Raw genomic sequence first — 72,089 nt, forward strand, 5'->3', positions numbered from 1 at the left:
GATGAGGGAAGATAAGATTTTTTATCTGTTTTGGGGAAGATAAATTCTAGTTCCTATAAATTGCTTTGGAGAGAAAAGAATCAGGTGAAAGGAGGGCAGGAGAAGGTCAGAGACTTTACTTTTATGAAGCTTGCTTCTGAAGACAAAAACACCCCAACTGCACTCTAGTTACTTAGGAAATAACAAGGACTATGTAAGAGGAATTAACCAGGAATTATGGACAAAGACCAAAACATATGTATCCATAGCATCATCCTCCAAACATAGATGGGGTTTTAAATGCTAGTCATTAAATAATATGGAAAGCAAAGCAAAGTAAAATAATATAACAATTGACTCGGATTCCATAATAAGGGGCTATGAGTAAATTGTGCTCATAAATATATCCTTTATGCATCACACTTAATTTAATTATCACACAGAATTTGAATCTAATTCAATTGATAAAGCAACTAGCAAGCTGAATATTTGTCATTTTACCCTTTTACAATTTTTTACTGAGACAGGGTCTCACTAAGTTGCTTTGAATTTGTAATCCTCCTGCCTTAGTCTCCCCAGCTTCTGAGATTTCAGGCATGCTCCACTGTGTCTGGTTTAAGTTAATATTTTACATAACCATATAGCATTTATCAAAATAAGAAATTAATCTTGGCAGAATCCTAATAATCAGAGAGTGTATTTGAATTTCACCAGTTTCCCCATCAATGTCTATTTTAATAATCCAGGATCCCAATTGCATTTAGGAAAGCCATAATTTGTATTATTCTAGCTATTCTATCTGGGCCAGTCATTCTAGGTACTTAGTTGGAATTAACTTTTAAGACCAATACATATAAATTATGAAATTAACTTTATTGGATGGAAGTAAAAGGGCATATAAAACTTGGAATACCACAGGAAGCCTAAATAACTATAGGAGACAGGGGATGCATTTTTCTTTCTTTAATAGTGTACAGAATCACAGAATGTTAGAGTTAGGAGGAAGCTGAGAGATTATTTGCTCCAAAGCTCAGTTTGCACATAGGGGAACTATGTGAATTAAGTGATTTGCTTCTAAGGCATGGGGTAGAACTCTGGTCTTAGATCACCTGACTATTGCATTACTGTAGCAGTTCTCAATGTGTGGTTTGGGGTTCCCTGAGGATTCTAAGATCCTTTGAGGAGACTGAGAGGTCACAATTATTTTTATAATACTACTAATACTATTATAATACTATAATAATATCTACATGTTTCACTTTTATATTTTCGTATGTCTTTAAGGGGTTCCATGACATGGGTTATTATTACAGTAGAATGAATGCAAAAATGGATATGACATTCCAGTGATTTAAAAAAATTTTTTTTAGTTGTAGATGGACACAATACCTTTATTTTTATTTGTTTATTTTTATGTGGTGCTGAGGATCAAACTCAGTGCCTCACGTGCTCTACCACTGAGCTACAACCCCAGCCCTCCAGTGTTTTTTTAAAATTTTTTATTCTAATTTGTTATATATGACAGAGAATGCATTACAATTCATATTGCACATATAGAGCACAATTTTTCATATCTCTGGTTGTACACAAATTAGAGTCATATCATTCATGTCTTCATACATGTACTTAGGGTAATGAAAACTGTCTTTCCTACTTCCATGCCTTCTCCCTTTCCCTCCCTCCCCCTTTGCTCTATCAAGACTTCATCTAATCCTCCCATGCTCTACCCACAACCCCATTATGAACCAGCATCCTTATATCAGAGAAAATATTCAGCATTTGGTTTTCTGGGATTGGCTAACTTCACTTAGCATTACATTCTCTTATTGCATCCATTTACCTGCAAATGCCATGATTTTATTCTCTTTTAATGCTGAATAGTATTCCATTGTGTGTATATATCACATTTTTTTTATCCATTCTTCAACTGATGGCATCTAGATTGGTTCCACAGTGTAGCTAATGTGAATTGTGCTGCTATAAACATTGATGTGGCTGTGTCTCTGTAGTATGCTATTTTTAAGTCCTTTTGGTATAGACTGAGGAGTGGGATAGCTGGGTCAAATGGTGGTTCCATTCCCAGTTTTCCATGGAATCTCCATACTGCTTTCCATATTGTTGCACCAATTTGCAGTCCTACCAGCAATGCACGACTGTGCCTTTTCCCCCATATCCTCACCAACACTTATTATTGTTTGCATTCTTAACAGCTGCCATTCTGACTGGAGTGAGATGAAATCTTATAGTTGTTTTGATTTGCATTTCTATACTTGCTAGAAATGTTGAACATTTTTTCATATATTTATTGATTGATTGCATATCATCTTCTGAGAAATATCTGTTCAGTTCCTTGGCCCAAATATTGATAGGGTTTTTTTTTGGTGTTAAGATTTTTGAGTTCTTTATATATCCTAGAGATTAGTGCTCTATCTGATGTGCGTGAGGTAAAAATTTGCTCCCAAAATGTAGGCTCTCTATTCACCTCATTGATTGTTTCTTTTGCTGGGAATAAGCTTTTTAGTTTGAATCCATCCCATTTATTGATTCTTGATTTTAATTCTTGCACTATAGAAGTCTTATTAAGGAAATTGGGGTGTAATTTGACATGATGGATATTTGAGCCTACTTTTTCTTCTAATAGATGCAGTGTCTCTGGTTTAATTCCCAGGTCCTTGATCCACTTTGAGTTGAGTTTTGTGAATGGTGAGAGACAAGGGTTTAATTTCATTTTTTGCATATGGATTTCCAGTTTCCCCATACCATTTGTTGAATACCTATCTTTTCTCCAATGTATGCTTTTGGCACCTTTGTCTATTATAAGATAATTGTAGTTATGTGGGTTTGTCTCTGTGTCCTCTATTCTGTACCATTGGTCTAGCAGTCTATTTTGGCACCAATACCATGTTGTTTTTGTTAATATTGCTCTGTAGTATAATTTAAGGTCTGGTATAGTGATGCCACCTACTTCACTATTCTTGCTAAGGATTGCTTTAGCTATTCTGGGTCTCTTATTTTTCTAGATGAATTTTTTGATTGCTTTTTCTACTTCTATGAGGAATTTCATTGGGATTTTTGATTGGAATTGCATTAAATCTGTATAGTACTTTTGGTAGTATGGTCATTTTGACAATATTAATTCTGCCTTTCCAAGAACAAGGTAGATCTTTCCATCTTCTAAGGTCTTCCTTAATTTCTTTCTTTAGCATTCTGTTCTTTTTATTGTAGAAGTCTTTAACATCTTTCATTAAGTTGATTCCCAAGTATTTTATTTTATTTTTTTGAGTCTATTGTAAATGGGGTAGTTTTCCTACTTCTCTTCAGTGGATCTGCACTTATGAACAGAAATGCCTTTGATTTATGGGTGTTGATTTTATATCCTAATTTTATGTGCATTTGTTTGTTGAAGGATGAAATAATATTCTATGTATGTCAGTTAACTCTAAGTTATTGATTGCATTATTGAGTTCTATAGTTTCTTTGTTCAGTTTTTGTTTGGAATATCTATCCAGTGGTGAAAGAGTGTGATAAAGTCACCCAGAATTATTGTTTTGTGGTCAATTTGACTCTTGAACTTCATAAGAGTTTGTTTGATGAATGTAGATGCTTCATTGTATGGGGCATATATATTTATAATTGTTATGTCTTGTTGATGTATGGTTCCTTTGAGCAGTATGTTGTGTCCTTCTTTATTCCTTTTGATTAACTTTAGCTTGAAGTCTACTTTATTTGATTGAGGATGGAAACCCTTACTTGCTTTCCAAGTTCATGTGAATGGTATGATTTTTCCCAATCTTTCACCTTAAGTCTGTGGATGTCTTTTCCTATGAGTTGGGTCTTTTGGAGGCAACATATTGCTGGGTCTTTTTATTTTTATTTTTTTATTCAATCTGCTAGTCTATGTCTTTTGATTGGTGAGTTTAGGCCATTAATATTCAGGGTTATTATTGAGATATGATTTGTATTCCCATTTTTATTTATTTTTGGTATTTAACTTGACTTAGTCTCTCCTTTGATTAGTTTTTCCTTTAGTGCAATACCTCCCTTTGCTAATTTTCATCATTGTTTTTTATTTGCTCTTTATGGACTATTTTGCCGAGGATGTTCTGTAATGCAGGCTTTCTAGTTTAAAATTATTTTAACTTTTGTTTATCATGAAAGGTTTTTATTTCATTATCAAATCTAAAGCTTAATTTTGCTGGATAGAAGATTCTTGGTTGACATCCATTTTCTTTCAGAGCTTGGAATATATTGTTCCAGGATCTCCTTGCTTTGAGGGTCTGGGTTGAAAAATCTGCTGAGGTACAAATTGGTCTCCCACTATATGTGATCTAATTCCTCTGTCTTCTGGCCTTTAAGACTCTATCCTTATTCTATATGCTAGGCATTTTCATTATAATGTGCCTTAGTGTAGATCTGTTGTAATTTTGTACATTTGGTGTCCTGTAAGCCTCTTGCATTTGGTTTTCCAATTCATTCTTTATGTTTGGTAAATTTTCTGGTATTATCTGATTGAAGAGATTGTGCATAAATCAGTCAAACCAAAACCCTTTGGTTTGAAATTCTGTGCCTTCCTCTATCCCAATGACTCTTAGATTTGTTCTTTTGATGCTGTCACATAATTCTTGGCTGTTCTGTTCATGGTTTCTTACTCTTACTATCTTCACTGTGTGGTCAACTTTATTTTCCAGATTGTATACTTTGTCTTCATTATCTGATGTTCTGTCTTCCAAGTGATCTAGTCTGTTGATGATGCTTCCTTTGAGTTTTTTATTTGGTTTATTATTTCCTTCATTTCAAGGATTTTTGATTGTTTTTTGTTTTTCAGAGTCTCTATCTCTTTCTTGAAGTAATGTTTTGATACCTGTATTTGCTTCCTTATTTCTCTATTGGTGTGATCAATGGACGTTTGTATTTGCTCTCTTACCTCTTTGTTGGAGTGATCGATTTTTGCCTGTATTTGCTCATTTAGGTAATTCTTTAATTCACAGATGATTTTAATTATGAGCATTCTAAACTACTTCTCTGACATTTCATCAGCTTCACTGCCCATGGATTCTGTTATTGTAATATCCTGGTTTGTTTGGGGCACTTTCCTCCCTTGTTTTCTCAGGTTGTCTACATGTCTTCCTTTCTTGCAGTGTGGATCTGAGATATTACAATTTCTACCCTATAATCTTGTAGTATCCATGCAGGTCATCTGTACCTCACCTTGATGTTGCCTTCTAGACCTTGCCAGTGTCCCACAATGGATGCTACTTCACCTAAAGTGGTGGCAGCAATAGTGCAGATAGCTCAAGATAGCAGTGAAGGTGTCCCAAGATGGATGCAACATTTTTCAGAGATGGGGCAGAAAGGGTGGGCCTTACACTGTCTTTGGGATGCCTGATCTGAGATGCAGCTGCTTCTAGGCCCTGTCTGTTGTGGCAAGTTAGAGGCTACTGCATGGGGAAGGCTATGACAATGTCTGCAGTGTCCCAAGATGGAAATGGGTTAGACCTGGGCTGCCAGTTGGTGGTGGTGGGGTGAATCTGGGCCTACCCTGGGCCTGGGTCCCCATGCAGGCCAGCAGAAGTGGTCTTGGGCTGGATCTGAGCTCTGGAAGGTGTCTGTCCAGTGATTTTTATTAACCTAAATTTTAAAATGATTTGTAAATATATAAAATAATATCAATCTTCTATTAGGTTTTTTATGTTGTGGAAAATACAGTTATTCCAAAAAATGTATTATTTATGCTAACATGTACTATATTTGTTATTAAACTTCTATATATGGTAAATATTGATAGATACCACCCATGCAAATGAAAGGTTTTTGGAGTTCTCAAATTTTAAGCACTAAGAAACAGAATGATGATGCCATTAGTAAAAGAAGTAAACATTAACAACACCATCTGTCAAATCTGTTAAATTAATAGTGTTATAAAAATGTATTCTGTGTCACTCCCTAAAATAGCTGGGGGTGTTTTGGAATAATTTTTAACTCATTATATATAATTATAAATACCTTTATGACTTAGAGTTCCAAATTTCATGCTTCTACATTCACAACTGAATATACAAATGCTTAAGGATATGTAGAGATCATTGACAATGATAAATTAAAATGATTATAACTAGTTTTTTATTGTATCAACTTCACATAATAATCATTTTTTTCCCAGGAAGTTTACATTGCTTTTTATACACTGCCTAATTAGATTTATAGAAGGGGCAGGTGGCAGAAATTCTCTTTCTAGAGCAAGTGAAAAGTACGAAAAATAAAATAATTATTGATGCCAATTGTGTATTCCCACACACCTTAAAATGCCTGACCCTCTACTCATCCTACCTCAAATTTTATTAATATTATTTTTACTATTACTATTGTTTTTGTAGTACTGGGGATTAAATCAGGTTTGTTCTGCCACTGAGCCCTTTATATTTGTTATTTTGGAACGAGGTCTTGCTAAGTTGCTAAACTTGCCTTGAATTTGCAATCCTCTTGCCTCAGCCCCCTGAGCAGCTGGGATTATAGTGCTACTGCACCCAGCTCCATTTTTTTTTTTAAATGATAGATTTTAAATCCCAATCCTGTAAACAGAATACTTTTTTTTTCTTAGAAAATAGCTGTTTCTGGGTAGAATTAGAAGTGGATGGGTGTGTGGAGGGACTTCTGGGGGCTTCTCTGTTCAGGAGTTCCAGAACTATAAGGAGAGCTCCAACATTACTCCTCGTAGATTTCCCACTACGCTGTCTTCAGTAAGTGGTGTTGATGTCAGTCTTGCAGTTGTCCAGGGAGCAACTGGATACATAGGAAGGAGGGGTAAATCAACACAGCTTCTAGAAGAAACACAGATCTGGGGAAAGAAACCTAGAGGTACCCTTCAGTCACTTTGGCCTCACAATGATGCTAAAACACATCACTGTGATTGATGAGAAAAACTATTTCTTTCTCTGGATTCACCAATTAATCTCACAAATCAGTTATTCCCTTAGTGCCATTAGGCATATTTTTGTCTTGGATCTTTAGCAGTTTAGCACTGGGAAGGCAAGATCTTTGTATTTCATATGTTATACTGTAACGAATACATAAATATGAAACAAAGCCTGAATCATTATGATTCATTTTCTCCTACTGTTGCTCCTACAATGAAAGGATAGATTTAAACCTCAACCTGATTTGCATCCTTTGCTCCTTCAGTCCTATTCAATAATTCATCAGAAGGCAGCAACTAATGGTGAACAACACACAATTTCCCCTTGTTGGTACTTAGTAAACTTTAGCTTCTGGAATCTGTTTTCATAAAATGAATTCCACAATTTCTTTCATCATTTTAGTCACTCTTCTCTAGATTCGTTCAATTAGACTACAGCTTCTTGGCATGAGAAGTACTTAAATTGAACAGTTTTCCTGTATGTTGTCCCATAAGAGAGGAAGGGGATAGGCCTGAATCTTTTATGTTCATGGCTTGATGGCAGCAATCACTGTGACAGATACTACTCTCTGAATAGAGTAGGTACCGAACAAATGCTTGTGAATGAAAACTGTTGAATGTGGATTCATTGGTAATATATTATTTTTTAATATATCTCATAAGTTGTTTACTAACATTTTGTTTCTTCTTTGGTAAATTGATTCTAAACAATGGTAATACTTTAAAACTTTTAATTCATGTTATGGAAATATCAGGGATTTATTACATACCACACGTTCAACCAAGCACAACAAATGATTATAGTAGCTGCCTACAAATGTAGCCTAAGATATGGCTCTTAGCCATGCATATACTGGACTGACAATACAAATGAAGGAATGAATTAATGCTAGCAATGAACTATTGAAGCATCAAGAACTTTCTAACAGGATGTGAAGTATGTATGAATAAATATTTATAAATAAAATAATTGACTATTATTCATAAAAATTGTTTTTATTTCAATATTTTTAGTTTGAGTGAAGGTTAATGTTTTATAATTTTTTTTTCTGTTTTCTTTTTTTTTTGTGTGTGTGTGTGTGACCAACAGATAAAAATTTGGTTTTATTTATTTTTTTTTTCATTTAGAATTTATTTTTATTGATCACATATTTAACAGATAACATTCTTAGGTGTATTGAACTAAACAAAGTGTATTACTCAAATTAATTCCCATTTTTATTCTTCCAACTTTAATGTGGCCATTAGAAAACTTTATAATATATATTGTACTCATATAGTATTCCTATTGGATGATATGTTAATCTAAGGAAACAAACTTTCTATTTTTGTTGACTTTATTATTATTTAACATTTTGTAATGCTGTTTATCCTGGTCCATTGCCTCACTTTAAAAATATAAAACTAATTTGATTCTTTTGGAAAGTATAATTTTATTTCCTTTCTAGTTTCCTTAGTTCATTCACCATGTGTTCCCCCTAAAATCTGGAACAAGACAGGGATGCCCTCTATCACCACTTCTATTCAATATAGTTCTCGAAACACTGGCCAGAGCAATTAGACAGACGAAAGAAATTAAAGGCATAAAAATAGGAAAGGAAGAACTTAAATTATCACTATTTGCAGATGACATGATTCTATACCTAGAAGACCCAAAAGGGTCTACAAAAAAACTACTAGAACTAATAAATGAATTCAGCAAAGTGGCAGGATATAAAATCAACACGCATAAATCAAAGGCATTTCTGTATATCAGCGACAAAACTTCTGAAACGGAAATGAGGAAAAACACTCCATTCACAATATCCTCAAAAAAAATAAAATACTTGGGAATCAACCTAACAAAAGAGGTGAAAGATTTATATAATGAAAACTACAAAACCCTAAAAAGAGAAGTAGAAGAAGATCTTAGAAGATGGAAAAATATACCCTGTTCATGGATAGGCAGAACTAACATCAACAAAATGGCGATATTACCAAAAGTTCTCTATAGGTTTAATGCAATGCCAATCAAAATCCCAACGGCATTTCTTGTAGAAATGGATAAAGCAATCATGAAATTCATATGGAAAAATAAAAGACCCAGAATAGCAAAAGCAATTCTAAGTAGGAAGTGCGAATCAGGCGGTATAGCGATACCAGACTTCAAACTATATTACAGAGCAATAGTAACAAAAACAGCATGGTACTGGTACCAAAACAGGAGGGTGGACCAATGGTACAGAATAGAGGACACAGAGACTAATCCACAAAGCTACAACTATCTTATATTTGATAAAGGAGCTAAAAGCATGCAATGGAGGGAGGATAGCATCTTCAACAAATGGTGCTGGGAAAACTGGAAATCCATATGCAACAAAATGAAACTGAATCCCCTCCTCTCGCCATGCACAAAAGTTAACTCAAAGTGGATCAAGGAGCTAGATATCAAATCAGAGACTCTGCATCTGATAGAAGAAAAAGTTGGCTCCGATCTACATATTGTAGGGTAGGGCTCCAAATTCCTTAATAGGACACCCATAGCACAAAAGTTGATAACAAAAATCAACAAATGGGACTTACTTAAACTGAAAAGTTTTTTTTCTGTTTTCTTTATTTTAAATTTTGTAAGAGGCTCTCACTTAGTTGCCCAGGTTTGCCTTGAATTTGTGATCCTCCTGCTTTACCCTCTCAGGTAGCTGGGATCACAGGTGTGTACTAACATGCTAGGCTTTAATTCTTCATATATTAAAACTTCACAGTTAAAGTTACAATGTTCTAGATGATTAATTGGATTCCTTGTATCTTAAGTATCATATTTTCAATCAATATTTTAAAAAACAGATCATAGCTAGGTGCAGTGGCATGTGCCTGTCATCCTAGCAGAGGCTGAGGCAAGAGGATCTCAATTTGGAGGTCAGCCTGGGCAATTAAGCAAGACTCTGTCTCAAATGAAACAATAAAAAGGGTTAGGAATGTAGTTCAGTGTGGGAGTGCTTGACTAGCATGCACATGGCCCTGGGTTCAATCCCAGCACAGCAGAAAACATGTGCAAGTGCACAGCATGTGCCCCATCCCCCCACAAACAAACCAAAAGAAGAAAAGACAAAAAACCAAAACTAATCTCTTGAGGAAGATCACAGAATGTAAATGTATATACTGTGGACCAAATTTTCTTTGTCAGGACTAGCAAACTGGTCACTGGCTAGACTTCAATGCTTCCATAAATAAAATTTCAATAAAACATTGTCATTTGCTTTATATGGTCTACAGTTGCTCTCATTCTACCATGGCAGAGGTAAGCACATGAAATAGAGATTGTGTGCTCTGCAAAGCTTAAACTATGTACTATTGGGTTTTACAGATAAAGTTCATTCTTACTTAAAAATTCAAGTTTATTCTTTTAATAGTTTCTTTTAAGAATATTTTTACCTTCAAGAATTGTCCTCCCTCATTGAAAAATTAAGAAAAACATCAAATTACCATTGTTTGAAAAAGGTGTGGCAAAGATATGTGAAATACATCTTGGTCTAATTTTATATAAGTGCCATTCTGAAGTTTTTCCTCTTCTTCAAACCTTCAACTATTGCTCATTTTCTATGGACTAAAGAACCATATAATCTCCCTTGCAGACTGACACAAACTGATGTTTTGGTATTTAGGATGCTCAATATATGATATCAAACATAAACCCTAAAAACTCAAAATCACCTGTGCCCTCTTAATAGGGACTGACATATTTGAATTTGTTACAAGTACTTAAATAGGTTCCCCACTCAGATCAGACAAGTGTAGTCCAAAAAGTATACCAACAGCTTTCTTTAATCTGTGTGCCACCTGATAGATTTTTGTTAATGTAAAAGCATAAGAATTAATGGAGTTCTCTCACTTTATATTTATGCATATGTGTTTGCTTTCTAGGTACTGCATTTTCAAAAAACTGAGTTGATAGTGGTTTAGAGTATGGATGCTGGGGTCATGCTATTAGTTAATGTATAGATACCCACTGATTTGAAGCCCATGTTGTCTTCCTTGTATAAGTAATTATTTAGTACATGATAAAAGCATAATAAAAGATTTCCCTTTTCTGTGAAGCAATATCTTAAAAATATTGTAATAAAACTTGAAAGAAAATTATAAACTTCAATAAATTTTCTTCAATTTTTTATAGTTCTATATCCCAAACTATATTAAAAACAGGTTTTAGATATGTACTATTTTCAAGTCTAAGATGTTCAGCTCAGTTTCAAAGAAATATTATAGATCTTTCTTCATATTGGCTTACATAATATTTAATTAAATGGCACATTTTCAATAACCAGTGAATCTAGGATAAACAATTTTGATAATAAATTTGCTGTTGAAAATTATACAACCACACTAGTGAAAGAAGTGGAAGTTGGGTGTTGATTAAGATAGCTAATCTTGAGGTTTAAAGTGAGAACAGAGTCTGACTATGATGAGGAAGGAACTGAATAAAAACTCACCAGGTTAAATGTTAGGGTGGAGATCCAGTGAGTATAAAGGAATTGGAAAGATGATCAGTGAGGAAGTTATCATTGGAAATGAGAATCTCTGTATTAAAATTTCTAACTTGTAACATGTTTCTTATGGCATTATTGTGAGGCTAAGACTGCTTTGTATGTGATGTGAAAACTCTTATAAACAAAGAATAACTAAGTTCTAACAATTTACTAAGATCTAATTGTTTATCTGATTTCCTTGACATAAATATAAAATATTTAAACATGAAATCTCCATGTTTATTATCTTGAATATTAGAATTAGGTCTAATTATTTTATGGAAGGCTAAATAAAGAGAGTGTGACTATGAATGCAAATAGCATCATTTAAATTATCATGTGTTTTATAAATAACAATGATTATCTGGAAACATCAGGTATGACTTTTTTCATCTTGATTCTATAACATTAATAGACAAGTCACTGTCATTAAAAATTATGAAGAGAATCAGTACTTGAATTTGAATGAAATTTGAAAAATACAACTATGTCAAAGGTAAATCAGTATAATTTAGTACTTTAAGTTTTAAGAAAAAAATGGAAAACTTTTCAAATATCTAGTTTTGAAACTAAGAATAGAGAATAAAATTCATTAGTAATATAGCAACTGTTCTAACAATATATTTGAATTCTCTATTGTGGTTTGATTAGAAAGAGACACAGCATCACAAAAAGGAAAAAAAGAAAGAAAGAAAAGAAAGAGACATACAGGGCAAACTGAGAAGACATTGAAATTCATTAAGTCAAAAGAGAAACAAAGATAAATGACTAGAAAGACAAAGACTGGAAGGAAAAAAATAAAATAATGACGGTGCAAATGTAGAAGAAAATATTTTCAAGGAACAAACCCCTATGTTGAGTTCCCTTAAAAGGCTACATGTAAATTTGTTTGAAGTGGTATTATGGTTTGGATATGAAATGTCCCCTTAAACTTCACAGATTAATGCAAGACTGTTTGGAGATGAAATTATTAGATTGTGATAGATGTAACTTAATCAGTCCATCCTAGTGTGAATGGGCTGGGTGATAACTATAGGTAGGTGGGACATGGATGGAGGAGGAGAGTCACTGGGGGCAGGCTGTTGAAGGGTTCATCTTCCCTTCAACCCCTTCCCCCCCTCTCTTTTCTTCCTGGCTGCCATGAACCAACTAGTGCTCTTCTACCATGCCCTTTTGCCATAATGTGCTGCCTCACTTTGGGGCAGGGCAATGGAGTTGGCTGACAATGAACTTAATCTCTAAAATTGTAAACCAAGATAAACCTTCCTCCTGTAAGTTGTTCTTGTCAGGTATTTTGGTCAGAGTGATGCAAATCTAACACAAGCAGGATACATTTCGTTTTAAACAAAAATACAACCATAAGTTGTATCAATACATTGATACAAGACCATGGCCCCAAGAAATAGGAGAAGCTCATGGATACACATTGATAAGATGAGATTATCAAAATAAGGCAAGGAAGAACAATGAAACAAGCTAAAAATAAAATTCCCAGAGGAAAAAAATCTGAGGTGATGCTATAAAGAAAGGATATTGATCTTTTTATTGGGGCGGGGGGTATCAGGGATTGAACTCAGGAGCACTGGACCATTGAGCCACATCCCCAGCCCTATTTTGTATTTTATTTATAAATAGGGTTTCACTGAGTTTCTTAACACCTTGTTTTTGCTGAGACTAGCTTTGAATTCAAAAACCTCTGGCCTTAGGTCGCCAGAGCCCCTGGGATAACAGGCATGTGCCACTGCACCTGGCTGGATTTTGTTCTTAACATGTCTTTATGTAACTTACCCTGAGCAGTTGCTCTGACATAGAGAAGCATTTCAGAATTCTTTACAAAATGATTCCTTTTTCTATAGAACAGTTGTGCCTATTTTGCATGTGGAAATAGTTTTAAGAGTGGAGGCACACAATTCTCAGAAGAGGACTGACAAAAACCCAGGTGAGGCTCGGGTACAGGGCATTGTGAAAATTAGACACCCTAAGAGCTGCAGAAAAGCAGTAAGAGTGCGTCAAACACTGTGATGTTTGATATGGTCCTTTTCTTGGGGAGGTCTGAGAGTCCGCAACAGCTATGTTAAGAATGCAGTTCCAAATGTGCATCAGCATCAGAACTAGGCCTAAACCCATGATAGACCACAGAGCCAACATGAAGGAAATGAGAACATCTTTCTCTGCCCTTAGGAAATGGGGCTTTTGCAATGGGCCAAGAGAGTTAGTATTGACTGGTTGGAGTGTGGGCCTGGACCTCTTGAGGCCCAGAAGACCTGGATAGAAGTGTCAGCCGTGGAGATTGGACACTCATTCATGGAAAATGCTTAGAGGGCATTGGGTTTGATTCAGAAGAAAGTTCTTGTCTTTGCTCCCTTCCCCCAATTGTACTTGTAGTCACAGTTGAGGGAGCAGAAGTACCATTTCAAACTCCCTTTACTAGTGAAGAGGAAGCATTCCCTATTTCCTCTGAGTTAGAATTGTGTTCAGAATTCTATAGGACAGCTTGTAGATGAGCCCATGTTCATTCTGAACCTGCTGGGGTAGGCTGGGATTTGTGTAGATGAGCCCATGTTCATTCTGAACCTGCTGGGGTAGGCTGGGATTTGTGTAGATGAGCCCATGTTCATTCTGAAGCTGCTGGGGTAGGCTAGGATTTGTCAGAGACTGACATTGGAGAACAAGCAAAAGAAAGATGGCTACATTTATACACTGAAATACCAGAATTAATTTTGAGGCTAGAGGGACCCACAAATGAAAATTGGAAATTACAAATGAGTAGATGTTTGCCATTGGTAAAGTATCTGGGTCACTTATAGTGTATTTTTCCACTTGTATTTTTGTCTGTGGGCTTTGATAGAATGGTTGCCTAACAAATGTTTCATCATCTGAGTACAATAATAGATTTCATTCCAGAATACAATTGTTGCATAACAAAATTCAGTATGTTGGAGGTAAAAAGTCAGTCAACACAAATTTAAGCTTTGTATGTCCTTTGTTTGCAGGGAGTCAGGCATAAATGAGCATTTGTCATTTGACTCTTCTAGAGCATTTCTAGTGTACTGTGCCTAGGGCATGACACATCAGAGTCTGATGTTTTATCTTTTATTACCTGCTAGATCCCTCTGGAAAGAGCCTCTGTGGAATTCATCATCTGCAGGCTTTGTAAGAGGTATACATATAAATACATGTTGAAAACATTTGTTGCAGATATTGTGGTTTCCAAAGCTGGCTTAAATAAAAAAGTGTTGAGATGAATGATGAAGGGGACCTTCTGCAGGAGGTATGAAGCTAATAATTAAAATGTTATTTATCAAAATGCTGACAGCAAACCTTTTTATTATTCTGTGTCAACTATTTGAGGACCACTAGGAATAAGGATAGCATGATTATATTTGTTATATGTCTGCTTTGGAGAGGTTTGTGAAGAAACACTTCTTTATTATATATTGAGTTTATAAATGTAATAAAAACTAAATAGTTCAGAATTTTCATATAGGAAAGCTTACTTAGTTTGAATAATCATTTAAAATAACTTTGTTAGACACTGAGTTTTAGAAACACCAGTATACAATAACATTTTTATTTCTATGTTGTTATTGAAAGAAAAATATTTGCTTTTCTCAAAGATTTTGTCTCAGTCTAATAAAAGTACTTCAAGATTAAATGAGTAAAGGTGAAAACCTGTTCAAATTATATTTGGAATATATGGAATATTAGATAATAATAACCACTTATTGGGTCTGGACTATATTCAGATGATGATTTGTCAACATATAGCACTTCTTATCAATTCTAACTTTGTATGTAAATAACTTCTACTCTTGTATTATCCAAAGACAATTATGAAGGTCTAAAAGTTGGACTCAGATGCAAAGTGTGGTTACATTTGGGAAAATGAAGATTTTTTTCTTTAGATGAAGCAAGGAAAATATAATGCAAAAAGCATTCCCACTATGTATAAAATGACATCGTCAATCAGGGCACCATGTACAGAAGTAACATGTAGAGAACGGCTCTCGCTACTTCTGTATTAAGTGGAGATGATAGCTGACATCTAATATATATGGAGTCATTGAATACACATAATACGTGTAAGCCATTTACTTGGGATGGAGTTGGGAATGAATACACTTTCCACCTGAACACTGAGTGAGGCTATTAGAAGAAGGGACTCACTAAGGAGAAGCTGTGGCTTGTCTTGTAGTGTCATGTCGTTGTCACATGTTGTGGAAATATTCATGAATGAAGATCAATTTATAACTGCAAATAATAGTTTAGAGAAAGAAAGTGAATGTGATTAGTATGAACACCTTTAGCTTTTTGAGATTTTTATTTCTATTATTTAACTTCTTGGATTAAGTTTTATGTACTAGTCCTGAGCCTATGGAAGAGCTGTGTTTTCTTCCCCGACTTGCTCTGTGTTAGCCTAGGATTTCAGGTAGTCCATCTTCTTTGAAAGTCCTTAAAAGCCACACCCTCCCCAAGACCAGTCTAGACCAAAAGTTGATTGTTCAATCTTATAAGCATATAAAATTCAACAATATGATTTTAATGTACACAATTTTCACAGCAAGATACATACTCTACCTTTTGGAAAAAGTTCTGGATAACTGGAACAGAACATTGTATTTAATAGATGTAATGTTAAAGTCAAGCTCAGGCAGGCCCTTTGAATCAATTCTCCACGTAATAGCCCCCTTCATACTCTCTTGTATAGGGCTATAATTTCAGGAGGAGAAAGAAAATGGGAAGTGGAGGAGAGAGGATGTATGATATTTTCTTTCCAGTTGAACAGTGTTTAGAAAAGGACAGTGCCTGAGTGCCACACCAGATGCTCTGGCACTGTGAGAAACAGCAGCATGAAGTTAACTGCAAAAACATGGCAGCTGAACAAATGCTCCCTGGATGAAGAAGGGCAGACGGTAATGTCAAAAAAGTCCCTCAGGATGGTTGCCTCCCTAACCCAAAGAAACTCTGGGTCAGAAGCTTCAGTATAATGAACAGGTAGTAATCTTAGACTTGGTGCATCTCTAAAGAATATTTTAGTGAGATTCCCTCTTCCTAACTATGTCATAAAGTCAGGCATTCAACCAAATTCTTAGAAGTGGTAAACAGAAAAAAAATACATTGAAAACACATTTTTATTTCTCTAAGCATGACCTCAAGGGTGTTTAAGTTGTGAAATTGAGGGAAATGGTAGCAAACCATACTAATTAAAATCTATGTATCAAGAGCTTTGTGTGCGATATTGCACTAGGTGAGTTGAATGAGATTGGTTGGTTCTCTGCCTTGCAGGTATTTGTAACTAAACACAGAAAACACCAGGATAAGTAGAAACAAAGGACTCATGTTTCTACATGGCAGAAGAAATGGCACCATCTGGAGTGAGATCAGAGGTGCATCCTGCTTGCTGCCTGCGTCTCATGGGGCACTGAGTGCAGCCCTGTGGAAAGCTCTGGTCGACCTGCTAGAGGCCAGACTTCAGGCTAGAGAGTTACTTACCTCAACCTGCCCCTTTCCCTGCTTTATGCTGTTGTCTGTGTGTCTCTATAGAGACTTTCTGATTCTATTTTTACATTCTCAATGAGTTTTGTCACTTAGGATTTAGAATTTTTGCTTTTCTGATTTCAATGTTTATAGTTAATTTTATACTTATTTTTATTTAACTCTGTTACCTACTTGCAGTTTAGGAGGACTCTGTTTAAGAACTCTTAATGCTAAAAATTATATTTGTGTTTCATATGTGGTAGTTAAGCACACATTCCTTGAACTCAAAAAGGTTTGTTTTAATCTTGGTTCTACTAATTACTAGCTGTGTGACTTGGGGCAAATTTTTATACTTCTCTGTGTTTCATTGGAATATTAATAGTATTGGAAGAGATTTAATTAATACAGTCAAGGGCTTAGAACAATGCTTGGAATATTGAACACCAATTGAAAAGGAGCCATTCCTCATAAATGCTTTATTCTGTTATACTGACCAGTAATATCCCCACTAAGTATTCAATTTTGCAGAATTAGGTTTACACTTTTTTCTTTACATGATAGAATTTTATTTGCCTCTGCTAATAATTATGTGTGATAAATGATTATATAAATAAACAAATCTATCTACAATTTCTAGCCCAGTAAGGCTTTCCTTAGGTACAATGTTTAGAACTATATTTAGTACTTGAGTTATATGCACATTATATTTTTTAATAGGAGAGAACACCTTCTCCTCTCCTATTAAAAACATTGCTTTTGATGAGGCCTAGTATTTTTATATGCAGCATCTCATTAGTTAATACCTTCACTGATGGTTCTATAATGTTTTAAATCTTTTCCATACTGTATTACAGAACCCATTATCATAAATGCATATTACATACTATATGTATACTTAATTTTCTCCTACATATCTTTTCTTGCCTTTGAAGTACTTTTTCTCCCATCTACAAAGCCTTCACAAATTACATTGTTTTCACATACTCAAATACATATATTTTTAGCTATAAAATGTTAATTTCTTTGGAAAAATTTCAGTTCACTTATGAAAACATTGAGTAAAACCAGCACAAGCACCAGACCCAAAGAAATGATCAAACTTTTTTGATTCCTTTATTATTTCTCCTTCCTTTAACTTTAGCTTCCTATTATGAAAATTACCTGGTATTAGATTTTTATAAAATTGTTTTTGCTTTCTCTGAAACTGTTGGTTAGATATACTTTCCTTGAATGAAATTTCCTCATGAGGGTTTTGCCTGGCCTTGTTCCCAGGGGTGCTGTTCCTGCCCATTTGACAGCTTGTTGGGAATGAAAGTGAGATCCACAGCTCTTCACGTGGGAGCAACTACAGCATTCACATCAGGGCATTTCTTTCACACAGAGTCTCTTATTAATGATAATTGTTCTATATTTTTTGAATAGATGTGAACATCTGTCAGGTTGGATATTTTATTGCAAAAGTGATGAAGATTGAAAAGTTGGCAAATTGGAGGTAGAACTAGAAATTATCCAGGTTTCCCATGACATTTGACTGCCTAATCCCTCTACAGCTGTGCTTGGGATGAGAACCTGGACACTTGTACAGATAGTGCAGCCAATTTTGAGTCCCTTATATTAAGTAGAATTCTGATTTCTGTAAAATCCAAGATGCTTGCTTGGATTTTCCTTTTGTGCTTTGCTTCACCTCAAAGGACAGAGATGCTACTGAACTCTCTCTTGAAATGTGAAGTTTAAAAAGTGATGAATTTCCTGCTGCCTTTTTAATAAGAGTGTTCAGCATTTAGTATTAATCAAAAGGCAACATCTTTCATTTTCAGCATTTTTTCCCTATTAAGTTTGCAAGTAGCATGAAGAAGTAAATGAAAGGACAGTTTAAACCCCACAGATTTGAAATCTGCTGTTTCCTAACTATGAAGTGGGGTGAGTTGCTGCATCTGTCAGAGCCTCAGTTGCCTCATTGGAAAAATGTCGACTTAAAAATGTCCAATTTCCTATGAATTGGGAAATGGTGTTCTTCTGGGTTCTCATCTATAATGGTCACAGACACTATCTAATTTAGTTTAGACTGAAGTGACTTTGCAGAAATAGCTTGTTTGAAGGAGTGAATCATTTACTGAAACAGAAAAAAAAAGTGTTCCAACTTTTCAAATAAGCTCCAAATGAAGCTCACTTAAGAAGTGCTGGTAAACCAGACAACCCCAAAGAAGAATAGTTTGGGCAGGGATCTCAATCATATGTGAAATAGATTTGGGACTAGAAGCATAGTTAATCATCCATGGTTTAGATTTAAGGAGTTACCCAAAAGCTCATATAGACAGTACGAATTTGGTAAATCTGGTGGTTTTTAATGTCTCTGAATTTCCTTTATTTTCTGTTGTTTCTTTTCTTTTTGTTTTATTTGTTCCTTTTAGGTATTCATGATAGTAGAGTATATTTTGACATACATACATGGAGTATAACTTATTCTAAGTAGGATCTCATTCTTTTTTTATTATTATTATTGGTTGTTCAAAACATTACAAAGCTCTTGACATATCATATTTCATACATTTGATTCAAGTGGGTTATGAACTCCCATTTTTACCCCATATACAGATTGCAGAATCACATTGGTTACACATCCACGTTTTTACATAGTGCCATACTAGTGACTGTGAATTACAGTAGATGGGGTAGAGAGAGAAGATGGGAGGGGAGGTGGGGAGGGGGGATAGTAGAGGATAGGAAAGGCAGCAGAATACAACAGTCACTAGGATCTCATTCTTGTGGTTGTACATGATGTGGAGTGTCACTGGTCATGTATTCATATGGGAACATAGGAAAGTCATGTCTGATTCATAGGAAAGTCATGTCTGATTCATTCTACATCTTTCCTATTTCCATCCCCCTTCCTTCCCTTCATTTCCCTTTGTCTAACCAATGAACTTCTATTATTTCCTCCCCCATCATTGTTTCTTAATGTTTAGGACATCCATTTGAAATGTTTAGCTATGTTACTGAGAACCATGAGATTTAATATTTGTTCCATGTCTTAAAGAGAGTAACCATAACCTTGGAGAAAGCATGACATTGAGGATAAACAGAATAAAAAAGAACAAAACAAACAACAGCAGCAGCAGCAACAACAACAAAACTACCCTAAAAAAAGGTGGAATTTATAGGTTAAGGGGCAGAGTCTTTGCAGATCATCTTTTCACAAGTTCGAGACTCTTTCTCAAAGCTTTTCCAGAGAACACTTTGAAAGAGTTCATGTAATATTTTATCCAAAATAAAGTTGTTTTGATTACATTAATCTCTTAAGTTGCCATCAGGTCCTGCCAGACATTCAATACAATATTATTTAGAATGTTTAATGAAGGATAGATCTGAGTCAAATGTGCTTTCTAGCTTCATATTTCAAAATTGTGAGCCTGGTTGTCATTCAGTCATATATTCATCCATTGATTAGAAAACATTTACTTGATTCCTATTTCATGTAGTCAATGTTATGCACAAGGATACATCTAAAATACCACCTTCTACTGTTACATTTTTGTTTCCTGAGTAGGTCCTTTATCATTGTCTGCTGTACCTACGTCTCCTTAGACCTTTAGTCTTGGATATCTTTACTCTCCTTGAGCACCTTTGTATTGGTTTACATATGAGTTGTCACCCACAAGCTCATGCATGAAACAATCCAAGATCAGAGGTGAAATGATTAGATTATGAAACATATAACTTAACCAGTGGATTAATTCACTGATAGCTATTAACCGAGTGGCAGATAGGATGCACCTGGAGGAAACAGGTCACTGGGGTTGTGCCTTTGGGTTTATATTTTGTCTTTGGCAAGCAGAGCTCTCTCTGCTTCCTTGTTACCTTGTCCTGAACCATGTTCCCTCTGCCACTCTTTAAACCATAATGTCCTGCCTCATCTCAGGCCCAGAGCTATGGAGACAGATGACTACGTACCAAAAACTGATACCTTGAGCCCCCAGATAAACTTTTCCTGTCATTTGTTCTTGACAGATCTTTTGGTTACAGCAATGAAAGAGCCGACTAGAACAACCCCCCTCCTTCGAGAGAAAATCAGAAGCTTTACAACTCTCACCTTATTGGAGAAGAAAGATCAAGGGTTTAAAACTAGGTTTAAATTCAGATTATGCCACTTAAAGAGTGAACTTTAATTTTTACAGAACAACAAATACTACTTCTTACTACATCTGGAAAGTAAAAAATTTAAACTCATAGAAACAGAGAGCAAAATGGGGGTTATCAGAAGCTGGGAAGTAGAAGGACTTGGAAGATGTTAGTCAAACAACACAAAATTTCAGTTAGATAAGAGGAGTAAGTTCAAGAGATCTATTGTACGTCATGGTGTCTACAGTTAATAAAAAACAATTTGTATTTGGAAATTGCTAAGAAAGGAGATTTTAAGTATACTCACCACAGAATAAATATGTGAGGCAACTTGCCATATATTAAATAGCTTTATTTAACCATTTCTCAATGTATACATATGTCAAAAAATTACTTGTACTCAATAAACATGATTTTTACTTGTCAATTAAAATAAATAAAAATTGAATAAAGAAAAAAATATTTATTTATCACTCTCCTCCTCCCAAATAAAACATTAATCGTCTTTGAGTGGGATGGCTATAGCAAATTACCCACAGGGTTAATTTTTTAGTTGTGTCTGGAAAAGTAGATAATGGTCTCCCTGTGATAAGCCAGAAAATCAATAGGAGCCTACACAAGAAGGAAATGTGGATCTGAGGAATGATAAAACTAGTTGGAATAGATGGAGACAGTGTTTTTGCATGGAAATGGTCTGATATAGAAACTAAAGAAATTGATAGAGCTGGATTATTCAAGGGCTCAGAGAATATTAATTTAAAATTTTCCTAAAGGTCGAGGGAAATTGTGGGAGAATGCTCAGTGAGAAATATCAAGAACAAAATTGTGATTTAGAGAAACACCATGGCAATGGTATAAGGGCAGGCAGGAGAAGGGCAACTCTGGATGCCAGAGAGCAGTAGGGTAAAGATAGTAGTAATCCAGGTGACAAGAAAGGAAATGGAAGCACTCATTTGTAAATAGTGAACCCACTGAAAACAATTACCACAAAGCATTTAACTTTTCCTATTAAGCTCCAGGCTGCCTTCAGATATTCACTATTATAATAAAGGTGGCAGTACACATTCACAATTTTATACATCTGGGATTATTAGACTACATTGCCAGTGGTAGGAAGATTGGGTTAATAGGTATGAATATTTTTAGGTTATTTGATGCAGGTTTTTATGTGCTAGTTTGAATATTTATCCTGTAAATATTTTAACTCATTTTTCTCCTTTCTTTTTTTAAAGAATACACTTTAAGGTTATTGAAGGCATAGTCTTCTCTCTTTGACATATTCTTACAAATTTGATAAACATTTATCGTTTTCCTTTCTTTTTTTCATAGCTTTATTGAGGTAAGATTGAAGTACAATAAAATGCACATATTTGAAGTATGCAATTTGATCAGTTTTGACATGTTTTGACACATATGCAACCAATACAATCAATATAAAAAGGATTTCCATTACTTTTTTTAAAATTTGAAATCATGCAGGCTATATTTCCTGCATGACTATCACATTAGAAATCAATTACCTTACGATACATAGAACCTCACTCCCACATGTAAGCTAATTCAAAATTAAGTGGCTCACAGGTAGAGGAAGAAAGCTCAAGAAAACTAAATAAAAAGTGCTTTGAACAAAGTGATAATAAAAGCTTAAAATATCAGAATCTCTGGGATGAAACAGTACTCAGATGAACATTTATAATTTAGAGTACTATATCAGAAAGAAGCTAGATTAACAATCACAATTATTTTCAAATTAGGTAGTAGGAAGGAAAAATAAGAGTAGGAGCAGAAATAAATGAAATAGAGAAGAAATAATACAGCTAAAAGTTCAAGTAACTCTAATCAAGAAAAAAGCAAGAACACAAGGATCCATTGCTGCTGTGACGAATATGTATTCAGTCATTGATGGATGAAATATTTTATATATGTCTGAAAAGTATAAATTATCATGTATTTTTTAGTTCTATAGTTTCTTTATTTAGTTTTGTTTGGAGGATCTCTCCAGTGGTAACAGAGGCATGTTAAAGCTACCCAGTATTATTGTGTTGTGATCTATTTGATTCTTGAAACTGAGAAGGGTTTGTTTGATATACATAGAGGCTCCATTGTTCAGGGCATAAATATTTATGATCATTATGTCTCGTTGATGTGTAGTTCCCTTAAGCAGTATGAAGTATTCTTCTTTCTCTTCTGATTAACTTTGGCTTGAAGTCAACTTTATCTGATATAAGGATAGAAACTCCTGTTTGTTTATGAGATCCATGTGAATGATGTTTTTTGCTCATCCTTTTACCTTCAGTCTGTGGATGTCTTTGCCTGTGAGATCAGTCTCATGAAGACAGCATATTGTTGGGTCTTGTTTTTTAATCCAATCTGCCAGTCTGTGTTTTGATTGATGGGTTTAGTCCATTTACATTCAATGTTATTATTGAGAAATTATTTTTATTCCCTTCCATTTTGATTTACTTCTGGGTTTTACTTTGAATTAGTTTCTCCTTTGATTGGCTATTCTTTTAGTGTCATTCCTCTCATGGCTGGTTTTCACTTCTGTTTTTCATTTCTTCTTCAAGAATTATTTTATTGAGAATGTTTTATAGTGCATGCTTTATAGTTGTGAATTCTTTTAACTTTTGTTTATCATGGAAGGTTTTTCTTTCATCATCAATTCTAAAGCTTAATTTTGATGTGTATAGCATTCTAGCCTGGCATCCATTTTCTTTCAGAGCTTGGAATGTATTATTCTAAGACCTTCTAGCTCTGAGGGTCTGGATTGAGAAATCAGCTGAGATCTGGGGTGGTTTTTCTGTAACTGTTACTTGCCTTTTTTCTTCTGGCAGCTTTTAAACTTCTATTCTTATTCTCAATGTTAGGCATTTTCATAATAATGTGACTTGGTGTAGGTTTGTTCTAATTTTGTATTGTTGGGGTCCTGTAAGCCTCTTGTATTTGATTTTTTGTTTCATCTTTTAGGTTTTGGAAATTTTCTGATATTATTTCATTGAAAAGATTGTGTATTCTTTTGGTTTGTATCTCCAAACCTTCATCTATCCTGATAAATCTTAAATTTGGTCTTTTCAGGCTATTCCATATTTCTTGAAAGTTCTGTTCATGGTCTTTTAACATCTTTCATGGTCAATTTTGTTTTCAAGATTGTATATTTTGCCTTCATTGCCCGAGGTTCTGTCTTGCAAGTGATGTAGGTGATGCTGTCTACTGAATTCTTAATTTGGTTTATTGATTTCTTCATTTCAAGGATTTCTGCTTGATTTTTTTTCAGAGTCTCTATCTCTTTATTTTCTTTCTGATTTTACTCCTTATATCATCCTTTACTTTGCAGATTCGTTTGACTATGTACATTATAAATTCCTTCTCTGACATTTCTTTCACCATGGTGTCATTGGATTCTGTTATTGAAGGATCTTGGTTTGTCTGGGGTGATTTGTTCCCTTGCTTTTTCATGTTGTTTGTGTGTCCACACATGTATCAGTATGGATCTGAGGTAGTAGAGTTTCTATGCTGTGGACTTGTTGTGTCCCTGAAGGTTTCCAGTACTTCACCATTTAGAGAGAGACAAATAATAACAAACAATGCAAACAATGTACTGCATTAAACCTAATAGTTCCTGCTATGATGTCTACAATGTTAATTATCACAATAAACAGAAATAATATGATTGTATTGTATTGCATGCAATAAAAATAGCAAGTTTGCAAAAGGTTTTACAATTTCAAATGGTGGATAGGGAGATAATAGAAGTGATATAGGATGTAATGATTATGAGGGAGGAGGATAAAAGATAGAAGTAAAAAATTTAAAAAAGATTGAAAGAGAGAACAATAGATATTGACTGTTGGTGGAAGAAAAGAGAAAGAGAATCAAGGGAAACAGGTAAGGAAAAAAATATATATATATATATTAAAAAATAATCTTAAAAATAAAAATAAAAAAATAAAAAAGAAAACTAAAATATACTAATCAAACATTCTAGCCCTCAAAAAAAGCTGATCCATGAGAAATAACTGACTTCAAAAATGCTAGAAATGAGAAGAAAACAAATATGAGTGTGTATAAATGTTCACACACCATTAAGACCACAATTAAACAGAGAAAAGAAAAAAAGGAAAAAGTAAAAATAAATAAATAAATAAAATAAAAGCTAAAAATTTTTTTCTGTTGGAGTTCAAAAGATTGTCAGCTTCTCTTCTCAACAGTTTTAGGTGGGCTCATATGGAGCATGGTGCTCCACCCTCTGGATTGCTGGAGTGAGAGTGGTAATTCCATGGATGGAATTCCTGGAGGCAGGGTTTAGGCTTAGATGGGCTCCATGCTCTTTGCTGAATGCCAATTGGTCTGGAGATTTTGAATAAGTGCACCTCCTGTGCCCAGAACTTGCTGGTCCATGCTGGAAGACTATACCAGGTTTCACTTGTGTGGTGGGGGACCCAATTCTTAGTCCCCTATGTAATTTCTTGGTCTTGGGTTCAGTCTCCAAACAATCTTTCCCACCCCTGCCCTTTCAAGTTCCAGGCCAGATGCATTTTTCCTATCCTGTCCTACAAGCAGTCAGATTGGAGGGGGAGGGATAGAGCTGGGTGTGTTTCCATGACCAGTTGTTCCCCTTGTGAACCTCTCTCCACATTTGACTTTCTCCTGGTCACTTAAGCACTCTATGGAGTGCAATGTGTGTTTACTGGGCCTGTATTTCGGGCCAAACTTGGGTTTGCAGGAATTGGCTCCCTCAGTTGCTGGCTCCAATGTCATGGCTGGAAATTGTTCCTTCTTTTGTCCTCTGCATGCTGCCTGAAGAGATGTCAGCTTCTTTTCCTCACAAGGATATTGTGCAGCATGCTTTTCAGTTTAGTCGGGCAATGTCCTTAATCTCTAAATGCTCTGTATGCAGACACTCCTCAGGTCTCCTGAAAATGTGGATTCTTTAATTCCCTTATCCCTCCAGTTTGCTCATGGTGCTCTGTTTGCTCTAGTTTGCTCTGTCTGGTGCTTCCAGCTCAGCTGCTGCCGTGGTTACATCACTGGGGATTTCTTCCTTTTAATATATTCAACCTCCTGAGTCCGTGATCTACTTTAAATGTCCAGTTTTAAATTCTAGTAAATTCCCTTTCTCCTTATTTGTTTGGTTCACCCACTTTGCTGAGAAGCTGCCTGTCTGCTTTCTTGGTTTCTTACCACAGAGCAGCCAGGAAAGCAATCTCTTCTATTCCACTATCCTGAAAAACCACTCTGATCCTTTTTATCACTAACAAAGATTAAAACTTGATGGCAGTTTATTATTAATTCTTTCATTTATTTTTATTACTTACTTTTTGTTAAAATACAAGTATTTGGTAAATAAATGCATTGATGATTATACCTCAAACTATCCCCATTATACAGGAGTCAAAACAAAGGTTTCTAAAGTATTGACATTGAAAGGTAACTGTAAGGGAAAATTAGAAGTAAGTGAATGAAATCAGTGATATTTAGAATGTAAATAACACTGGTTATTATATTGGAAGGAAATTTATTAGGTCAAATTAGGGTCTAAATTTAATGCTTGACAGAACTCCTTTAGGTTTAGCCTCTTTTGGTTAATTTGATCAAGCCATTGAGTTGAAATGCAAAGTGACTAAGTTATATTAAGCCACATAAACAACCTTCAGAAGGAGCACTGTGATGATAAAAGTACAAGTTATGAAAATATCTTTTATTCAAAATACTCTTTATGGCCATTCAAGTGTATGAGGCAAAGCAGCCATCTGATGGAATGATGGGATGGGAAAAGCTGCTCTGGTGGAAATATTGAGATCAAATCAAACTGTTGTAGTAGAGGTTTGGGATTGTTTAACTTAGGTTGAATTAGATTTGCATATTTATATTATGTGTCAACATAAAATTACATACCTGTGCTTATTATGCTCATGGTTCTCCCAACCTGGTTAGTCTCACATCTTCTCTGTCTTCAGCTCGAATGTCACCTCTTCTATTTAAGTTTAGCCTAGTTCCCCCAGGTATACAAAGACTTAACCTATAAAATATCACACCTATTTAATAATAGCATAAATGTTGAGTACTGCATACAAGAGTATGTTGGTCATATTGCAACCCCTTAGACTCTTCAGAACTTCTTTACCTGTTCTCATCTCTATGAGACGGGCTGTAGCTTATTGTGTTCAGAATCTACAGATGCATATGTAGGAGATTAGAGCCTGGCTAGTAGGAACTCTCTAAGCTGGTAAATGCTCCTCACCAACCTCTAGGACCTTGCCCCAGCTTTTCAGCATCCCTGCACCACAGCATGGTGAGGGAGCATTCTCAATGTAGTGTTCATTAAGGATAAGTTCAGTGCTTGGTATACTGGAACCAACTGGCTGGGTTCAAATTCTAGTTCCACTTCTTATAAGATGCAATATTTTGGTCTTCTCTTGACTCAGGTGTACTCATCTCTAAAACAGGGATGGTAATGTATTTTTTTTTCCCTACAGTTTTGTTTGAGATCAAATGATTTCATAATAACGTAGTACATTTAGAAGACAACTGACACATAGTAGGCATAAGAAGAATTTTTTATTTTTATGAGCTGTACTAATAGCAAATTATTTTGACCATCATTCACTTTTCAGTGTCACCCTATATACCACTGAGGGGAAAATATGGATGGTCACTGTTGACACATATTCTACCTTGTGGAAGACAGCGTAACCTGATGTGCCCTGGGATCCTCTAAAGTGGCTGCACATTCTGAACTGCATTCCAGTTGTGTGATACCTGGTTGTGGATAGCCAAGAAAATTTTCTTGTCTTTTTCACTCCCCATATTTAATTTTGAATTATTTGGAAATATTTAAACATCATGAAGTTTTAAGTGAAAATCCAAGCTTCTGGAATTACTTGGAAATTTTTAGAACTAGCAGCTCTGGGGCCATGTTTTGACATGATAGTGACTGGATAGAGCTAAGTGCTGATTCCTTCCTGGAAGCAAGTATTGACTCTTCTGTTCATCAGCTGGCTCACTGCATCTTTGTTATCTGCTTCTTATTGAGTTTGCTATCCTTGAATTAGGGTAACCTAAGCATCTCTCTTTCTTTATATCATGAATGCTTTTACTTCCATAAAAATACTGTATTGCTCATACTAGATTATATGATTCTTTGTGAATCATGTTTTATTTATTTTTATGTCTTTGACTTTGGCTTATGCATACATAATAGGTTACATCCTCATTCTTTGGACTGAGGAAGTCAAGATTCTTGAGACATGAGTTAAGATGATTTTTGCCCTTATACAGGAAAGAATTATGAAAAAAATAATTGAAAGAGAATGTATAATTGAGGAAGTCAAGCAAGTCTTATGAGTTATGTAGACAACCTTATATATTAGAGATGGAATTCTATTTATGTCAACTGTCAGGTTATAATGACGCATGAAGAACTGCAAATAAATGCCTTAGATTTGAATTCTTATTCTTCTTTGCTAGTCATTTGATCTTGAACAAATTACCTAATCATTATGGGTTTTGTGTTTTGTTTTGGCAAAAATGTAGGTAAGAATAAATATTCCCCCAGTGATATGGTAAGTATTAAATGAAATATAAAATGTTGCTTGGCTATGAAAATGCTTTTAAAATGTTAATATATTTGAGGTTCATAGTTATATTTTAGTATTTACAGAAGAGAGAACAGGACTCCAGAAAAACTTGCTACTTAGTAGGAAAGAGAATTAGAGTTCAAACCTTATGTATCTTGGTTAGTAGGTTAGTTCTTTTCCCCACTAAAACATCATTTATATTGTATTTAAGGGCAACTGAAAGTCTAGAAATTTAAAATAGTCTGCTGGAGGTAGGATACACCAGAAATCCAGTAAATTTGTTTCAGGTATTATAGCAATATCCATGCTCTGATTGATGCCAGAGACCGGAACTTCTGACCCTGTGTCAATAGAAATAAAGGTGTATGAGCACATGGGCCAAGCTTTATTGGGAGGGTTTTATCTCAAGGAAAGAGAGACAGTACTGACAGAGAATCAGGCTGCTCCCCAAATGAAGAAATGAGCCAGCTTTTTATTGAGTTGTTGGGGTGGGACAGGGTCTGGTAATTTCCTTTTGGTTGTGAGTGTGGTATTTCTTTTCAAGAAATATCTTTCTTGTGGAAGGTACAGATCATAGTTATTCACTATTGGAGACATTGTGGCACCAATATTCTGGTTTTTATGGTGCATCTAACTTGCAATAAGATTGCTAAAAAATGCGGCTGAGAAGGAGAAAAGAAAAGAAAGAAAGAAATGCACACCAGTTTTAAGGAATGACAAGCCAGGAGCTAAGCCTTGGGTGGGTTTTTCCATCTTCTGTTCCCATTATGGTCCTTGTTTCATGATCATCCTGGCATATGAAAAGAAAATCGAAAGATTAAATGATGTACATTCTTCATTTGGAAAAAAAAAACCTTTTAAAAAGCATTTGTATAGAATAAGAGGCATAGACTGCAACTTCATTTTGTGTGGGGGGGTTATTGGTGAAAATTTCAGGTTAATACCCAGGTAAATTGCCTTTGTTTCTGTCTTAAGAAATTTTTCTTTTTTTGTCTCTTTTATATGAGAACAGACAAATGTTTCTAAGTGAATGTTCTCTGGGTTTGGTCCTCTGGCTTTTAGGAAGCAGAATGACATTTTGAAAATCAGAAGACCATTATGGAAACTGCATCTTCCATTCACTATTGGGGCCTTGGGCAAGTTACTCTTGACCTCACTTTTCTTATTTGTAAGATATTCTTACCTCTAGGGTTATGCTGAGGAAATGTGCCTGGCAATGTGCTTCATTTTAGCATATTGTTATTCTGTTGTTTATTCATGGAGGGATCTTAGTATATCTTATCTGATTCCTTGAACTTAAAAGGGGACTCCCTAACAGGGAAATCAAGACAATTGTTATTTGGCCCAGATTCCTTTGATGTTTATGTATCTGGCTAAAACTTTCATTTTCTAAACAAGAATGACAAGCCAGGAGCTAAGCTTTTTTTTTTTTTTTTAATCAGAGACATGTATTTGCAAAATAGGAATAAAATTAATGTGGATTTCTAGCAATGCAATTTTAGAAATAAGGAACATGTTTAATAAGATTATTTATCACTGTCAGAGCCCATCAAAAATGTATTGGGACAAAATTTGCAAATGTATGCACAAAATCTTCAAATACTATAAAAATTACTTTATTACATGATTAGTACCATATAATTCAAATATAAAATTATCTGGAGTTCATCTACAATTTTCTAATAAGTAAAGTTATAAAATTACAAAAGTTTTTGTTCTATGAAATATGTCTTTGTTAGTATAATAAAAATAATAACAGTGATTAGAATTACATATAACCACAGAAAAAGTGTCCTTTTCCCCCCTCATTTATCCTTTAGAGGCTGAATTGGTTTTATTTATAAAATTGGTACAGTTCTTCCCCAGCATCTATGCTGGTCATATATTTGTAAAACTTATCCGCAGATATAGAAACTCTCAGAACCTGATCTTTAAAAAGACAATAGCTCAAAACACCTGGAGTACAGTTTTTAATCCTGACCCTATCACATTCCTCTCCCCTTGAATGACAATGAGAGGTTTGCAACTTTAAAAACATCAATATCAGCTTTACAAAACAATTTTTTTTTGAATTTTTATTGTTGGTTGTTCAAAACATTACATAGTTCTTCACATATCATATTTCACACTTTGATTCAAGTGGGTTATGAACTCACATTTTTACCCCGTATACAGATTGCAGAATCACATCGGTTACACATCCACTGATTTACATATTGCCATATTAGTGTCTGTTGTATTCTGTTGCCTTTCCTATCCTCTACTATCCCCCCTTCCCTCCCCTCCCCTCCCCTCCCCTCTTCTTTCTCTACCCCATCTACTGTCATTCATTTCTCCCCCTTGTATTATTTTCCCTTTCCCCTCACTTCCTCTTGTATGTAATTTTGTATAACCCTGAGGGTCTCCTTCCATTTCCATGCAATTTCCCTTCTCTCTCCCTTTCCCTCCCACCTCTCATCCCTGTTTAATGTTAATCTTTTTCTCATGCTCTTCGTCCCTACTCTGTTCTTAGTTACTCTCCTTATATCAAAGAAGACATTTGGCATTTATTTTTTAGGGATTGGCTAGCTTCACTTAGAATAATCTGCTCTAATGCTATCCATTTCCCTGCAAATTCTATGATTTTGTCATTTTTTAATGCAGAGTAATACTCCATTGTGTATAAATGCCACATTTTTTTTATCCATTTGTCTATTGAAGGACATCTAGGTTGGTTCCACAGTCTTGCTATTGTGAATTGTGCTGCTATGAACATCGATGTAAAGATTTGTTCCCAGGATGTAGGCTCCCTATTTACCTCTCTTATTGTTTCTTTTGCTGAGAAAAAACTTTTTAGTTTGAGTAAGTCCCATTTGTTGCTTCTAGTTATTAACTCTTGTGCTATGGGTGTCCTATTGAGGAATTTGGAGCCCGCCCCCACAGTATGTAGATCGTAGCCAACTTTTTCTTCTATCAGACGCCGTGTCTCTGATTTGATATCAAGCTCCTTGATCCATTTTGAGTTAACTTTGGTGCATGGCGAGAGAAAGGGATTCAGTTTCATTTTGTTGCATATGGATTTCCAGTTTTCCCAGCACCATTTGTTGAAGATGCTATCCTTCCTCCATTACATACTTTTAGCCCCTTTATCAAACATAAGATAATTGTAATTTTGTGGATTGGTTTCTGTGTCCTCTATTCTGTACCATTGGTCCACCCACCTGTTTTGGTACCAGTACCATGCTGTTTTTGTTACTATTGCTCTGTAGTACAGTTTGAAGTCTGGTATCGCTATACCACCTGATTCACACTTCCTGCTTAGAGTTGTTTTTGCTATTCTGGGTCTTTTATTTTTCCATATGAATTTCATGATTGCTTTATCTATTTCTTCAAGAAATGCCCTTGGGATTTTGATTGGCATTGCATTAAACCTATAGAGAACTTTTAGTAATATCGCCATTTTGATGATGTTGGTTCTGCCTATCCATGAACAGGGTATATTTTTCCATATTCTAAGATCTTCTATTTCTCTCTTTAGGGTTCTGTAGTTTTCATTGTATAAGTCTTTCACCTCTTTTGTTAGGTTGATTCCCAAGTATTTTATTTTTTTTGAGGATATTGTGAATGGAGTGGTTGTCCTCATTTCCATTTCAGAGGATTTGTCGCTGATATACAGGAATGCCTTTGATTTATGCGTGTTGATTTTATATCCTGCCACTTTGCTGAATTCATTTATTAGCTCTAATAGTTTCTTTATAGACCCTTTTGGGTCTGCTAGGTATAGAATCATGTCAACTGAAAATAGTGATAATTTAAGTTCTTCTTTTCCTATTTTTATGCCTTTAATTTCTTTCGTCTGTCTAATTGCTCTGGCCAGTGTTTCGAGAACTATGTTGAACAGAAGTGGTGAGAGAGGGCATCCATGTCTTGTTCCAGATTTTAGAGGGAATGCCTTCAATTTTTCTCCATTCAGAATGATGCTAGCCTGAGGCTTAGCATAGATAGCTTTTACAATATTGAGTTATGTTCCTGTTATCCCTAGTTTTTCTAGAGTTTTGAACATGAAGGGATGCTGTACTTTGTTGAATGCTTTTTCTGCATCTATCGATATGATCATATGGTTCTTATCTTTAAGACAATTGATGTGGTGAATAACATTTATTGATTTCCATATATTGAACCAGCCTTGCATCCCAGGGATGAATCCTACTTGATCATGGTGCACAATTTTTTTGATATGTTTTTGTATCCGATTCGCCAGAATTTTATTGAGGATTTTTGCATCTAGATTCATTAGAGATATTGGTCTGTAGTTTTCTTTCTTTGAAGTGTCTTTGTCTGGTTTAGGAATCAGGGTGATGTTGGCCTCGTAGAATGAATTTGGAAGTTCTCCCTCTTTCTCTATTTCCTGGAATAGCTTGAAAAGTATTGGTATTAGTTCTTCTTTAAAGGTTTTGTAAAACTCTGCTGTATACCCATCCTGTCCTGGGCTTTTCTTAGTTGGTAGTCTTTTGATGGCTTCTTCTATTTCCTCCATTGATATTGGTCTGTTTAGGTTGTCTATATCTTCCTGACTCAATCTGGGTAGATCATATGACTTAAGAAATTTATCGATGCCTTCACTATCTTCTATTTTATTGGAGTATAAAGATTCAAAATAGTTTCTAATTATATTGTGTATTTCTGAAGTGTCTGTTGTGATATTGCCTTTTTCATCCCGTATGCTAGTAATTTGAGTTCTCTCTCTTCTTCTCTTCATTAGCATGGCTAAGGGTCTGTTGATCTTATTTATTTTTTCAAAGAACCAACTTTTAGTTTTGTCAATTTTTTCAATTGTTTATTTTGTTTCGATTTCATTAATTTCAGCTCTGATTTTAATTATTTATTGCCTTCTACTTTTTTGCTGTTGATTTGCTCTTCTTTTTCTAGGATTTTGAGATGAGGTGTGAGATCATTTATTTGTTGATTTTTTCTTTTTTTAAGGAATGAACTCCAGGCAATGAATTTTCCTCTTAGAACTGCTTTCATTGTGTCCCATAGATTCCGATATGTTGTGTCTGTGTTTTCATTTATCTCTAAGAAGTTTTTAATTTCCTCCTTGATGTCTTCTATAACCCATTGATCATTCAGTAACCTATTGTTCATTCTCCAAGTGATGCATGATTTTTCCTTCCTTCTTTTATCGTTGATTTCCAGTTTCATTCTGTTATGATCAGATAAGATGCATGGTATTATCTCTACTCCTTTATAATGTCTAAGAGTTGCCCTGTGACATAATATATGATCTATTTTTGAGAAGGATCCATGTGCTTCTGAGAAAAAAGTGTAACTGCTTGATGTTGGGTGGTATATTCTATATATGTCAATTAAGTCTAGGTTATTAATTGTATTATTGAGTTCTATAGCTTCTTTATTCAACTTTTGTGTGGAAGATCTGTCCAGTGGTGAGAGAGGTGTGTTAAAGTCTCCCATAATTATTCTATGGTGGTCTATTAGACTCTTGAACTTGAGAAGAGTTTGTTTGATGAACATAGCTGCACCATTGTTTGGAGCATATATATTTATGATTGTTATGTTTTGTTGGTGTATGGTTCCCTTGAGCAGTATTTAGTGTCCCTCTTTATCCCTTTTGATTAACTTTGGCTTGAAATCTACTTTATTTGATATGAGTATGGACACTCCTGCTTGTTTCCAAAGTCCATATGAGTGATATGATTTTTACCAACCTTTCACCTTCAGCCTATGTATGTCTTTTCCTATCAAATGCATCTCCTGTAGGCAGCATATTGTTGGATCTTTTTTTTGATCCATTCTACTAGCCTGTGTCTCTTAATTGGTGAGTTTAAGCCATTAACATTTAGGGTTATTATTGAGATATGGATTGTTCTTCCAGCCATATCTGTTTATTTATGTTACTTAACATGGTTTGTTTTTCCTCTTTGATTATTTTTCCCTTTACTGTACTACCTTCCACTGTTGGTTTTCATTGTTATTTTCCATTTCCTCTTCCTGTAATGTTTTGCCAAGGATGTTTTGAAGAGATGGTTTTCTAGCTGCAAATTCTTTTAACTTTTGTTTATCGTGAAAGGTTTTAATTTCCTCTTCTATCCTGAAGCTTAATTTCGCTGGATACACAATTCTTGGTTGGAACCCTTTTTCTTTCAGCGTTTGAAATATGTTGTTCCAGGATCTTCTAGTTTTCAGAGTCTGTGTTGAAAGATCAGCTGTTATCCTGATTGGTTTACCCCTAAATGTAATCTGCTTCCTTTCTCTTGAAGCTTTTAGAATTCTCTCCTTATTCTGTATGTTGGGCATCTTCATTATAATGTGTCTAGGTGTGGATCTCTTATGATTTTGCACATTCGGCATCCTGTAGGCTTCTAGGATTTGGGATTCTGTCTCATTCTTCAAGTCTGGGAAGTTTTCTCATATTATTTCATTGAATAAATTGCTCATTCCTTTGGTTTGGAGCTCTATACCTTGCTGTATCCCAATGAGTCTTAAGTTTGGTCTCTTTATGTTATCCCATATTTCTTGGATGTTCTGCTCATGGTTTCTTAAGAGTCTTGCTGAGCTGTCTATGTTCTTTTCAAGTTGAAATACTTTGTCTTCATTGTCTGATGTTCTATCTTCTAAGTGTTCTACTCTGCTGGTAGTATTCTCATTTGAGTTTTTAAGTTGGTTTATTGCTTCCTGCATTTCTAGGATTTCTGTTTGTTTTTTATAACCTCTATCTCCCTATATAGTTGATTTTTTGCTTCTTGGATTTGTTTATGTAACTCATTGTCGAAGTGATCTTTCATTGTCTGATTTTGCTGTCTAATGTCTTCCTTGAGACTCCAGATCATCTGAAGCATGCAAATCCTGAATTCTTTATCTGACATTCCATATGCTGCAGCTATTACCTCTTCTAAAGTTGAGTTAACCTGCATTGCTTGTGGTCCTTTCTTTCCTTGTCTTTTCATAGTGCTCGTGTTTCTTTCTGCTTGGTGAAACTGTTGTGCTATTGAATTTTCCCCCTATATATTTATATTGCTCTTGTATAGTTGCAAATTCTCCCTTGCAGGGGCGGGCGGAGACTGTGCTCCTCCTCCAATTGGGGTTATCTGTCTATCTCGCCGGCGGGCCGCTGGGCCCCTTCTCCAGGTCGCATGGTATGCCTCCCTTGGGGGCAATGGCTGGGCCCCTCCTCCAATTGGGATGATCTGTCTACGACGCTGGCAGGCCACTGGGCCTGTTCTCCAGGTTGCAGGTCTGCCTACCTTGCAGGCGCAGGCGGCGGCTGTGCCCCTCCTCCAATTGGGGTGAACTTTCAACTAGGCTGGCGAGTCGCCGGGCCCCTTCTCCGGGCCGCGCGGTCTGCCTACCTTGTCGGCAGCAGCTGGGACCTTCCTCCAATTGGGGCGATGTGTCTACCATGCCGGCAGGCCGCAGGGCCTGCTCCGCTGGTTGGTCGCAGGTCTGCCTACCTTGCAGGCACAGGCGGCGGCTCTGCTCCGCCCCTCCTCCAATTGGGGCTATGTGCGGGCTGCTGGGCTTGCTTTGCCGGTCTGTCGCAGGTCCCACCTTGCAGGCGTGGGAGACGGCTCTGCTCCACACCTCCTCCAATTGGGGTGATGTGTCTACCACGCCGGCAGGCCGCTGGGCCTGCTCCCCTGGTCGGTCACAGGTCTGCCTACCTTGCAGGTGCGGGTGGCGGCTCTGCTCCGCCACTCCTCCAATTGGGGCGATGTGTCTACCATGCTGGCAGGCCGCTGGGCCTGCTCCGCTGGTCAGTCGCAGGTCTGCCTACCTTGCAGGCGCGGGCGGCGGCTCTGCTCCGCCCCTCCTCCAATTGGGGCTATGTGCGGGCTGCTGGGCTTGCTTTGCCGGTCTGTCGCAGGTCCCACCTTGCAGGCGTGGGAGACAGCTCTGCTCCACACCTCCTCCAATTGGGGCGATGTGTCTACCACGCCGGCAGGCCGCTGGGCCTGCTCCGCTGGTCGGTCACAGGTCTGCCTACCTTGCAGGTGCGGGTGGCGGCTCTGCTCCGCCACTCCTCCAATTGGGGCGATGTGTCTACCATGCTGGCAGGCCGCTGGGCCTGCTCCGCTGGTCAGTCGCAGGTCTGCCTACCTTGCAGGCGCGGGCGGCGGCTCTGCTCCGCCCCTCCTCCAATTGGGGCTATGTGCGGGCTGCTGGGCTTGCTTTGCCGGTCTGTCGCAGGTCCCACCTTGCAGGTGTGGGAGACGGCTCTGCTCCACACCTCCTCCAATTGGGGCGATGTGTCTACCACGCCGGCAGGCCGCTGGGCCTGCTCCGCTGGTCGGTCGCAGGTCTGCCTACCTTGCAGGAGCGGTCGGCGGCTCTGCTCCACACCTCCTCCAATTGGGGTGATGTGCGGGCCGCTGGGCCTGCTCCGCCGGTCTGTCGCAGGTCCCACCTTGCAGGCGTGGGAGGCGGCTCTGCTCTGCCACTCCTCCAATTGGGGCGATGTGGCTACCACGCCGGCGGGCTGCTGGGCCTGCTCCTTACAAAACAATTTTTATTTTCAATGTCAGCTATTGTGTTCCAGAACCATAGGGATGATTTTTTTTTTCTCCCCACTATTGGTACTGAAACACCTGAGCTCCTCAGAACCAGCCTCTGCCTCACTGACCAATTCCCTGCTGGAAACATCTCGTTAATGATTATGATTTGATTGTTAAAGTTAGGGTATTTTATTTTAAATAAATTTCTTATTTTTTTCTCAAATTATAAAATAGTTTGAGTCAGACATTTGCTTTACACAGTCACAAAACAGCACTTTATAAATGAAAGTACTTTTCGGAGCAAAGTAAATACTGATGCAAGATGGATGAGGGAGGATAAGTAAAAAGAGAGAAGAGAATCCAATTCTGCTTATACCGTCACTCCAACAGATTGCAGATTCTAAAAAACACAGAAATTATAAAAGAAAACTATTTAAATGACAGGGGTTTATGAAATTATTTATTAACACATAATATAAACTATCTCAAAGTGAAAAAACAAAACAAAACAAACAAACAAAAAAAACAAACAACCACCACCAAAACCAAGCAGCCTGGTTAGACAAGATTTTAATTTATTTAATGAAATTTTCTACCTCATAAATAAAAGGTGATACAGAAAATCCAACCTGTTTGAGTTATTCCAACGGATGAGGAAGGGACAATTTTTTCCGCTTTCTTATAAAAAATCTCCTACACACATTTTAAAACCCAGCTCTCTAATCGTCATGTTTTTGATATCTTAATTTAATAATTTGCATGATATATTATTTGGATTTTTGTTTTCTAATAATTACAGGACACAGCAAAGGATGAAGGTAATGAGACTGAAGCCAGCAGGATGAGTAAATTGAGAAGAACAAGGAAGAAAGCCACCAAATCACATCTCTGTTCAATGGAAGTGGGAGAAATGAATGCAGCCAGTTCCAATGGTACCTAACTACTATGAACTGTCAAGGATGCTGTGGTCCATGATAATCTCTATTTGGTGTTGTTTTTCATAAAACATTTCCTTTTTTTCCCCTTTGGGAAAAGTAAACAAACAATAAAGTGAAATTTATTGCTGCATAAGTCACATAAAAGATGGCAGATATAAGCTTACAATGTAAATTTATAAAAAAGAATCAAAATAGTCACAATTTAAAGAGGGTTAGAACTAGGATGATTGTTGTGGAATAAAAGAGAAAGAAACAGAAGAACAAAACAAAGTAGGAAGAGTTATACATTTCTGCACCGAAAGCAAATGTAAAGAACTTTACTGAAGATTTGAGAGACCACAAGAAAGGTGTAGAACAAGTTTTCATACCACATGTTGGAATTCTGACTAGATTCCAATAGATCTGAAACAGTGTTGAAACGAAGAGTTAATTTGGACAACAAACCAGGAGCAGTGGTGTTCCAAGGTGCACAAGAAATTGCCAGCACATGGTAATAGCCAGATGTTTTGAAGATTTTAGTATTGCTTTAAAATTCTCTACATATCACACACTTCCATAAGGCCTGCAACTAGGAGGGACTACTCCTGTTCTTTCCTTTGGTCACTGTCTAGGAATACACTATGTTTTTAAGGATATATATATATATATATATATATATATATATATATATATATATCCATATATATATATTTCTTTTCTTTCTTTGTGGTGCTGGGGATCAAACCCAGGGTCTTATGCATATACGTAACTGCTGTACCACTGAGGCGTACCCTCTATCCCCTCTTCACATTGTATCAAAAGACAATTGGAACAATGGTGACATGTTTAATATTTTCCCTTATTACTACAGAGAGGATCAGAAACCAAATGACATGCCACAAAATGGGGGTTTCAAACAAACCAGTTGTGAGACTTGGCTATGCTGAGTCTCATCTGTCCCACAACGACAAGGACTCTCAGGATCAAACAACAACGATAAAACAGTCATCCTTCAAGATGTCTTCTAATGCTCCTGGTGGTGAATCTAACTCAAACTCTGGTAAGGATTTACTGATAAAGATTCTGGAACAAATGAGCATATGGTTCTAACTCCTAATTCTAGGTCTGTATTTGAATTGGAGGTAATGTGATGTTAGTTGAGGGATGCTAGCCTTAGAATCACAACACAAGAAAATTTGTACCTCTATCACTTGTATAGTAATTTGCAGTTTTCTTAAGCCTGTTTGTTCCTTATCTGGAAATTGTAGGGCTTATAACTGAAAAATCCTTCAAGTCTTTTCTAAAAATGAAATTCTGTTATTTTTATGTTTCTGAATTACTGATAAACAGCTATTTTGGTACATCAGTGTATTGGATACAAGTGGTAGAAACTAGTTAAAAAGAGGTACTTATTCTGTGAAGGCATCTAAAGAAATACTTGAACAATCAGGGTTTGGAAAGGTGGAAATATAGTGGGTTGTGAAGTGAGAGGAATAGTGGCCATGCTGTTACTCTCACTTCTGAAACCAATTACAAGTTTTGGAGTTCCACAAGGCTAAGCTTAGTTTTGAAAACTTGGTAGGACTTGGAGAAGCCATCATACTAAGATCACAGTTTACTAAAACAAAAGGTTGCAGATTAAAATCAGCCATGGGACAAAGTCCAGGAAAGTACTAAGCACAGAGTGTACACTTGTTCTCTCCCAATGGATAAATGCAGTAGAATTTTGCCAACTTGGGAAACTCAGTTGAATTTGGTATCCAGGATCTTTATTTGGAGTCAGTGATTAACTGGCCATATAACTGGGCTCAATCTCCAGTCCTTTTGTGGGTCAAGATGATAACTGTGTGATTCAACATCTCCTCCATAAATGACATTGTTAGACTTTCTGGCATTGCCCAGAGCTCCTAGGTGCACAAAGATATTCTTGTCAGACAGATCATTCCAAGGACTTAGAAATGATCACTTGGGATCAAGGGCAAACCTCTTCTTTGGAAAGATTACATTCTTTCCTACATACAGTGCCTGACCAGGAACTGGAGAGTGGAAAATGAACACTAACAGATTCCACATGTATTAGTCTTCTATGGCTACCATAACAAATGATCACAAAGTTAGCATTGTAAAAAACACAAAATAAAGAAGTCTGGGTTGACTTAGTTGGTTTCTCTCCTTTAGATTTTGTGAGACTGAAATCAAGCTATTGTCATCTAAGACTTGGAAATAATATACTTCCAAGTTCATTCAATATGTGGGGAGAATCCAGTTCCTTCTTGTTGTAGGACTGAGATTCCTGTTTCCTTGCCAGCTGTCAATTGGAGGTGGCACTTTACTCTAAAAACCCTTCCTTTTTTCTGCATCAGAAAGGCAGCACTGCCCAAATGCTTCTTGTATTTGGAATCTCTTTGAATTCCTCTTTTTCTCTTATTTTCTGCTTCCAGCTGGAGAAAGTTCTCTGCTTTTAAGGGCTCACCTGGATAATGTAAGATAAACTCCTAATTTTAAGGTCTATAACCCCAATTTTACCTGAAATATCTCTTTTGCCATGCCATTTATAGATTCCAGGGATTAGGGCATGGTAAAATCTTGAGCAGGTGTTCGGCTTACCATATGACCTCTCATCTCTGATATTCTCTGTGCTTTCGCCATGATGTGAAGAACATGAGCATTGACAGCTTCTAAATATCAGGAGCTGTCAATACAAATGTCCACAGGTATCACAGAGGTAATAAAAATGAGAGGGATGGGCTGACGTAGGGAAATGAGTGGAGCTGGTCATGAGAAATTACAGCAGAGTTCAAAATAACTGTGGTCCAAGGGCAAAATTGAACTGGTTGATCAGTTTTTGTTTAAAAAAGCAAAACACACACACACCCACACACACACACATTTGTGTGGGTGTATGGTTGCTCTCATGCAAAATGGTAGAGTCAAGTAGCTGTAAAAGATACCATGTGGCCTGCAAAGTTGCAAATATTTACTATGTGATCCTTTACAGAAAATGTTTGCTACCTTATGAGCTAGCAGATGTATACCTCAACCAGGCTACCTCAGAACTCCAGCCAATTACTACTATGAAGAAATATGCAGCAAGTGTTACCAGATTCAGTTTCAAAAATCTTACAAGAAAAAATTTTACATGAATATTTTAAATAATCAGCTGTTGTTAACTAATTCAAAAAGGTTTCTAAACACCTGGAAGATTCATCAGAAAACATCTGCTGGATGTATTGACTCATCCATATGCAGTGTGTGATTTTTGTTTTATATATTCTAGTTTCAGTTACAAAAGAATGTTGGGATTTACCATATATTAGTTGTAACTAAAAAGTGTGGGGAAAAAATTTGTGCCATCATCTCTCTTTGCTTCATCGAACACAAATAGGGGGATGGGTACATCACTTACTCAATTAGTTTGGAAGCTCCTGCTTTGGATCAGGCTGAATTAAGTTCTCTACAGTTTCTAAATACCAGTTTACAATTCCCAAACAAACCGCTAATATAACATTTGAAAATAAATATAAATACCAAGCTCCAACATGAGTATAAGAAATTTTGACGAGGTATATTCTTCTTTGTGATAACTAGTTTGGGTTTTTCCAAAAATTGTGTACTTTTTCAAAGATAAGCCCTTATTCCTCTCATTTTTTGTTTTTTGTTTTGGTTTTTTTTTTTTTCATGGTTTGGGCCTGGTCATAATGCCAACTGGACTTTCTGACACTGTCTAAGCTGATGTGATGTGGCGAGAGGGTGGGGTCACCTTTGAACTAACAGGGTGGTCTCCCTGTAGCAGTGTGTGTAAAGGGTGATGGGCCCTTGGAAAGAACTGTGGCATCCCAGGCGTTCAATAAGCTGAATGGATTACAGAGTGTGTTCTCAAATGCACTTTTACCCTTTTTTGAATTGGTATTTCTGAAAGCCCAACTGCCTACTCAATCTGCCTTTTATAAGTGACCACGGCTTGTTCTCTGTAACTGAAATATGGCCTCATTGTCACTGAACACAGACAACATTTCTCCAGTGCCTTCTAGAGTTTTGTGGGTTTTTTTTTTTTTTAAATTTTCTTATTTTTTTTCCCTAAACATTCACAGCAGTAAAACTTCCTGTACAAAAACACATTGATTTAATTTATTAGTCCTTTGAGGGGATAGGATAGGAGAGCACCTCCCAGGAATCACACTGTAAGAAAAACAAATGAGCCCCTGAACTGGCAATTATCTGCCTGCTATTCATCATGTGCAGCTGGGAAAGGCTGACCAAAACACTTAATTGTAAGTAACAAGTATGATTTATTTGAAGAAAAGAAATTCAGACAATGATGCAGCAAGATTAGTTGATGCCTTGAAAATGAAATTAGATTGGATAGGGCTTTCATATTTAGTGAAAGAGTTGAATTGGTAAATGAAAAATTTAGTACTAAGGATACATACTAAAATATGTGATGTCGATTTTTTAAATTTTTAAACAATTTTTACTAGAGCATTATAGTTATACATAATAACTGGGTTTGTTTTGACAAATTCATACATGTGTGAAATTTAATTTCAGTCCCCATCCCCCACTTTCCCCTCTACTCCTCCCTGCCCCCATCTTCTTTTCTCTACTCTTTCTTTTGCTCATTTATTTATTTTTGATTGGTTCTTTCTACTTATTCATAAAGATGAAATTCCTTGTGGTATATTTGTATATGCACATAATGTGATTTTGTTGAATTTATTCTGCATTTCTCATCTCTCCTCCCTCCCTCTCAATCTCCTTTTTCTACGTTGGTGATGATTTCTAAATCTTTATGACGTCTGATCCTCTCCTCCTGCTTTCCCTTATTATACTCTAGCTTCCACAGAAAACATTTGTCCCTTAACTTTCTGAGTCTGGCTTATTTCACTTTGCCTGATGTTCTCCATTTCTATTCCTTTGCCAGCAAATTCCATAATTTCATTCTCTATGACTGAGTAAAACTCATTTTCTTAATCCACTCATCTATTGACGGGCATGTGATACAATTTTTACTTATTAATTTGACAAGGTCAAATCAAGTAAACATTCATTCATTCATTCATTCACTCATCCAACTACTTACTTGTTAGAGGAGTGGTCATTGAGTGCCTACCATATACCAGCACTGCTGCAGGTACTGAGGATGCACCAGCAAGTAAAATTGGGCCCCTGCTCTCATGGGGCTCAAGTGCAAAGGAGGAATGACTGATGGTAGGAGGCAGTGAGTTCTCTGAAGAAAATGGAAAGGGATAAAATACTACCATCAGCTGAATTGTGTCTTTTAAAAATTCTTGTGTTAAAGCTGTTCCTCAGTACCTAAGAATGTGACAGAATTTGGAGACAGTATCTTTAAATAGGTAACTAAGGTTAAAGGAAATAAGTCAGATGGGCTCTATTCCAGTATTGGTGTCTTCATAAGTGGAGAAAAGGAAACAGACTTGTACAGAGGGAATGTCATGTGAAGATATTGGAAGACGATGATCATCCATAAGCTGAAGAGAAAGGCCTCAGAAGATGCAGCTCCACTAATAACTTTGATCTTCAACTTCTACCCTCCAGAATTATGAAAAATCAAACTTCTGTCATATGATCAGAAATATTTGCTGTGCAGCTCTAGCAAACTAATACATATACTCACTGACCAGCCTCAGGGCAAGTTGGAGCATTAAAGTGAATTGGAAGTTGCTACCTACATTTTGATCAAGGCTCACAGAATTAATAACTGTTCATTTTTTTTAGCTCTTCCAGATTACAAAATCTTCTCACTTACACGTGCTGGCATGTTTATTGCCTATTGTGCCAATGTTAGGTAATTTAACATTTTATGAGGGTAGGACTTTTTCTGGATGCTTCCTAGATATACATATCCGGTATGAAATCCAGTATGAAAGCTATGTGGTGATTTAAAAACAAATCCATCCTAGTGTCTGTATATTTTTCTTATTTTAAAATATTCTTAGTTGTTGTAGAAAATTTAGAAGATATATGTAAGGCAAATAACTAATAAGATTACCTATCATCCTATTACTGGAGAACCTGTAAAATTACTTTTTTCCTTTAAAGATGCCTTCTTTATAGCTTATATATAATTGTTTATTATGTTTAGAACACTGAGAATTTGGAAATTTCTGCATTTTAAAATGCTTATAAATTTTATTTAAGAAGCATTATTCAAGTTGGGCTATTCACCCAAAATTTCAGAATAAGCTGGGAACACAGCAATTGTTAATTTAGCATGAAACATTGTAATTGCTACAACTTAATTGTTTGTGTTAAATGGAAGGTAGTTATAAAGCCTCAGGAGTCTCAGAGTAGCCAAACATATCAGTGACAGGACATTATCTCTGATATATTTGCATAGGTGGAACCAGTAATTTGTTTTCCTCATGCTTCATGTATTTAAAATCTACTTAATCTGTTTTTAAACTGTCAATTTTATGCTTATTTTTAAAGCCTAATTATACCTTGAAAAGGATACTCAGGTATCACTGTAAAATTATTGCTGTTCAATGTCAGCCATGTGACAGATTGACGGGTGTTCAAATGCAGGCATGATCACAGTGTCATTTACTAGGGTTGGAGTAATTGTGCTCACTTTATGTGTTTAAGTAGCACTTACATGGTGCTTACGGTCTGCCAGTAACTGTTAAGTAACTTGTTTAATCCTCATAACAAGCTTATGAAGTAGGTAATATTTTATCTATGAGAAAGCAGAGGCACAGAGAGGATAAGAAAGTTGCCAGGCAAAGGCAGGATTTGAAAGGAGGCAGATGGGCTGAACCAATATACTCTGTGGTGCCTCCCACAAGTTCTGTCAGTAACTAACATTTATAATGTGTATTATGTGCTGTAGACATATTCATTCATTTTGTGGTAATGAGCCCCCCGTGAGGAGTCAAGAAGCCCAGATTCTAGTTTTCATCTTGGCAATGAACTGAAAATGTGACTTGGGGATCTCATTGTGCCCCTCTGGGACTCAAGATGATGAATCGGTCAGGTTAGAGGATTTATCTCCAGTCTTCTGTAGCTCTGAAGTTTTAGAATTTGCAGACTATCTTAATAGCTTTGAAAAGAATATTTTATTATGTTTCTAATTTTAAAACTAAGTATGCAATTTAGATTTTTCATCTATACTCTCATTCTTAAAAAGCTTTTGTTGCTTATTTAAACAAATTTTAGATTTGACAGAGATATGGATTCAGGTGAAAAAAAAAAAAAACACCAATACAGACAAAACAAAAAACCAACCAAACAAAGCCACAGGAAATAAATTTAAACAAACAATAATTTTATCTTAGCTCATACAAGAACTTTTAATTTAAGTAATATCAGGTAATTCTGGAAGACCCCAAATTATTCAATGATATACAGACTTTTATGGTGCCAATACTATCCAGTTATGCAAATATGTTCTAATTTCCATAAGCAAAGAAATTTTCAGTAAGTACCTACATATGATAATGCTATATCCTTATGCAGACTTTATGTTCATTTAACCTAGTCCTAACTGGTAAATCATTTTTTAAATGCTGTTTAGACACAAGGTTCTTGGGAATATGGCAAAAAGCAGGGTAAGAAAGGTTAAGACACGACTCACATGATGGTTACATTTTGCTAACCCTCATAATGACTAGTTCCTTGTTCTCTTGTCTCTAGTTAGCTTCTCAGTTTATCATGATGGAGTGACTTAGAGCCTTCTTTATTTTTACAGATCGCAACAGGGACAACACTCAAATTTTGACTACACCTCAGCTTTCTTCTAGAATCAAACACATTAAACAAGAGATGGCCAAAAATCACCTCCAGTTTGTGAGATTTGAAGCAACAGACCTGCATGGTGTGTCCAGATCTAAGAGTATCCCTGCACACTTTTTCCAAGTGAGTTTTACACAAAATTAGGATTGAATGTAATTTCATGACCATTAACAAGCAAATGGTCCTTATTACTTGTCCTTATTTTCTTGTAACCCACACAGCAATTGAAGCTGAAAACCAATAATTTATTTTGCTTTTCCTTGTCTCTATCCAAACACGTTATTGTCCCCCAAGGAGCTGAACATATACTCTCAGCTTTCGAACAACAATTCCTTTTATCCAATAGAAGCACAAAACTAATTAAGACTGGTAATTTTAGTCCTTCTGCCTGGAATAATTTCCCTCCACAGAATTATCTTTTCTCTTCTTACTGCAATTATAAAGATTATATTTTATTTGACATGAGAAAATTGCAACAGAAGACCCAAGAGCAAATATGAAAGGGAAAAAATGATTAAATAGAAAGAATTTGCTAGATAAAAAGAATATCCCTTTTAGCTCTAACTCTGATAAGAAAATGCCCCATTGTTATTGGATGACTTAATGTATATTAAGTTCTTGAAAATAGTGATATCAAGAAACATTGCATTTGGGGATATATTTCAAAACTTTCTAAGTTTTTTTAATGGTTAGTTTATACCACATGCTTGTTGGTTTATTTATTTTTCTATTCTGGGGATTGAACCTAGGGATGCTTTCACACTGAACTTCATCCCCAGATTTTTTTTAAAAATTGTTTTTTTCTGTACTGGGGAGTGAACCCAGGGGTACTCTACTGCTGAGCCACAGTCTCAGCCATTTTTATTTTTATTTTTTTTGAGACAGAGTCTAACTAAGATGCTCAGACAGGCTTCAAGTTTGCTATCTTCCTGTTGCTGATCACAGAGAGGTTCCACTGTGCCTGGCTCATATGTCTATTTTAATGATTGATTTGTTGTAATATTTCACTATGTTTCTTAGGAAGGGGTATCATTCAATAGTATTTAAGAAAGTATAGAGGTAAGTATCCTCCAAGTTTAAGTATTTTTAAGTATGTCATATTTTTATTATTTTAATATTAAATTATAATTTTTCTTATTTTGCTTATGTTAAGAAAATTGGTATATCTTAAAAATCCAGTTTGAAAGATTCCAACAGGCTCAAAGCTGTTTCTTAAGAACCCATCAGAGCAAGCCTACAATACCACCAACTCTGAAAGCTGAGGCAGGAGGATTACAAGTTTAAAGCCAGCTTCAGCAAGTTAGCAAGACCCTGTCTCAAAAAATAAAAAGGGCTGGGGAGGTAACTGAGTGGTAGAGAACCCCTGTGTTCTATCCATATATTGCAAACAAACAAACAAAACATTTGTTTCTCAAGAAATTCTTTGTACTTATTTGACTGCAAAATATTTTTTCTTCTTTATTCAGTTAAGGACACCTGCTAGTTAATTTTGATAACAAAATGTGAAATTTGCCATAGGCAGGTCCAGAAGATGATGCATATGTATCTCTTTCAGTCAATAAGAGACTGAAACTGGCACTTCAGCCACTTGCCAGACCTCAGTATAAAACTGTTTGCTACTCAGCTTTTTTTGGGGGGAGGTCAAATTCTAATCATTTATTCCATTAGTGGCAAGCTACATATTTAGAATATTGCTGTAGTTTTTCAATGGAACACACTTACAAAATATAACTCAACGTGCTGCTTACATTTGCTGAAGACTGATGTGCTGGACATAAAAATAAATTGACCTCTTGTTTTTCAAACTACTATGGAAAATATTTCCAATTTTTTGTTCTATGCCCACATATCACAACCACTTTTTTAATGGAGTTCAGCTAGGAAAAAGTCTGTGTGTCATGGGAATTTTGGTATAACTCATAATACAGCCTCTCAATTGATAGATTTATTCTTCATTTCCTAATAATTCACTTTCTTATTTTATTATCTAGTTTTTATTATTTTATTCTCACTTAACAATCAGAGTATACACACATTTTTTAGAAAACATCTGACATTCATTTTGGAACTTTCAAAGATATAAATCATAATGAATATTTATATCATGAATATTTGTAATTTAAGATAAATAATTTGTTTTGCAAAATTTATTAAGGAATAGACATTAGAAACAGATTCATTTATGCAAGCTGGTCTAAACAATATTTTCCACACAATTATGCATGGGAAACTCATTAGATCAAGTGTGGTGTCAATAATTTGAGTCTGCTCAGGGCTTAGTAAAAAGTAATTTAGCTCTTTAGAAAAGGAATTTTAAAACATCTTTCCTATTTGTGGACAAAAAATATCAATTTGAAAATTATTAGACTAGGAAAGTGTAGAAAGATAATATAATCCATTTTTTATTTATAGACGAAGAAAATGAGGCCCAGAAAAGTTAAGAAAATCTTTCTAAAAATTATGCAGACAGGCAGCAACAGAGTGAGGATGTTAGTATGTAAGTCTGCACGTCCAGCTCAATTCTTTTTTCCCCACTGCACCTACTGCCTCCAGCTCAGCTTTAAAATGTCCTTTTATTCTTCATTTGAGCTCAGTATTTTTTTATTAAATAAAAATATTGATTTTTTTTGAGAAAAACAAATCATCTCGTAAGAATTAAGGAAAAAAACCAAAACTGTTAAATAGTTTTTAAAAGGCCAAAAGGGGAACCGAGGATAAAATGGTGTCTATATTTTTTTGGAGAATTTGCCATGTGCTTGGTACTGGGATAACTGTTTTACAAGCATAAGCACATTTTAACCTTACAACCAGTTCATACTATCTTTGTTCTATCAAATAGTTTTTTTTAAAATTAAATTATGTGGGTTCGTTCTATCTTTGATCTAATCAAAATAGAACATACTGCCCTAGAACTAATTCTTGGTTTATTTAAATTGGTGACCTTCATTGGGGTCCAAATTTTGATTGCCACAGGGTTTTGAATTATTCTACAAGAATTTTTATTGAGTTCAGAGTGATCTATATTGAACTGTGAAGTTGTCCTCATGCTTTATAGAATATCTTTTTTATATCTCTAAACAAAACTTAAGATAATTTATTATCATGAACAAGATACATTCATGTGTATTTACATATTTCCCAAAAAAGATGGGAAAGAGTTTAAATTCAGCATATTCAAAAAAGAATAAAAAAATGAGAGTGCTAGAAGAGTGTTCAGGAAAATACAGATTAAATAGCCTGAAGAATATGTGACTTTTACTGTTCCACATGTTTGTAAAGGACTGTTGGAATGAAGTGGTAATCAACTTTTCTCCACTGTTCACAGTGAAGTGAGTACAAACACAAATTTAAATTGCAACAAGTCTTAGAAGTTTCATGAATAAAATTCATTATCCCTCATTTTAGATACACACAGAACTAATATAAGATGTTCAAACTAAAAAGTAGACAAGCAGGGAAATAACATTATTTTTTGCAGTGCAAATTTAAATTGAGGAGTCCATATGGGAGCGTTCTAAGATTCCATAATGTTTATGTGCATATGTGTGTGTGTGGGGGGGGGGGGTTGCACGCATGTGCACAAAATATTAATGTGCATATGTTCTTGAGTAATTTGCAAAGTTAAATAGGCACCAAAGATGCTTAGTTCACTCAACTTTATTGCTGGTAAAAGCACATTTGGATCAGCCAAGTCAGTTGGCATTTGAAAGTATGTGCAGAGACAGTGGAGAGTGAAGGAGGCAGTGGCTCAGGGTCACAGTATGTGAGTCTGCAGTTCCAGCTCAGTTCTTTTTTCCCCATACACCTACTGCCTCCAGCTCAGCTTTAAAATATCCTTTTATTCTTCATTTGAACTCAGTATTTTTTTATTAAATAAAAATATTGATTTTTTTTGAGAAAAACAAATCATCTCTTAAAAATAAAGAAAAAAAAACCTGTTAAATAGTTTTTAAAAGGCCAAAAGGGGAACCTAGGATAAAATGGTGCCATATTTTTTGGAGAATTTGCCATGTGCTTGGTACTGGGATAAAAGTGGAACAGTAGATTACTGCTGCTAGCACCAGCCCTCCTTGGTAGCCATGCTTTTTGAGATTTGGGAATAACATAAGGAAATGGTCTCCTTTGCAGAATATTACATGTTTTAATAACCTTGTGATGCTCATTACTTCATGAAAATCATATTTTATAGCCAGGAACTATTCTCTACCCATTGATGTAATTATTAGCATATGAAGAATTGTTGGAATTTCTACACAATTTCCAGAAATTGTTTTATATGTCTGTTCAACTTTATAACCTCATCACTTCCATGTTGACTGGCACAGAGCAAAAGTTAAATGGTGAAAACCACTGAATCCCAGAGATATATGGCTAGAAGTGCCTTAGCAATCATCCAGTTGAACACTTATGTTTTATAGACAGGGAAGCTGAAGCACATAGTCCACTAAGTTACCTAGTTTCACTTCAGTAATTAATAAAAAAGCTATGGCCAGAGGCCAGATCTGCTGACACCCAGTTCATACTGATTAGAAGGCTACAACATTTTGGCAACTATAACTTTGGAGATATAGGTCCATAGTAACTGATAGGGTTTCTGGGATTCTGTGAGACAGTGAGGTAGTTAATTCTTAAGTGGGTTGTAAAAATGAATAAAGAGAGGAGTGAAACTGTCAGATGACTTGGCTCCTCTGTATTAGACAACTGTCCTGTGTGCTGTAGGTCTGACTGTGTTCAGTTCTATGACAAAGGTTGAGGATCTTTACTGTAGAATTTTGAGAATTGTTAACTCAGGGGATTATAATAGAATAAGCCATAAACATGGCAATGCAGGTATCTCTTCGATGTGAGAATATTTTCTTTGGATATATATGCTGAAGTGAGATAGCTGGATTATGTGGTTGACCTATTTATTGCTGCATAATTCATAATAGCTAAGATATGGAATTAACCTAGATTCCACAAAATTGATGAATGGATAAATAAAAGTAATATAGATACCAATGGAGTACTATTCAGCCATAAATCGAATTCTATCCTGTCATTTGCTGCAAAATGGATGGATCTGGAGGACATTATATTAAGTGAAGTAAGTCAAACAAACAAACAAAAAAGACAAATACCACATGTTCTCTCTGTATGTGGATACTGAAAAAATGTTGTTCTATGTCTGCGCTCTCTAGAATAATGTTTACTACAGACTGGGAAAAGTGGAGGGAGTGCGGATAGAGGTTGAATAATGGGTAACAAAACAGACAGGAATCAAAAGTTCTATAGTTGTACAGCATAGTAAGGTGATTATAGTTCATAATAACCTTTTATGTTTTGTGAATAATTAGAAGAGACATGCTTGAAGGCTCCAAACATAAAGTAATGCTAAGGAGATAGAAACATTAATTACCCTAGTTTGATTAGGACACATTTACACATATGTGGAGTTATCACACTGTATACCCTAAGTATATACAATAAAAACATTAATTAATTATATATAAATTAAATTATAATATATTATATATTATATAATTATATTAAATTTTGTCTAAATTAAATCATATATAATTTAATATATAGAATAAGTAAATCAAAATAAAGCCTTTTCTGAGGTTTTAGCAACTATACTATAAAATAAAAAGTTCTTTACAGAGTACTTTTGATTATGATAATTTAAAATATTTCCAGAGTCTTTTATCTTTGTCTTTTCCTATAAAGAGATTTTCTTTATCATAACACCATTTATTTATAAATGTTTATAGCATTTATAACCAATGAGCAAGCATATAAAACTTTCAAGTCTTAAAATATTAAGAATTACTTATAAAAGTGCCTTTGGGGGATGTATTCTGAAATATTTAAAATGTATCTGATGATACTGAGTTAGTGTAAGCAGATGTTAAACATATGTGTGTGTATACTATATATAAATATGGTAAATATATGTGTATATTTGTCATTAGCATGGCTCTTTCTCAGACTTTTTGTGTTCAAGTTTCAAAACCGAGTTAATTTATCCTCTTCCTTTTTTAGGAAAAAGTGACCCATGGTGTTTTCATGCCTCGAGGTTATCTTGAATTGATGCCTAATCTGAAGGACAATGAAGTGAATCACATAAGAGCCACCTGTTTTAATAGTGACATAGTCCTGATGCCGGAGTTATCAACCTTTCGAGTTTTGCCATGGGCAGAAAGAACTGCGCGAGTGATATGTGACACCTTCACTGTGACTGGGGAACCTTTGCTGACCTCTCCAAGGTATATCGCAAAGAGGCAGCTGCAGCAGCTGCAGGACTCCGGTTTTTCCCTGCTCTCTGCCTTCATCTATGATTTTTGCATTTTTGGTGTGCCCGAAGTTATCAATTCAAAGACCATATCTTTCCCTGCTTCAACATTACTAAATAATCATGACCAGCCCTTCATGCAGGAACTCGTGGATGGCTTATATCATACTGGGGCCAATGTCGAGAGCTTTTCCTCTTCTACTAGACCTGGTCACATGGAAATCTGTTTTCTGCCAGAATTTGGCATTAGTTCAGCTGATAATGCATTTACCCTCAGAACAGGTGTCAAAGAAGTGGCAAGGAAGTATAATTACATCGCCAGCTTTTTCATTGAGACTGGATTCTGCAATTCGGGAATCTTGTCTCATAGTGTCTGGGACATGGATGGGAAGAGAAACATGTTCTGCAACAGTTCTGGAACTGAACAGCTCACGGTCACTGGGAAAAAATGGTTGACAGGTCTTCTGAAGCATTCTGCTGCTCTCAGCTGCCTGATGGCGCCTGCTGTTAGCTGCCGAAAGCGTTATTCCAAGGAAAGTAAAGACCTGAAGGAGAGTGTGCCTACAACGTGGGGCTACAACGATAACAGCTGTGCCTTTAATATCAAGTGCCATGGCGAGAAAGGCACCCGGATAGAAAATAAACTAGGCTCAGCAACAGCAAACCCTTACCTGGTGCTGGCTGCGACTATAGCTGCAGGCTTGGACGGACTGCAGAACAGTGATGGCGCTTTGGTTGGTCCAGATGAGGGCACAGACCTTTCTCAGTTAAAACCTTCAGAGATCCCTTTGAAACTGGAAGATGCCCTTGTGGCACTGGAGGAAGATCAATGTCTGAGAGAAGCTCTAGGGGAAACTTTCATTCGCTATTTTGTTGCCATGAAGAAATACGAGTTGGAAAATGAAGAAACAGATGCTGAGAGAAATAAATTCTTAGAGTATTTTATTTAGAATAGACCTATTGCTTTAGAGATGATATCATGACTTAAGTAGTTGATCTATCTAGAAGAAAAGATTGAGCTTTTGTAATTAACAAGACTACAAATTCATTCACTCTTTTTTGTCCCCATGAAATATTTGATAGTTGATACTGCTGAGAGGATTCTGATAACATAGAAGCAATAAAGTTGCAGTGAAACTCCAAGATGCAAATTGAACCAGCTCTTGTCAGTTAGTCATCATTTCCTCTGTGTTATGCTGACCTACAAAGGCATATTCAGTTTGGGGACAATAAATACATTTACACATAAAAAAAAGATGTAAACAAAAGGAAACAATTTAAATGACTAAAAAAATAAGGGAATAATTTCAAGTCTACACTTGGGTTGTGACGGCCTGGGAGAAAAATATGTTAATATAATCTGACTAATCAAGACATATTAAGGATATAGTTGCAAGCATCATTATATGTTTTCTAAGTACATTAAATAAACATGGCAAAATATGTCATGATGACAAGTCAGTAGAAGTTTTTACATGTCTCTTTTCTTTTCAACTTGATCCACTAGGTCTTGAAAGGTTTAGAGATCTGAAGGTTATGATGATCCCAGGAATCAAATCCAGAAGAAATAGAATTAGGGCTGGCAATCATGAGGTCAGATTTTAAAAATGACCAAAGCCTTTCTTTAAACAATGTCTCATAAAGAAGCCCAATCCATAAAAGATTGTGTGTGTGTGTGTGTGTGTGTGTGTGTGTGTGTGTTTACGATCTGCTTGCTTTGCTTCTTCTTTTTTTTTCTTTAGTGCTCAGATTGAACCCAGGGCTTCATACATGCTGGACATGCTCAGCTGCTGAGCTACATCTCTAGCCCTGCTTCATTTTTGGAAACTCTATAATTCTCTGAAACTTCCTGTGCTCTATGGAGTGTGAGAACAACTGCCTAGCTAACCAGGGCTATGTTTGCAGCTTAAGTTTATATTTAAATTACCAATTCTGTTTTCCATAGTGACTGATATTTCTCCAGAGAATATTAAATGTTCCAGGCCTTTGTTTGAATGTGATGGTTTTGCAACTAGCACTAAAGTTTAGCATCTTTTGGGAAAAAGTCCAAAATTTATTTATTACCAAATGAAAACACTCTTGCACTGCTTTGGATTAAACAGGAGATTTTTATGTTCAATTAAAGCTGACTGTGGTCTCAATTTAGATGGGAAACACACAAGCAGAGCACTAGAATTTGGCTCAGTTCCTCCTATTAAAATTCTTAGTAGCTTAAATAGTGAAAGTTGGGCCTGCCCTTCACTAATTGCTCACCTCTCTTCTCCTTTGAGGCACAAGAATATTTGGAAATACAAGAATAAAGTTCATGGGTGGAAGAAGTAGTGAGAAAGGTAATGTAGTTTGTGTGCAGAAGAAAAGGCATCGGTCCTGAAATCTCTGAGCATGAAATTGCACACAATTCTTCTTGGGAGGTTTAAGGAGGTACCTCATGGCAGCTTTCTCGTTGTCAGTCAATTTTCATTTTCCTTCTGTTCTCAGTAGAACTTCAGTATGTTCAGTTGGGAAGACATTATGAAAATAAAATGATATTTTTGAACTTTTATTGAGGCTGAATGTGGTCATATTATCAGGTTTAAGCCAGAAATGTAGGTGGAAGTATTGTTTGGAAGCTCCAGGAAATGTCCTTGAAGGACAGATGTGGTGTACCTTGCCTTTCCTTCTTTGTCTTTACCCTTTTCGTTGATTTGCCTGCAGCTGGTGTGACTGAGTGATTCCCTCCAGAAGGTGGAGTAATGAGGTGGAAGCTCTGCTTGCTTGAGCTGAGTTTGACTTACCTGATTTTTACCTGAAAGAGGAACAAACTTCTATCTCCTTTAAGATGCAGTGATTCCTCCTCCTTCCCTTCCCGTTTCCCTTCCCTTTCTTCTTCTTCTTCCTCCTCCTCCTCCTCCTCTTCTTCTTCTTCCTCTTTCTCTTTTGTTTCTTCTCCCTTCTTCCTCTTCTTCTTTTCCTTTCTTCTTTCTTCCTTCCTCTTCCTTTCTTCTTCTTTATCTTCTTCTTCTTCTCCTCCTCCTCCTTCTTTCTCTTCCTCTTCTTCTTTTGACTGGAATTGTGGATTTATTGATTTATTTATCTTTTTCTTTGTTGGTTTTTTGTTCCTTGAAAATAAACGCCCTTTTTCTTGCTTGTGTGAATGAGTGTGTACATATGTATGCACAGCATATTTGAGGGATTTGGAGATGAAAGAATAAAGATATAAGAACCATGAAAGATTGTTTCTACAATCTTTCTACTCCTGGAGAGGAGAATTTGAGTTAATCAGAGGGATCCACTCATGCAAAAATATTTTATTATCTCTCACCATAATAGAGCTATATAGACTGCTTCATAGTTTATAGGCCTTCAAGAAAACTGTCTAGTGCTTTGGCTTGTTTTTGCCTCCATGAATAAAAGATGCTATAAAAAACTCTGTTAATTACAGCATTTGTAGCCTTTATTTCCCTTTCCTTATACATTATTAGTATAACTCTGAAAACACAATTACTCAGGATGCCAGTGTGAGGAAATCACATAATTGGGAATACTACATCTCTATTGAGTGTTTGGTAGTGAGTAGAAAATGTTCAGTTATATATTACAAATCAGTTTATAGCAAAAGTGGGTGTGGCTGTCTTCATAGATTTCAGGTAGGTGTGTGTTGATATAAGTTCTTGTTCTCTAAAGCAAGCCAAAAGTAAGGATTGGCATAAGAGAGATTAGGGTCAAAGAAAAAGTGGGTTAGGTAGATGTAAAAGTTCAGTTAACTGTTTTTCTGGTTTTCTATGTCTCTTATCTGTTCACAAGCTGCCTGTCATTGAGGTCTAAGGAACATTCATTCAATAGCATTTATTGAGCACCTTTTGTATGCTAATCCTTGGCTACAATCCTAGGGGAGACCAAGACAAAGACAATAAGCAGACAAGAAAAAGTTTTAGATCTGTGTTTCTTACACAGAACAGAATGTATATTTTTGTAGGCCTAATACTGAACAAACTATTTGGAACGCTGCTTTATGGCTTGAAAAGGATGCTTTTCGAATCTCTTTACAGAAATTACTTTCTTATTTTCATTTACCATAATTGTTCTAATCAAAGCTTAGGGGAAAATGTGATTACTGAATTTAAAGTTGTTTATTAAATGAGTATACATAAGAAATGTAAATTAAAAACGATAATGTTTTAAGACTAGAAACTAAAACATTAGTGTCATAGTAAGAAGTTGCTGTTTTCAAGGACATTTTATAATATAAAATTTCATTTTATAGTGTCTGAATAACAATAAAAGCTGAAATGATGATTTTGAAGGCAATAAGAGATCTAAAAACTTTAATATGAATAAAAATCAAAAGCATGTGGTAAAGCCTGCACTTATCAGCAACACAGAGCAGTCTATTGACATACCTCCATTCAGCTGTTAACAAAGCTGATTTACCAAAATGTTTATGATATAGGTATTATTGGACAATACCTTTAATCTTGTGTTTCCTATTATAGGTATTAGAACTTTTATCTCCAGATTTTACCTATGTGTATAATAACTTTCTGTTAGCGCTCTTCTCTTGTTACCTATAATTACAAGTTTACATGACATTTCCTCATAAGGATGTGAGTTCAAAGAATAACGGTCACAAGTCTTACTTATATTTGTGTTGATACCTCTTATTTTTTGCAGGTGTTTTAGAAATCTGGAAAAACCAATCAATCAATGCAAATGGTGTAAGCATAATTCAGTGCTGTGCTTCTAGAGTATAACACACACACACACACACACACACACACACGTTCATATACCAGAGACCCTGAGAGACAGAGATGAACACAGCATGACAATGGTTTGTAGTTTTTATTGATCCTAAAGGTTCTCTGTTTCTACAAACTCTTGAGGAAACACAATTTGATAAACTTGGTCTGGGTCATGGAAAACAGAAAGAGGGAAAAGGAAGGGCAACAGGGGATGGGAAAGGATGGAGGGAAATGGAAAGTATCGGGGAAGGAAATTGACCAAATTATACTGTGTGCCTATATGAATATATTACAAAGAATCCCACTTTAGTGAAGTAAAAAAAAAATGGAAAAAAAGAAAACCTCAGAAATCAGGGTGGACTGATCATGATTTTAAGTATGTAATAGACTGCTGGGGCTCTGTAGTGATGGCATTTTGAACAGCACAGAGACCGTAATACTGAAAGAGTGTCAACCTGTATTTGATTCCAATTCTTTCAACACTTTGCTTCTCCGAGTCTTAAATCTCTTTTAATAAAACACACATACCTTTCTCAGAAAATTATATAGAACATCAAATAATGCAGTAAATGAGAAAGCTCTCCTCACAAGATGTATGCTATATTCAAGGAGCTTAATAAACCTTTGTTTAATCTAAACCTAATATAAGCATTAAATTGTTCCTAGTAATTTGATTAGGGGCATTCTTTGCCTTTCTCCCTTCTCCTTTTGAAAGAGTTCTTTTTCTTTGCATATCCTTTAATGTAGTATTTTTCAGTTAGCTTTTGCAAATTTTAGCTACTTTAAGCAGAAAGAAATTTATTAAAAATACATATTTCACAGAAACTGGTAAGGCTAGAAATTCCGTTTTTAAAACTATGCTTGACTTCTCCTGAGAGATCTTCAGCCATTGCTGATGCACAACAGCACTACTAGGACAGTCCCAACACACCTTGCCAGGAGGCCAACACTGTGACCTTGGAGTGTTATTGACCAGAGTGGAGTCCACATGGTTTAATGACTACATCTAATTAGCAGAGGCTTTACACCTGGTGTAAGAGAAACTGGAAAGGTAAGGCTCTAATTTCTACTTTTGGGACAAGAGTCCAAAGGGGGAGGAATTCCATAAGTATAAGAAAATTGTTGAAAGGTTCTACATAATTAAAATTATACTATTCTACCCTGTCTTCTGCTTTTTTTCCTTTTTGATTTGATAAATGTTACTGGTACATTATCATAATAAATAAGAGTGAGGTTCATTGTGACATATTCATACATGTGCATAACATAATTTGGTCAATTTCTTTCCCCAGTACCTTCCATTTCCCTGCCCTCCTGCCCCTCTCTGTCCCCCTGATTCCCTTTATTTTCCTCTTTTCTGTTTTTATGATTCTCATCAAGCTTAACAAATTGTGTTTCGTCAAGGGTTTCTAGAAGCAGAAAATTTAAAGAAGTTCATTTAAAAGCAGAAATTTGAGGGTCAATAAAAACCATAAATCATTGATTGTCACGAGTATTCATCTCTCTCTCTCACTGTGACCAGGTATATGAATGTGTGTGTATTATATTGTAGAAGCATAGCATTGAATTATGCTCATACCATATGCATTGACTGACTGACATTTTCTGAATTCTAGAACACCTGCAAAAAATAAGAATTATAAATGCAAACATAAGTAAGACCTGTGACCTTTATTCTTGGAACTCAGATCCTTATTAGGAAATGTCATGTAAACCTGTAATTACAGGTAACACGAGAAGAGCTGAAACAGGATTTTTTTTCTAAATTTATATTGTTCAGTTGACCATATTAATTTCACCTAGAAAGGGAAGAAATTAATAATTCTATAAATATAATTTTCATAGCACTGCTAACTTAAGATTCACATAAAAGTAATGGCCATCAATTTATCATGCATGTACAAAAGATTTTCTGAATAAATTTTCAGACTTTAGAGAACCTTTGAATTGTAAGCTAGAGGGCAGCAATGCACCATTGAACAGTTATCACATGGTGGCTCAATGTTCATCACAAAGTCTACTATTAAACATGAAAATAACCAGATCGTAAATGAATGAAAATTGAGAAGATGTATTAGGGAGACTAACAGCATACAGACATTTTCAATCATATGACTTGTATGTGAGTATATTTAGGTTAACAGATATTAAATACAGGCTTAATATCAGAAAGGAGAGGAGACAGACCATAAGAAGGTTATAATATGACTGACATTGATGGGTGTGTTCAGGAGACATTAGGAATGTGAAACCGTGGAAACATCAGCTGCTTTATGTGCTGCCTGAAATGAGTCCAGGGTTCCTAAATTCTGGATGGCTTTCCATTGGATTTGGAATAACAGGTCTGAAGAAATCTAAAAAAGGTCTTTTTATTTTTTTTATTTTTACCCTACCAAAATGGTAGTGTAAATATGAAGTGGTTAATTTTAAATTTTAACCTGTGAAAAGAATGCTGGAAGAATATATATTATGCTACTTGTTTGTAGGTCATTTAAGTGAATCAGATTATTAAAACCACTGAAACATTTCCAAGTTGAAAAAATTATATGAAGTGCTAGGTTCTTCCTCTGATCACCAAAAACATACATCAACCCACTTTTTATAAAATGTCACTAGAAATTATGACAATGTCTGAAATGAAAAAGAACTATCGGTACTGAATTGTTTTTCAAGTTAGATAACAAGTAGCATTTCTATTCTAGTTATTAAATAATTATTTTTAGGAGCCATTCTTGTGTAAATTATTGAGGAGGTAAGTGGGTGCAAAACTAGACAACATGTTTGCCTCCCATGATGAGCTTCCAACTCATATTTGTAAGTGTTTGTGGATATAACACAGAATCTGTGTGTTGAGGAGAAGAACAAAACAGCATAGAGGCAGGTGACATGAATCAAATAATACCAAGGCCTTGGCTGAACCACAGAGTTCTTCAGCTCTAACTACATTCCCCCAAGATGATGGGAGTCATCAGATCCCATGCCTCTAGGACTTGGAAAAGGAAAAAAAGCATGGCTAAGAAGAAGAAAAGAAAGCTAACACTAACAGGGCTGTGTCAAGCAGTCCTGCTTCCTTAATTCTCCGTCAGCAAAAGGGCATCTTACTTCAGTTTCATCGCTTTTCTTCTTTTCTTCCTAGTCCTCAGTACTCTCAAGAGCTCAGCCCTGTGGCCTTTTCAGGTACCTCTTTTCTACTGTATGTCTAGCATGTTTCTTTTCCATCAGAAGTTAAACATAATGACATATCTAATGTGTGTAGCACACACAGACACAGATACATAACACACACACACACACACACACACACACACACACCAAGAGAAAAAAAAATATTAATCCAATGTGCCTTTCTCACTTCTCTCCTTTTAAAAATCAGATTCATTGTTGTGTTATGTATCCTTATCAGACTTCTTACTATTTACTCCTCACAGCTTCTCACCTCTGCCTTAAACATTCTAGTTTCTTCCTCCACTAATACACTCCAATTGCTCTCATCAAAGTTAACAGGAAACTGCCTCCTGTTAAATCCAGGGGCCATGTCTCATTCTTTATGTTTCACCACCAGTCGACAGGCAGGATTTGACACCATTCACTTCTGCCTCTTTGTAGGAATGGTTTTCTCTTGAAATGAAGATGCTACAGGCTCTAGGTTTTCTTCTTTCTCAGATTGCTTACAATCTCCTGTGAATGCTTTTCTGCCTGGAATTTATTGTTTACCATTTTTCAGGATCCTTCCATGCTTGGTCCTCCTGTTCTAAAATGTGTCCTCATACCATCATATACATTGTGAATACTATGGTTCTTTTTTTTAAGACTCTGGGTTAGAAGTAATAGAACTCAAAATGAACTTGATAAACAGAAGGAGTCTTTTCTTCTTCTTCTTTTTTTTGGTAGAGATAAAAGGATGTTTTCTGGACCCTGGCACCTTAGATACAAGTTTTAGGAATGGCTCTGACTAGGGACTGAAGAACTGGAAGTAATCCAAAACATAGTTCCTCCTCGTTCTTATCTCTGTGTTTCTGTTTATGCTAGTATCATGCTTTCTTCCTTGCTGTAGACTGGCTTGCTTTATTTCTTGGCATGGTGGAAAATGAAACAGCAGCCGAAATGTGCATCCTTTATGTTCAACAAGAAATCTATCTGAACTGAGATACTCTTAGTCTTAACTCCAAATTCCTTCATTCAATTTGGATGGCTTTGTTATTTCTTATGCAGTTAACTGTCACCTGGAAGGGAGGAGTCACATTGTACAAACTCGGTTGCTATCGCCATTAAAATAAGGATGGGCCAGGCAGGGGGAATTCTTGTGGAATGTTAAGAAAAACCAGTGGGCACCAGTGGTAAGTCCCACACCTTAAATTTTTATCTACATGCACATGACTGCTGAATCAATTTCTCAAAATGCACTTGCACTTGAATGTTCTAGAGGCACCTTGATCTCAACTCATCCAGTTGTCCAACTCATAATCTCTTCCTTAGCATTTTGAACTAAAACTCTACTGCTGGTCCTCTACTATTTTTTGGATTTTCACTGATTTCCCTTTAGGAGAAATTTCTTCTCATGCCTAGTCATAGGTCATCTGCAGCTATCAATGGTTTCAGCCTAGGAGAGCTGGTGGGACATGCGGTCTATTCTTGTCATATAATCAGGGCCTCCCTTAGATCCCTCCTCCTGTGAACCAGTGCCACTTTGGCTCTTTCTGGCACCATAAAGCCTCTCAGTCTCTGCCATATCCTCTATCCAGGGAAGGGCCTCAGTGGCCCACTGGCAGCTTTAACTATGGCTTGCCTTCACCCCACACATTAAGGCTCACAGCAGGCCTGCTATCTCTGTATGCTCTTGGCATGTGATCTTGAACAAGTAACCTATTTTTTTTTTGAGCCACAATTTACCCATCTATTAAATGAGGGTGGCTTCCTTATTCACAACAGCAAATTTGTTAAAATAATTCTTTTTTTTTTTTTTTTTTTTGATGCCAGGGATTGAACCCAGAGTGTTTAATCATTGAGCCATATCCTCAGCCCTTTTTATGTTTTTATTTTGAGACAGGGTCTTGCTAAATTGCTTAGGACCTCACTAAATTGCTAAGGGTGGCTTTAAACTTGTGATCCTCCTGCCTCAGCCTTCTAAGCCACTGGGATTACAGGCACCAAAATGCCCGGCTCTTTTTTTTTTTAATTTAAGAAAACTACACATAAAGTTAGATCATGTTGCTAAGAAGCTTCACAAATGTATTGTGTTAAGTTCTTTTGGACATTCCTTTAAAAATGTGACACTAAACGAGTGTATAATTTAATCATTGGATTAAAACTTTGACTGAAAACTTTGCTGTGAGTTGGAATAACAGAAGCCTAAATAAAGTCAAGTGGAGATCAAAGAAATTTCTTGACTGAAATCTGCAGAAAGCATGAGCATTTGAATTGGATGCCTTGTGTACTCTACTTCAACTCCTCTTTGCTTCTCTTAATAGTATGAGACAACAAAGATTTAATTGGTAAGTTCACCTGTTATCATTGGGATCTATGGAAATGGTGGGATAAAATGGACCCTCCATTCAGGGATACACAGGTATTCAGTCTGGGATACTTTCTGTTATTTGGTGACCTAATGGTCTTGTTTCATTTTGATCAGGAGTTAATCATTGCTATTGCACTTTTCATGTTTACCAGAGCTCTTCTTTCTTTGTCTTGTTGGTGTGAGAGAAAATAGTGAGAAAGTGAGGTAGTGCCAGGAATCAGTGGTTGCAAGAATGCCCTAGATCATCCCTGTTCAAAGTGGCTCAGAGAGAAGTCCTGCAGCAACTGAAGCATCACCTGAGCTTTGAGATTTGTAGAAATGCAAATCCTCAGGCCCAGAAATGTGCAATTCCACTAGTGCTCCAGGCATTTTCTCTGCATGCTTAAGTTTGAGAAGCACTGTCCTGCAAGATCAAGACCCATCCAGTGGTTCACAGAGATTTTCATAAGCCTGGAATCTAAGGGGGAAAAAAAATCTCAAAGGCTTCTGCTGCTTTCAAGATTTGACTTCCATGCTTCTCCTTTCTTGTGCCCCTGGGGCTAACGTTTGTTATTCTAAACTGCAACAGAAGCCAAACAGCTGTTCTCACACCTAGGATATCTTCTTAATACCCAAGGAAGGCTTTTACACGCTTCAAAAAAAGTATGTTATCTGCAGTGCTATTAGGTGTACTGTGATGACTATTAATCAAGTTTGCAGCGAAGACAGTTAAAAGCTTCTTGACATGTGAATGATCTCACTTCACTTCATCACTTACTCCTTTTAGGAAGGGGAGAGACTATAAAAAATGGTCTCTGATTGAATGCCTTCCACCTTATTTGGCTTGGGTTATTGTTAAGAATAGAATGTCAGCAGTACATTTACCCTTATTGCACTATCTGATTGTCCCAGGAGGGAAAATTCTTGCATGATCAAGAGCTTCTGTGATTTTTGTTTAGTACTGGGTAGAGTTAGGCAATGCCTCTTGCTTCTCTTTAATAATAAGCTCAGTTTTTTCATAAGACAGAAACAGCCATGTCTGAATATGTACTCATAACAGGAAAACATAATTTACACATTGCCTTTGTCCACATTCCTGTAAAGGATTCTGAAATACGTTATTAATTTTAGATATTCTCTCTCTCTCTCTCTCTCTCTCTCTCTCTCTCTCTCTCTCTCTCTCTCTCTCACACACACACACACACACACACACAAATGAGAGACAGGCAAAAGTGTATTCCCATAATAGATGTAACCCTCCTCATAAAAGCACAAAGTACAATTTATTTATTTATTTTATTTTATTTGTGATGCTGTGATTGAATCCAGGGCTACAGTTTGCAGAAGCACTTGGTTATTATGCTTATTGAAGATGACTAGTTGTAGGGTCAGATAGAACAGTCTCTGGAATTCGATGGCCTCAGTTGATGTTCTACTTCTACAACTCACTGAGTCATTGAGAAGGTTTCTAAGAATGTCTGTGCTTAGCTTTTCTCTCAATCAAAATTCAGAAAACTTATTAATGTGAGGATTAAATTATCAAATGCATGAAAAGCCACTAAAATAGTACCTGGCTTTCATTAAGCATACATTCAATATGTATGGATGAACTAAAAAATTATTAATATCTGTGACAATGGAGACAACATGAATTTCTCTTTACTCTTGTCTATACAGTTAGACACCTTCCCAGTTGGGAATTACAACTTAAAAGAATAATTTTTTAGGGACAGTTATGGTGGGAAGTACATAGAGAAATAAAAGTGGGTCTAGGTGTAGCCATTCTATCTCTATGTCTTCTGGTTTTTAGGTTTGTTTTCCTCCTTCGAATTCTCAGTATTTCTCATTGCTCTAAACAGGATAAGGAAGACTTTGAGTGAGTGTGATTTTTAAAAATTTACTACTTGCAATAGATTTCAAAGGCATTTAATCTTTGACTGACAGAAAATATAAGGGTGTATCTGATTCAAGCAGTCCCGTAAATATCATTATTCACAGTTATATTCTATACACATGTAAAAAGATGTCAGCATTCACAAATGGAACTTTCTGGAGGAATCCCAGGAATACCAGGACTTTCATCTGCCTGTAAAGTTGAAAGGAATCTTGCTAACACACTATATCATGACAAATATCTTGAACAATAGAAAATACTGATATGCAGTTCTATTCACTCATTTTATTACTACTAAATACATTTTTTTGTGATAAGATATAAGATAAATATGCAGGATTAAAAGAAAGGCAGATTTGAATAATTTATACAAAGGATAAAAACCTAACATATACAAAAAATGATGTTTGACACTGAGATTTTTTCTGAAAAGAGCTCATTTTATTAGATTTCAAGGAAAGCAAGCTTATTCTAAGAGTAACAGATTTATGATAACCTTTTAAACAAAAATTCTTTCCTAAAGAATATCTATAATTAAATTTAGAAAAAAAAATAAATTAATATGATATTTATGCCAAGAAACAGGTAAGTTATAGCTTCTTCTTATACAACTTATATAAGTTACAGATTTTTTAATGTAATTTTTAAATTTGAAAATCCTACCAAAGATAATGTATTATTTTCTCAAAAGCAAAAAAAAATCATCCAAGAATAATAATTTACTTTATTTTGTACTATGTAGTTTTTATAGTTTGAATAATGACAGACTTTTAAAATAGAAAATAAAATATGGGCTAATCAAATCTACATTCAATCTCCATGTATTTCTAAAACACACTGGTATTTCCCCTCTCAGATTTGGCATATTTATACTGTGTATTTTGGCACTAATTATTTTTGATAAGGATGAAATATGTCATTCTTTTTTGCAAAAACAAGATTTGTAGCACACATCTGAAACTGGAAGATGCCCTACTGAGGTTCCTTCTTCATGACTTCCATGTAGAAACAGTGGTGCTTGCTACTGTCCATGTTTAGTTAACACCACAGCTCAGGTTACAGAAGGGCTTCTAAATAAAATTCAAAGTGGATTAATACTTTAATTTTTTTTTAAAAAAATTTGTTTTAATTAGTTATACATAAGATTAGTAAAATTCAAAGTTTTGTTACCATAGAGAGAGACAACAAAATCCTCTGGGATCCATATTAAATCAAAAAGTTTCACCATAAAGTGACTCAGTTAGTTTCATGCTATTGCATGCTGATTAAGAGACTCAAAATAAAGTTACACCATGAGCTTCTATATATCATAGAGTAAATCAATAGTATTTTACAATAGAATTACATGGTAAGCTTCTCAGCGCTTTATTCTAAATCAATGGAGATTCGCAGTAGGATTCACCTTTCAGCTTCTATGAGTTGCACGGTAAATCAGGAGTCTTTATTCATTTGAAAATTGGATAGTTATTATAATATTAGACAATAAGTCATAAGCATACAATTTCTGATAAGCCTCAAGATAGCTAATGAGTTTCTCATTAGTAGAGCAAAGTCATAGCCTCTATGATATTAAATAAGGGAGTCAATTAGAGGAAAGAGGCCAAGCTTACAGGAATGGAAAAAACAATTTCATGAGCTACCGACTTAGGAAGAAACTGAGGGTTAAGAGAAGACTTTCTGTTGTTGGGAGGCCAAATGAAGGTGGGAAAAGGGATTCAGAGAGAATGAAGAAGTTGCAAGAGGAAAGAGTATGGAATGCTCATTAAACTTCAAAGGATGCCATTCATCAATGAGTAAAATGTCATCTTTCCAGGGATAGTTATTTGGTTTCATGGTCCCTTTAATGAAAAGACTTTTTTTTTGGGGGGGGGGGCGGGATATGGCATTAAGGAGAAACAATTTTGAAATATTTTTTCAACCTTGAAACATTTTCCCAAGTCTGGATACTCCCTGCTTTTCAGCAGAGCACTATTAAATTTCTGTTTAAATAGGGTGAATTCAGGTTGGGTTTTAGTCTATTAAAGAGAGCAGGAATTATAAGTATCAAATTTAATTTTAAAGCAGTTTAGCTTATAAGATAATCAAATGCTTAGGACTATCTGACCATTCAAAGTGTGAGTTTTCTGTGTAGACACAGGACCAAATATTTGGAGGATGTAAAAGATGCGAATTATTCCTTACCTTTCTTCTAAGGATGAAAAAGCATAGGCCCAGAAAATTTTCTCTGACTTGCCCAAGGCTGTTAGTTATTGGCAGAGCCAAATCTCTCTAAGGATCTGCTAATTTTCAATTTAGTACTTCTTTTTTAAAATGCTATACAATGTCAGTTTCTTAGTCTTCTATATTTAAATAGAATTTTTGTCCTGTCACTGGAACTTGTAAAATATTTTTACCCTCGAATCTGTCCTTTTATTTGCATTTTTCTGTGTTTTAAAGTCCCATTGGTTTTCTGCCTAGAGGAATTTTGAATTAAATTGCCTCTTAGGTTCTAAATTTGTTTTAAAACTCATTTTGAATTGGATCATAAAACTATGAGCTTGTCCTGGTTGAGTTTGGGCCCATCCCCTGATTTAAATTGACTTAGACATAAACTGGAGATAATTTTCAATTTTTTTCTATTTCCCAATCACCAGTCACACTTTTGCTGTCCTGTTTTATGTTCTTATGACAGAAACCAAGGAAAGACTCTCAACTCTTGAGGTGATTTTACAGCACCTTGAACAAGATTCAGATATATTAAGTGGGGGAACCAGAAGTGAGGGGTACATTTTAGGTAAAAAGTATATTCAAAACTGTTACACAAAACACCAGCAGGATTATGATGGCTCATAGTCCTTCATTTCTTTGTCATCTCATCAGATTTGGTTGCCTGACTCTGTAGGGTCACTGTCACCGTCAGTGGTGGTTTCATGTCTTCTCTCAGGAGTCTGAGTTATCCCCCAACTCAACCTAAAGCTTTTACCCTCTACTGCCTTTTGGGAGTCAGGATAGAAGAAAACACAATAAAAACACTGTAGACTTTTAATAATATTTGAGATTTTAATTTTATCTACTGTATGTCTAATCTCACATAGACTAAATGGGAAAAGTTATTTGGAGTCTAGAGCTCCTAACAATTCTGCCTTCTTTTCATCACAGTCCTAAAATGCATAAGAAGATAAAATTTTAAGCACTTTTTTTTTTTTTTTTTTGGTACTGGGGATTGAACCCAGGGGCACTTTACCAATGAGCCACATCCCTAGCCCTTTTATTATTTATTTATTTATTTATTTAGTGATGCTGGGAATTAAACTCGGGGCCTTATGTAAGCAAGGCAAGCACTCTACCAACTGAGCTATATCCCCAGCCCCCTTTTTATTTTTTTATTTTGAGACAGGGTCTTACTAAGTTGCTTAGGGCCTTTCCAAGTTTTTGGGGTTGGCTCTGAAGTTGTGATCCTCCCTCTTCAGCTTCTCAAGTTGCCTGAGATTACAGGTATGCGCCATGGCACCTGGCTTAAGGAAGACTGCATAACTCTCTGTGCATGTATATCTCTGAGTTTGTGTGTGGATGTGTGTAAGCAAATTAGAAATAGGAAATTATCTACATTTCTTTGAATGACTGAAAGTGTTTATAATCAGCTTAAAATCTGTTGGATAAATGAATGAAATTAAGAAATATTTTTCTTACACATTTTAACTTTGGACACTTGAATATTTTGGTTCAGTGGAAGACAGGCCACTCAGAGACAGAAGACCCAGTTCTCTGATTACTGCTGTAGCAACATTTGAGCTATAGACTATATAAATATGTCATCACATTCAGGGTGACAACTGACTCCCAAGAGTGGATCAAGGGAAAATAAAGAGTGAACCAGCAGATAAGCAAAACAACAAAGCCAGATTGAGTATTCCCACTCCTTAATGCAGTGGGTCTCTACTTGATTCTACCTTGTAGTTACCTGGGGAGCTTTAAAAAATGCTGAATCTCAGGTCCCACCCACAGACATCTGGATGTGATTAATCTGGCAAAGTCTTGAGTATCAGAATTTAAAACATATCAAAAGGTGATTCTAGTGTGCAGCTGAGTCATTCCTAATCTTGGCCTTAGGGAATATTGACTCTTAAGTCTGCTTTTGGTTTAACCTGTGGTTTCCAAACTTGCTGCAAATGAGAATTCTGTCAGAGACAGAATCTTAGGCCTCTTTTGGGCTTAACTAAACAGAATTACTTGAGGGTGGGCTCCCCAACACACGCAATTAATAAAATAACTTTTCAGTGATCTGTTATGTAGCCAGTTATTGAGAAACAAAACTGCTCTGATAATTACTAAATTAAATTCTGCTGGCTAATGTCCATAGAGCTCCACAGGAACTTCAGCTGACAGTACTATTCATAGCTGATGAGGGGGAAAGAGAGTGTAGAGAAGTAGAAGTTGTGCTAGAAAACACCTTCCCAAGGGGATAAAGACTAGGAGACGTAGGAAAAGACGAGAAACAGGTTGTGTTAATTTAATACTATTTAGTAATAAATCTATCTTTTTACATATATAGAAATTAATCTAATAATCCCATTGGAGCTGGATTCGCATCCTGGAGTTGCCACTTACCATCATGCAACCTCAACAAACCTGTTTTTAGTTAAGATGAAATGGGTTTAAGAGCAACAGCTTTGTAAGGTTATTATGATGACATGTGTAAGGTACCTTGTGTAGTCTTCATGTAGAAGGCATTGAGTAAGAGACTGCCATTATTTTTATACTGTACATATAAATTTTTTTCTTAGTGGTAATACATGTAGAGCAGATGACAAGGAGAGAAGGATAATTAAGCAGAAGCATATAAAGCCTGGAACAATCATAAAGCTTAATTGCAATCTATTAAGAAAAACAAAAATTTCAAGGTTGTTTTTTTTATTTTAGTCTCATTATATTGCTTTTAAAATGTAGATGGTCTCAAAAATGAAATTTTATTTTGAAATATTTCTTTTAGAAATCATTAGTATCTTCTAGCTAATCATCCAAAAAGCTTTGCAATTATCACCAGTATTATAATCATCATCCACAGAATTATTATTTCTCCATTTTAGATATGCAAAAATAGCCCCAATGATCGATTTTGGCTTCATTATATTGCATTTTCCTTTCTCTTTTCCAAACCCCTGTAAGTTTCCCAAATTATAGGGAAACATAATAAGTAAAACTTGACTCAGAAATTTATTAAATAACATGTCTACTTAACAGAATACATCAATTTTAATATATTCAGGCTTCTGAATAGTCCATATGAACAGCAATCTGGCTGTATTCCTTTTACTTCATTTGTAAAGCCTATGATTATAAATGGCAAAAAGAATTAAAAACAGCACTTGGTCTGCTGATAGAAAAATCATCTAATCTGCTATCCTTGTGGTCTAGTTTAGAGTGAAAGGACAAGGAAGTTAGAATTTCTAGCTTTGTTAGTATAACTCCCATCATAGAATACTCTCAAGATCTGCAAGTGACTCGTAAAACATTTTCCCTTTATAAGCAATATACAATTAGTGACCAATTTTTAAAGCACCATTGATAACTACCAATGGACATTGAAAAGCACAATAAGAACAATTAGCAGAGAAAGACCAAAGTGCCTCTTTGGTAATAGGGATGTGAGACACATGAAACACATCACCATCTGTTCTCTAGGTGAGTATGGTTAGTGGGAGAAAGACAGAAGAGGTCAAATTCATGTATGAGCTGGAGGTTATGGTGTGAGAGTTTCCAACTTCAAGTATCAATCAGTGCTACAAAATGAATGCTAGAAATTAATTGGTTTCCAAGATAGAAAAGGAAATAAGGCTTCAAGTAGACCTCTATAATGAAGGGAATTTACAATGTATAACATCATAATGTTGATGGGGAGGAGCTTATTGTAAGTAGATTGTATTTAATTAGAACTTTTAGAAAATTTAGTTTAGATCAGTGATTCATTTTCTCATGACTCTCTGCTATTTTTAAGAGACTGGGCCAGAGTAATGACATGTTAGGATATACTGGGTGCCAGGCATTCTTCTCAATATCTGAACAGCAGCTGTTAGGTGAGAGTTTAATATGCCTTCTATTGTTCATGCAAAAAGAATAGTTTCTGCAAATTGGACTCCTATAATTAGTGAAATGACAGATTGTTCCAGGCTGGAAGAATCAGGTCTTTTCATTGGGTGAGTTCTCCATACATTGTTTTAGGTAGAATAAGGAATAATCTAAGAGCCTAGTTGCCAGTAGGGGTCTCCCAGGGCTGCACATATCTGATCATCCTTCATAGGGGAGGTAACTTGGTAACCTCTGTCCAAGATCTGTAGAAGGCTTTTTGCTTTAGATCTTGGATACCAAATTAAGCATCTATGAGTTTCATGTTTGTGTGGTGACATCTCATATGCACAGTATTTTTCTTGGTGTTTATTATTTCATTAATAACATAGATATTAATTCTGCCTACCCACAGATGAATCTTTCTGAAGTATAGATCAGATACTGTTAGCATTTGTACAAAAAGAATTGACTCATGCTGCCTATAGAACAACATTCCCCAGTTTTCAATCTGCTCTGCCCTTCAATACGCCATAACCCAACAAACTAACTCCCTGTGATTTCCATTTTCACTTGGTATTTCTCACCATTGCCCCTTTTCTCTTGGTATTCCTTTCACCTGAACTTCCATTTTTTTAATCCATATCTCTAACTTTCTAGATCTTTGGACCTTCAAAATTCAGCTGTAATGTTTTCTTCTTTACCCTACATCTTATTCCACCAACTCAGATCCTAAATTGAATATATATACATATATATGTAAAATTGTATAGATATATAATTGAATATACATATGTAATTAAATATATATAATATCCTTTGAAATGATCTTGTTTGCACAATAGGAGATTTTGTGGCCAGCAAAAACTCAACCAAGATCTTGAGTTCTCAACCCAACTGAAAGCTGTAAACATTTTCTCACATCTAATATGGACAATATCATGTGAATGTTACCATGTATTCTAAAGACTTATTAGTTCATCCCTTTTTCATAAGCAGAAAATCTAAATCCTTGTGTTGACAGGGTTTATTATTAATAATACTGGTGTGGAATAAAGTTCGAAAAAGCTGTTGCTATTTCTCTTCAGGTATTTCATCTGATGTTTATTTTTAAATGTCATATCTTAATATATATGCACCTGCTAAGTTTCTAGTGCAAGTTCCAGATGCTTTGGAGAATGTCTCAGATTTTGTCCTGAAGTCTTCGGCATAAGTTATTATTTCCCTCATGTTCACAGTACCTAGATAATGGAAAGATGAGAACCCACCCTATACAAACCCTGCAAAACAAATAAAATAAATATAATAAGGGTAATGGAAGCATTTCTGACTAACTATATCCTAATTACAGGCTGTAAAATATTTTTAGATGAAACAGCAAGAGGATGCAGAGAAAGAGAAACTTCAACACACTGCTGGTGGGAATGTAAATTAGTATAGCAATTATGGAAAACAGTATGGAAGTTCCTCAAAAAACTAGAAATAGAAGTACCATATGATCTAGCAGTACCACTCCTGGATATACATCCAAAGGAAATGAAACCAGCCTGTCGAAAAGACATTTGCACTCTCAAGTTCAATGCAGCACTATTTACAATAACAAAAAATGGAAACAACCTAACTTCCATGAACTAATCATGGATAAAGAACATGTAGTACACATACAAAATGGAATACTAATAATAAAAGTAAAATTCTATCATTTGCAACAACATGGATGGAATTGGAAGAAGCTATGTTAAGTGAAATAAGTCAGGCACAGAGAGACAAATACCACATGTTCTCACTTTTTTTCTGACCTATGTCTGTTAGAAGTGATAGAAGGAGATGTTCATTCTGCAGTGCCTGAATTTCACTGGGTTTTCTGGTTATTGTAAAGTTTGGGTGTATGCATACTGCTTTTTCTTTAGCTTAAACTACTAATCCAGGCCTCTCTGT

General features: G+C 35.7%; 1 protein-coding gene across 1 annotated transcript; it reads left to right on the top strand.

The window, feature by feature from the left end:
* The first annotated feature begins 35,698 nt into the window (after nt 1-35,698).
* Nucleotides 35,699-52,950, top strand: Lgsn (lengsin, lens protein with glutamine synthetase domain). The gene is made up of 7 exons (XM_071613806.1): nt 35,699-36,216; nt 36,347-36,539; nt 36,670-36,951; nt 37,857-37,989; nt 38,846-39,034; nt 45,683-45,849; nt 51,751-52,950. The coding sequence occupies exons 1-7, from the start codon at nt 35,699-35,701 to the stop codon at nt 52,948-52,950; spliced, it is 2,682 nt and encodes an 893-aa protein (XP_071469907.1).
* The last annotated feature ends 19,139 nt before the right edge of the window (nt 52,951-72,089 follow it).

Source organism: Marmota flaviventris, chromosome 6 (assembly GCF_047511675.1).
Source record: "Marmota flaviventris isolate mMarFla1 chromosome 6, mMarFla1.hap1, whole genome shotgun sequence".
Classification (NCBI taxonomy): domain Eukaryota; kingdom Metazoa; phylum Chordata; class Mammalia; order Rodentia; family Sciuridae; genus Marmota; species Marmota flaviventris.

Coding starts and splice junctions, on each gene's coding strand:
- Lgsn (XM_071613806.1), top strand. CDS start 35,699: ATGGTATGCCTCCCTTGGGGGCAATGGCTGGGCCCCTCCTCCAATTGG. Junction 36,540..36,669: donor GCTCCGCTGGTCGGTCACAG/GTCTGCCTACCT, acceptor CCTACCTTGCAG/GCGCGGGCGGCGGCTCTGCT. Junction 36,952..37,856: donor CCGCTGGGCCTGCTCCGCCG/GTCTGTCGCAGG, acceptor TAATAATTACAG/GACACAGCAAAGGATGAAGG.